Source organism: Schistocerca piceifrons, chromosome 6 (assembly GCF_021461385.2).
Source record: "Schistocerca piceifrons isolate TAMUIC-IGC-003096 chromosome 6, iqSchPice1.1, whole genome shotgun sequence".
In the NCBI taxonomy this organism is placed as follows: Eukaryota; Metazoa; Arthropoda; class Insecta; order Orthoptera; family Acrididae; genus Schistocerca; species Schistocerca piceifrons.
This window is the reverse complement of record NC_060143.1, coordinates 66,159,493-66,231,581: the sequence shown is the minus strand read 5'-3', so window position 1 is coordinate 66,231,581 and position 72,089 is coordinate 66,159,493. Positions and strand designations below refer to the sequence as shown.

At 44.1% G+C, this 72,089-nt stretch overlaps 1 non-coding gene across 1 annotated transcript; it reads right to left on the bottom strand.

Annotated features, from left to right (window-relative positions):
• Positions 1 to 24,596: 24,596 nt before the first annotated feature.
• Positions 24,597 to 24,670, bottom strand: Trnat-ugu. The gene has a single exon. It is a non-coding gene; the product is annotated as a tRNA-Thr (tRNA).
• Between the last annotated feature and the right edge of the window lie 47,419 nt (positions 24,671 to 72,089).

The following is a 72,089-nucleotide window of genomic DNA, read 5'->3' as shown; positions in this document are numbered from 1 at the left end:
CGCGAGGCGTCGGCTAAATGACAGGGCCCGAGGGGGCGCCACGATTACTGCCCTGCATTCAGAAGCGGCGGGAATTCCACGAGCTACTCGCCGGCCAAAAAGTGGAGGAGACCGAGCGAGATGCCACACATTACGTAGAGATAAGATTTCAGTTCACTCTGAGATCGTACGTGGAGTATCAAGCACCCGAATAGACTCTCTGGTCAAATGTACTTGACATCTATTACTGGTCATTAGTATTAGATGGTATAGCAGCCGACATGATAAAGTGGGGAGGCAGCAAAGCAATAGACAACAAGACCAACATAATTCGCCAGATCTGGAGAGTTGCCAGAAGGATGGAAGAATGCAATTGTAGAACCAATACATAAGAAGGGGGACAGGAGAGATGCAAACAACTACGAAGGAACATCGCTACTAGAGGTCGGATACAAGGTGCTGTCAAAACTGTTGCTCAAGAGAGTAGAACAACAGTAGAAAGTACAGTTGGCGACTATCGAGCGTGACTAAGGAAGGGAAGAGGTTGTATAGAACAGATATTTATCCTGGAGCAACCGATATAACATATGGCCTTAAAAAACAAAAAGACAGTAATAACCTTCGTGGACTTCACAAAGGCATACGTCTCCATCGACAGATAGACTCTTTTTAGGATCCTGAAGAACAGAGGACTCGATGGAACTACATAAGAACTCATAAAAGAAATTCTGACAGACACAAAAGCAAGGGTGAGATTCAGAGGAGCACTGTCAGAAGAATTTGAGATCAAGGCTGGTGTTAAACAGGGAGATGGATTATCACCATTGTTGTTCAATGTAGCACTGGACGAAGTGATCAGGCACTGGAGAGCAATAAACGAGGAAATGGGAATACCAAAGCCCCATGTGGGAGACAAAAAGGACGACAGGGCTCAAGTGGACTGCCTACCCTTTGCAGACGACATAGCAATAGTAAGTGAGACGGAAGAAGACGTAAAGACACAACTCGACAACTTAAGTAAGGTAGTTAGAAAGGTGGGACTGAGGATCGCCTACAGCGAGACAAAGACATTAAATACCACTGCAGACTGTGTACACCCTTCGCTGTTGTGAAGCCTGGAACTCTGTTGGGAACACTTTCAAAGAGGCATCTCAATGTCAGTTCAGGAATGGTTGCCCATTGTTCCTCCAGAGCCGAAAACAGAGAAAAAAATGGTTCAAATGGCTCTGGGCACTATGGGACTTAACTTCTAAGGTCGTCAGTCCCCTAGAACTTAGAACTACTTAAACCTAACTAACCTAAGGACATCACACACATCCATGTCCGAGGCAGGATTCCAACCTGCGACCGTAGCGGTCGCGCGGCTCCAGACTGTGGCGCCTAGAACCGCTCTGCCACCCCGGCCGGCGAAATCAGAGAAGATAGTTTCGTTGTACGCTGGGGTCTGTAACGTTGTCGATGTTCTGACTAGTCCCAAAACTGCTCTATTGTTTTCAGGTCGGGTACCTGGACAGGCCAACACATTTAAGAAATTTTAGTGTCGACAAACCATTGCCTTATAGATGATGCTTTATCACAGGGTGTATGCCGATCCAAACAACCAACGTCTCAAAACTATTCCTCTACTGTACACGGTATACAATGCTATAAAATGTTAACTTTCTCATACTGAGTGATAAGAGGCGATGTGAAATAATCAAGTTGAAGGACGAAGACTTCTCAACCAATGTCACATTTGTCAAATCTTTATTTAAGATCATCGGTTTCAGTGAACAGAGTTACTGTCATCCCATCGCGGTAAAGGTTAATACAAGCGCCCAATCAGGGCTAAAAATGTAAAATATCTGTCTCTCCATTCGGCCGTCTGGTACATCAATCGTATGTAGGACAGTCTTGGTCGCAATTTATTCTTTGATTAACGACACGTTTCGCCTTGGTGTGGCATCTTCAAATTATGCATAGGGATTAAAGAATAAGGAAAAATTAGGGTAAGGTTCTAGCTTGCGCTATTCTAAATGTGAATAAGGAATTTCTATTTTCCTTTTACAATGTATTAAAAATCATTGAATGGCTCTGTACTACACTGAAGCAGGCGTCGAATCAGATGGACGCGCAGATCATCTGATGAGTTTACTAGGCAGTAAACGATAGCATCATCTGCAAACGACCTAAGACGGGTGCTCTGATTGTCTCCTAAATCGTCTGCAGAGGTAAGGAACAGCAGGGGACCTGTAACACTACCTTGGGGAAAGCCAGAAATCATTTCTGTTTTACTCGATGGCTTTCCGTCAATTACTACGAACTGGGATCTCTCTGACAGGAAATCACGAATCCAGTCGTATAACTGAAACTATATTCCATAAGCACACAATTTGATTACAAAGCGCTTGTGAGGTACGGTGTCAAAGGACTTCTAAAAATCTAGAAATACGGAATCAATCTGAAATCCGTTGTGGCGCTCAACACTTCGTGTGAGTAAAGAGCTAGTCGTGTTTCACTAGAACGACATTTTCTAAATCCGTGTTGACTATGTGTCAATAGACCGTACTCTTCGACGTAATTCACAGTGTTCGAATACAATATATGTTCCAAAATCTGCTGTATATCGACGTTAATGTTATGGGCCTGTAATTTAGTGGCTTACTACTGTTGCTTTTCTTGCGTATTGGTGTGACCTGTCCAACTGTGCAGCCTTTGAGTATGGATCTTTCGTCGAGCGAGCGGTTATATATGATTGTTAAATATGGAGCTATACATCAGTATACTCTGAAATGAATCTATCTAATATAAAGTCTGGACCTGACGGATTTCTTTTATTAAGTGGTTTAAGTTACTTCACTGCTCCAAGAATATCTACTTCTAAGTTACTCATGTTGGCATCTGTTCTTGATTCGAATGCTGGAATATTTACGTCGTCTTCTTTGGTGAAGGAATTTCGGAAAGCTGTATTTAGTAATGATTCCTTCCGCTAATTTCATGCGATTTTTTATAACCACCCACCCTAACACTCAACAAAATATTAGTCCTCCTCTCCTTTAAAAAGAGCACATATGTCGCTCTGGAATCTTATAGATGCTATAGAATCGGTACCAGGTGATTTTGTGACCATCCGCAGTCACCATACTAGGTCTTATCAGTGCAGCTGCGTGTATGTGCCAGTGGGTTACATAGAATCAGTACGGTAAGATTGGTCGACATGGAGATGTGATGGAATGACGCATAGCAGCAATCGTGCCCGTGGCCACCCTATGAATGAAGCTACCAGATTTGTTGGTGTATCAACGCGGGTCGTCGAACTTGTCATGTAACAAGGTGTAGGGACAGTGGAGGTAAAATGATCGTAACCTACGAGAGTCACGCCTTGTGAACAACAGTCGGTTTCCAAGCCAACAGTAACTGCTGTTATCGGTAAATGCAGATCCATCTCTGAGCAAACACTGCGAATGGAAATCTGTACAATTCACACTTGGAGTCGGATATCTTCAAAAAGACCATTTCTCACAGCGGCCTGTCGAGCTGCAAGTCTTAAGCTCGTCAAACAATACGGAAACTGGTCAGTAGCTGACTGAGGACGTCTAGTGTTGTCTCATGAGTTACGAGCTGAAAGACGTATGTTGATTCAGCAACCCTTCGTTACGATTATGTATTTCTGCGTATTGATTACCGGAGGTTTTTCGCTATGTTTTCCCAGTACTCTTTGGTCAATTTCTATAACCTCTTCCACATGGGAAGTATTCACACTGAGGTGACAAAAGTCATGGGAGTCCTCCTAATATCGTGTCGCATTTCCTTTTGCCCAGAATAGTGCAGCAGCTCGACGTGGCATGGACTCAACCAGTCGCTGGAAGTCCCCTGCAGTAATATTCAGCCGTGCTTGCTCTATAGCCGTCCATAATGGCGAAAGTGTTGCCGGTGCAAGATTTTGTCCACGAACTGACCTGTCGATTGTGCCCAATAAATGTTCGATTGGATACATACGAGGTGCGGCTAGAAAAAAACCGGACTGATGCTGGAAAAAACATTTATTTACAATTATTTACAATTTCATGTTATCTCCTTCAATGTACTCTCCTCCTCGGTCTCTACACCGCTCCATACGAATTTTCCACTGTTCATAGCAATGCTGCAGATCATTTTCGGTAAGTCCATACATTACTTCCGTCGCTTTTTGTTTTACTGCTTCAACAGTCTCAAATCTAGTTCCTTTCAAAGCTGACTTGACTTTAGGGAAAAGAAAAAAGTCACAGGGGGCCGAATCAGGTGAGTAGGGTGGATGATCTAAGATGGGAATGTTGTGTTTTGCCAAAAACGTCTTCACTGACAACGCACTGTGAGCTGGGGCATTGTCTTGGTGAAGGATCCATGACTTTTTTCTCCACAAATCGTTCCGTTTTCTCCGTACTCGCTCACGTAGGGTAGCCAGGACGCTAATGTAGTAATGCTGATTCACTGTTTGTCCCTCTGGTACCCAATCAATGTGCACAATCCCTTTGATGTCAAAAAAAAAAAAAAAACAATCATCATTGCCTTGAATTTCGATTTTCACATTCGTGCTTTTTTTTGTCGTGGAGAACCAGGAGTTTTCCAATGCATCGATTGGCGTTTAGTTTCGGGATCGTAAGTAAAAAACCACGATTCATCGCAAGTAATAACATTTTGTAAGAAGGTGGGATCACTTTCAATGTTTTTCAGGATGTCAGAACAAATCATTCTTCGGCGTTCCTTCTGTTCAATTGTGAGACACTTTGGAACCATTTTTGAACACACTTTGTTCATGTTGAAACTTTCATGAAAAATCTGCCTAACACTTTCCTTGTCAACTCCTGTTAACTCAGACACTGCTCTGATTGTTAAACGGCGATCTTGTCGAACAAGTTTACTGATTTTTCAATGTTTGCATCAGTTTTTGCTGACAATGGTCTGCCAGTGCAAGTGTCATCACTGGTGTCTTCGCGGCCATCTTTAAATCGTTTAAACCACTCAAACACTTGTGTTCGCAATAAACAATCATCGCCGTACACTTGTTGTAACATTACAAACGTTTCACTTGCAGATTTTCCTAGTTTGAAACAAAATTTGATGTTAACACGCTGTTCTTTCTGTACACTCAACATTTTCCGACGCACAGAGAAAACGTCAACTACTTAAAACAGACGCCACGGGCAGACTGAGTGCAGGAGGCAGATGAAACTCGAGCAGTAGGCGGAGCGAGAGTCACGTGACAGGCCCCGCGACTTTCAGCCTTATTGCATTCGTTTTATTGTTTCACCAGTACTAGTCCGGTTTTTTTCTAGCCACACCTCGTATCGGGCGATGTAGTGGCCAAATCACTCACTCCAATTGTCTAGAATATTCCTCAAATAAATAGCGAATAGTTGCGACCTAGTGATATGGCGCATTGTCATCCGTAAAAATTTCATCGTTATTTTTGAACATGAAGTTCATAGACGCCTGCAAATGGTCTCCAAGCAGCTGAACATAACCATTTCCAATCAATGAACCTTCTAAACACAGCCTACACCATTCGGAGCTTGCACAGTGCCTTGACAACTTGGGTCCATGGCTTGTGGGTCAGCGGCAGACTCGAACCCTGACATCATCTGTTACCAGCTGACATTGAGACTCATCTGACCAGGCTACGGTTTCTCGGTCGTCTAGCGTCCAACCAATATGGTCACGAGCCCAAAAAAGTAGCTGCAGGTGATGTCGTGCTGTTAGCAAAGGCACTCCTGTTATTCATCTGCTGCCATAGCTCATTAACGCCAGATTTCGCCACACTGTCCTAACGATAAGTTCGTCTCACATTGACCTCTCCTGTTATTCCACGGAGTATTGGTAATAAGAGTGCATGCACTATTAATTTTGAGGTTTTGGGAGAGTAAGCTATGTTTATTGAACTGATTTTGAGAAGCATGCGTTGGCCCTCTCTATACATTCCGCTCAGCAATCCGAGGTAAGGTGTTACTGCTTTACTTTTTTTGTTGGCTTGGCGTATATATAGTGGCAGCGTGAGTGATGAGGTTTCCTGATAAACCATGTAGCAGGGCGACGAATAAGGTGACCTAAAAAAACTAGTATTTGGTTAAGTAAGATATTTAACCGGTGATCTGGAGTTAGCAAATCAGTATTTTCATTCACCAAACGGATGGGAAATATTTATGTATTTTCTTAATATTACAGATTCAGGAATCGAGCCAAATGTAATGCATTAAGGGGGGATGTAATGGAAAATGTAAACATTTATTTAAAAATCATTACAACCATATTTATTAATGTACAAATCTAAAATTGTTCATGTGTATAGGAAAAGAGCTGTCTTTTAACGGAAAAATATAATAAAATGTGCAGGATTAATACGTTGCCAGAAATTTGAATTTTTAATTTTCTTATTGTCTTTTTATAAAAAGCCATGATTCAAATTCTAAACATTCAATTAATCTGAAAATTTTATTATAGTGTCCTGAGAAGGTTATAAGGCCACTGAACTACAGTTATTAATTTATGGTACAAACTGTATCATTAAAAGAGTTTTAAATTTTGCACATCCAACATTAACTTTTTCTACATACAATCATCTAAAAATGAGAATGTAATTACGGGATCTCGTATTTTTAGTTCCAGGGAGACAGCAACACGTTGCGAACAGTTCCTGAAAAATTCATAGCATTAGCGCATATACTTTTTGAGAAAAGACTTATAATAACGTAAAAAATGTAAAACAGAGAAAATGAAGTTCAAAGATTTTCTTCTCATACTTTTAAATGTAATAAGCTTACCTCAATTTTAAAATCCTTCATACTGATACGCCTCATCCTCCAGGTTCCTCTTCTCTCCTCTTCGAATCTGCCTGGCCTGCATTTGCAGGTAAGATACTGATCTTTTAGCTTTCTTGACACTGTTCTCGTCGTTAGTGTAAAATGCTTCTGTTGTAAACACACCAGCACTTCAATTTCTGCCATTATTTCCGTTATTGTAACATAAAAGTGCATCATAGACACCTATTTTGAGTAGTTCAAGTCCACAGAATGTCTTTTTTGAACAATCCACATTAAATTATTGAGGCTTTCGTTTGCATTTTGTGTCTTGCCATGAAGAGTTTGCAAGAAACCCTGAATGTGGGCTTAATTGCATTCATAACAGGTTCTGGTAATGAATGTTTATGTGAATACGTTTCATTTCTGTTGTTCAACTTACACCAATCGTCTTTCGGACACGGATTGTGATTGGTGTTTGGATATTCCTGCAGGTACCAGATTTCCCTCTTTTGATGTAACTAACCTATTTACAAATATACCAACTGAAGAAACTATAGACACAATCTTTGAAAACTTAATAAAACATAAAAAATTGTCAGTTGCGGAAATATCAGACGTGAAGGACATTTTACAGCTAATATTGTCTCACGAGTACTTTACATTTAGTGGGAGAGTTTACCAACAGAATGAGGGTCTTGACATGGGCAGTAGCATATCAAGTTTTCTATCAGACATATTTCTCAGTCATGTGGAAAGTAAGTTCTTTAATGAAAACAAAGTAAAATAATATATTACTGGAGATATGTTGACGATACCTTGCTTCTATTTGATGGAACAAAAGATGAGACCGAAGAAATACTAACAGTATTCAATTCGTTCCACAAAAACATGAAATTCACAACAGAACGTGGGGACAACAAAAGCAGAAATTTCCTGGATCTTAAAATCACCAACCATCAACAAAAAAATAAGTTCAACATACACAGAAAACACACATACACAGACATAACACTGGACAACTCATCATGCCATCCCACCACACAGAAACATGCTGCTTTTAGTTCTCTGCTACACAGAGGACACTCTCTTGATTTAGAAGAAAACGCCCTCAAGAATGAGATAGATAAAATAAAGAGCATTGCCATAAGCAATGGCTGCACACCTAAAATAACTGACAATTTAGACAGACAAATACACAAAAGCAAGACAACGAATTGCCACACTATGAAAGAAAAAAAATATTCGCCAGTATCCCATACCTGGGCCCAATATCAGAAAAAATAGCTAATAGGAAAAACAGGCAGACAGTTCAAAGCCCGTTTTCAAGGTCATGTAAATGCTTTCAGGCTCAACCACTTGGAAAAATCAGTCATTGCACAACATATGTTGGAAATGAAACATGTCAGCAAGAATCTAGAAAATAATTTGGTAGTATAACACAATGAAGCCAATGGTAAGACCATAAATCTATTAGAACAACTGCAGATATACCTCCATAAAACCAAAAAATCAGGATCGATTTTAAATGAAGAAACAAATTTCGCAAGCCACAGCTATTTCAGTAATTTTAAAGGCCTATTCTAAAGTTATTTCCTGCATATGTCAATTGTTTCCTGCATATGGCAATTGTTTAATAATTATATCTTTAGCACTTTGAAAAATCCATCTTTGACATACCATGTACAAAAACATCTGTGAAGTGTTTACAAACATGTGTATGCTAAAGTGCCTCTTGAATGAAGTGATATGTACGAAAACGATGGAGAAAAAACCTTTGCTGCTGCTAAAACGTTAAAACGCTTTCCTTGGATTATTTTGGTAAGTTTACACTGTTCATCTTTTCCACCGTTTCGTCCGTATTTTCCGTGTTTTACTTACGAAATTCGTAACCTAGCATAAAATCGTTTCGTGACAGGAATATCCATTTCACCGTATTCAAGAGAAAAAACAAAGCATGTATAAGACGAATTACTCCTGATGATGGACCCACGGGATCCGAAATGCATCGTGTACTGAATAAAACACGAAAAGTTGTGATGAAGGCGTTTTTTAATTCATACCTCGAAAGATTTAGATGTTAGCCAGAGATACAGATGTCAGCCAAAGATATCGAAAGAAAATAGCCTTCACACTGACAAAAATTCCGCTGAAGAACTTTCAGAAATGTCGGAAAAGGTGGGAGTGGCGGTCATTGCAGAGTTAATCAGTTTAAAAATTTAAAGGCCTTTCTAAAGCTGCTATCACGATAAAATTCAAACACAACATAGATTAAACTGTGTAGATCAAGAAAATAATATTTTTGAAAAATAGATTTTTTGACCCAGTCAATTACATTCCCGCTTAAGTGTAGCAGATGCTACGTGTTATATTAATTTATGTGAGAGTTTGTTGCAGCAATTATTCTAATAAGCGACTAGTTTATTTGAATTTTCCAATTTCCTTACCTCGGTCAGACTAATGCTTCCATATGAAACATTTTCTGAAGTAATAATGCATCAGTATTTTCTTATTAACGCTAGTCTAGATTTTTAACTTATATCCGCCTCAATACGACGCCTACAAGGAGTCACAGCTGTATGTTAGAGTCATTTTTTAAAAGTGGGGTAATTGACGCTGCTGAGCGACAAGCGCAGAGCACGCTGGGTTCTTCTCTTATTCTTTTCAGGTGGTGTGGTGATGTTAGTCATTGTGACTCTGATTTTTTTTTTAAATTCTCGTTAGTGATGGCAGGAACTGATTGTTGCTAGCTTATTGAGCCTTGTTTTTAATCGAACGTCACCATAACATATTCAAAAAACTGATAGATTGTACAACTGGGCAATATACACTGACGAGCAAAACATGATGACCACGTGCTTAATGGTCCATCTTTCGAACCCAATACGTCATCGATTCTGCATATCATGGATTCGATAGTTTGTTGATAAGTTTGTGGAGGAATGTCGCAACAGATGCCCACGTACAAGACATGTAATCTTCGTAAACCGCGGAGCGCTGATTCGTGCACGCGATGATGGCGCCTGGTAACAACCCAAACGGGTTCTATTGAATTCACACCAAGCGAACTTCGTGGCCAAAACATTAACGTGAGTACACTGTCATGCTCCTCATACAATTGTAGCACAGTTCTGGCTTTGAGATATGGACAATTACCCTGGTGGAAGACGACATCGCCGGTGACGAAGACGGTTCAAATGGCTCTGAGCACTATGGGACTTAACATCTGAGGTCACCAGTCCCCTAGAACTTAGAACTACTTAAACCTAACTAACCTAAGGACATCACACACATCCATGCCCGCGGCAGGATTCGAACCTGCGACCGTAGCAGCCGCGTGGTTCCGGACTGAAGCGCCTAGAACCGCTCTTCTACAGCAGCCGGCTGGTGAGGAAGACGTCAAGCATGAAGGAGTGCAGGTGACCACAGCTGTCGACGTGTCCTCGATTACTACCACAGGTCCCATTTGAGCATGTCTTCCATAGCATAATACTTTTCCCACCAGCCTGCGCTCTTTGCGGGGTGCATATTTCGAATCGTCGTTCGCGTGAATGACGACGTTTGTGGAGACGACCATGGATCTGCTGTAGCAAAAACGTGATTCCTCCGACGATGCGACACGTTTCCATTGATCCGCGGTCCAATCTGGACGATCCCACGACCACTGCAATCCTATTGGCGGTGCAGTTGGGCCAGGATGTCAACACATAGGTGTTGTCTGCTGCGGAGACCCATATCCAGCAGTGTACCATGAACACTGTCTTCCAAATCACTGCACTAGCAATGTGCTCTTTCGGCAGAGATGCCACAGGTCACCACTTACCCTGCTTTACACAGCAAGCAAACCTGCAAATTCCACGTTCTTTGAAGAGTCGTGGACGTCCAACCACTTATCATCCAATGGTAGTTTCACTGCTATTCCAGTCCGCAGCTCGTGGTCGTGCGGTAGCGTTCTCGCTTCCCGCACCCGGGTTCCCGGGTTCGATTCCCGGCGGGGTCAGGGATTTTCTCTGCCTCGCGATGACTGGGTGTTGTGTGTTGTCCTTAGGTTAGTTAGATTTAAGTAGTTTTAAGTTCTAGGGGACTGATGACCATAGATGTTAAGTCCCATGGTGCTCAGAGCCATTTGAACTGCTATTCTACCATGTTCCATAGATGCTCTGTGTAGTAGCATGTGAACATTCTATCAGCTACGCCGTTTTCGACAGACTCGTTCACATGCTCTGGGTAATAAAAGTGTAATGGCGACTTCTGCCATCGAATGTATCAGGATGACCAGGATGTGTCGTATTAAAACTCAGCGAGAACTTTCCAAGTGATTTATTGCTTTTTAGCTTCAATGCCCTCATTCCTCTTGGTCAGTGTCACAGGGCCCCGCAATGCTGAGGAAGCACCCCAGTGGCCTGTGCAAAGCAACACTGTGTCGTGCTGGCCTTGGGCGGCCCACTGAGTTACGATGATGTCAGGATGGCTGCACCAGCAGCTGTCTCAGCAACCACCGTCCTCGTTGTCTCATCACTGCTCCACTGGCCCCACAATGCTTCTTCCTCGCTGGCATAGCTAAGATCGCAGCGGCAACAAACTCCCAGTATCCGGCGTCCGAATATGTGGCCCTCACCTCAGGAAGTCCCCAGCATGTTTTGGGAGCCGAGACGACTGCCCGCGGTAGCGAGCCGAAGAGTGGCCCGCCGCTGGCTGGCTGCAGACCCCGCGTCGGCCTCAGAGGATCGAACCAATGATCCACTATGGACTAGGACGCTGGCGCCCCATCTGTTGCTGCGTGTAGCCCGGTGGTGTGATACACTCCGCGGTCCAGGAGAGCTGCCATACTTGAATGAATCTCATTATAAAACGGCACCTATTTATACTCGGCTGTGCACCTCTGTTTTGCCAAGCGCGCCACTTCATGTCACATACACGTAATATGCTAGGCTGAACCCCTTCTGCCTGTGATTTGTGCCATTCGAACTGCTGCTTGTGCCTTCTCCGTCAGTCCTTCACCCCTGTTGCCTCTATTTGCCTTCTCAACTGCTGGTGTGCGTAACTCACTGCAATCCGGCCTGCACCTGACTGTGACTTGCGCTCACAATATCGCACAAAACTAACTTTCCCTATCCTAAGTGGTGGCGCCGGTACAATACTATCACCTTTGTCAACGTCGCTCCTGTCAGTAGATTTCCCCATTTGCGGTCCATGTTGCCACTAGAACGATTACCCGTCCGTCTTTGATCCACTTATGTACTTTCCTTATTGTGCCACGCTCTCGCAACACCACCAGGTGACATCCGACTTCACGGTCGGTAGTGGTCACAATGTTTCGGCTTATCAGTGTTGTATTGGTGTCTATCGTACCGTGCTTGGATTCAGTCAGATGCCCGTAATCGATGTAGATATCTGCTTGTAACAGATGCCATAGAGAATTTACCTCTTTTCAAATGATGCAAGGTGTCAGTTGTATGGAGGGGCCAATTTTCACTCACAACGTGTGGGAAGTGTAGTTCAAGCCAACGGTGCTTTGGAGGTGTTTTCCATACAGTCATTTGGCCCACTCCTGATCGTTACAACTAACATGGACTAGGATACACTGAAGTGACGAAAGTCTTGGGGTAGTGATATACACATATATAGATGGCGGTATAAAAAGGCATTTCATTGGCCCGGCTGTCATTTGTACTGAGGTGATTCATGTGAAAAGGTTCCCGACGTGATTATGAACGCACTACGGGAATTAACAGACTTTGAACATGGAATGGTAGTTGGAGCTAAACGCATGGGACATTCTACACTCCTGGAAATTGAAATAAGAACACCGTGAATTCATTGTCCCAGGAAGGGGAAACTTTATTGACACATTCCTGGGGTCAGATACATCACATGATCACACTGACAGAACCACAGGCACATAGACACAGGCAACAGAGCATGCACAATGTCGGCACTAGTACAGTGTATATCCACCTTTCGCAGCAATGCAGGCTGCTATTCTCCCATGGAGACGATCGTAGAGATGCTGGATGTAGTCCTGTGGAACGGCTTGCCATGCCATTTCCACCTGGCGCCTCAGTAGTCCAGCGTTCGTGCTGGACGTGCAGACCGCGTGAGACGACGCTTCATCCAGTCCCAAACATGCTCAATGGGGGACAGATCCGGAGATCTTGCTGGCCAGGGTAGTTGACTTACACCTTCTAGAGCACGTTGGGTGCCACGGGATACATGCGGACGTGCATTGTCCTGTTGGAACAGCAAGTTTCCTTGCCGGTCTAGGAATGGTAGAACGATGGGTTCGATGACGGTTTGGATGTACCGTGCACTATTCAGTGTCCCCTCGACGATCACCAGTGGTGTACGGCCAGTGTAGGAGATCGCTCCCCACACCATGATGCCGGGTGTTGGCCCTGTGTGCCTCGGTCGTATGCAGTCCTGATTGTGGCGCTCACCTGCACGGCGCCAAACACGCATACGACCATCATTGGCACCAAGGCAGAAGCGACTCTCATCACTGAAGACGACACGTCTCCATTCGTCCCTCCATTCACGCCTGTCGCGACACCACTGGAGGTGGGCTGCACGATGTTGGGGCGTGAGCGGAAGACGGCCTAACGGTGTGCGGGACCGTAGCCCAGCTTCATGGAGACGGTTGCGAATGGTCCTCGCCGATACCCCAGGAGCAACAGTGTCCCTAATTTGCTGGGAAGTGGCGGTGCGGTCCCCTACGGCACTGCGTAGGATCCTACGGTCTTGGCGTGCATCAGTGCGTCGCTGCGGTCCGGTCCCAGGTCGACGGGCACGTGCACCTTCCGCCGACCACTGGCGACAACATCGATGTACTGTGGAGACCTCACGCCCCACGTGTTGAGCAATTCGGCGGTACGTCCACCCGGCCTCCCGCATGCCCACTATACGCCCTCGCTCAAAGTCCGTCAACTGCACATACGGTTCACGTCCACGCTGTCGCGGCATGCTACCAGTGTTAAAGACTGCGATGGAGCTCCGTATGCCACGGCAAATTGGCTGACACTGACGGCGGCGGTGCACAAATGCTGCGCAGCTAGCGCCATTCGACGGCCAACACCGCGGTTCCTGGTGTGTCCGCTGTGCCGTGCGTGTGATCATTGCTTGTACAGCCCTCTCGCAGTGTCCGGAGCAAGTATGGTGGGTCTGACACACCGGTGTCAATGTGTTCTTTTTTCCATTTCCAGGAGTGTATATCGGAAATCGGTAGGAAATTCAATATTCAGAGATCCACAGTGTGAAGTGTCTGCTGAGAATACCAAATTTCAGGAATTATCTCTCATCACGGACAACCCTACGACCTTGACTTAACGGCCGAGAGCAGCGGCGTTTGCGAAGAGATGTCAGTGCTAACAGACAAGCAACAGTGCGTGAAATAACCGTAGAAAGCATTTTGGAACGTACAACGAACGTATCCGTTAGGGCAGTGCGGTGAAATGTGGCGTTCATGGCTTATGGCAGCAGGCGACCGACGTGAGTTACTTTGCTAACAGCGTGACATTACCTGCAGCCCCTCTCCTGGGCTCGTGACCATACCGGTTGGACCCTAAGCGACTGGAAAACAGTGGCCTGGGCAGATGAGTCCCGCTTTCAGTTGGTAAGAGCTGATGGCAGGATTCGAGGGTGGTGCAGGACCCACGAAGCCACGGACCCACGTTGTCAACAGGGCACTCTGCAAGCTGGCGGTCGCTCCATAATGGTGTGCGTTGTGTTTACATAGAACGGACTGTGGTCGAACTGCACCGATCATTCACTGGAAATGATTAATTTGGGCTACTTGGATACCAATTGCAAGCATTTATGGACTCATGTTTCCAAACAATGATGTCATTTTACCGTACCAAAATCGTTCGTGATTGACTTGAAGAACATTCTGGACAATTTGGGCGAATCATTTGACCACCGAGATCTCCCAACATGAATCCCATCGAACATTCATGGGACATCGTCGAAAGGTCAGATCGTGTACAAGATCCCGTACCCAAGACTATCGCAATTATGGACGCCTATAGAGGCATCATGGGTCAGTATTTCTTCAGGGGACTTCCAACTTCTTGTTAAGTCCATGCCACGTCGAGTGACTACAGTGAGCCGGGCAAAAAGATGTCCGACACGATATTAGGAGGGATCTCCTGACTTTTGTCACCCCACTGAATTTATATCAACATGTACTGTGACCAAGTGTTGTCTTCTCTGCGATATCTTTGAGGCGACAATTGAGGGGACTCTCCTGTCTTCCAGAATGACAACACCTATGGACACATTGCCACACCTTACGTTCCCAGTTTGATGAATATTCAGCTACTTTTATTGTACCTCGACTGGCGCGCTATATTGCGGCTTTAATCACGTACAACATATCTGGGGCGATTCGGGACAATGCATGAAGTGTGGCAGTCGACATCCCTGTTCCACGTGATCTAGTCATCAATGAGTGGCTTCAGCAGTGTATGTTTGGGGCGGCGTGTAAATTTTGTGGTCTGTTAGTTTGAAAAGTTTGATAGTCTTGCGCGATTTTTTGGTGCCACAGCCTTTTACAAGGGCCTAAAAATATTTGCGCAAATAGCCACAAAGCGATGGAGAACGTGTTGTTCATAGTCTTCAGTCCACAAGTCCACTACACTACTCAGCTCGTCTAAACTGAAATAAAATGTTTCGATTCTTCAAGAATAATCCAAAGGAGTGAGGAACCAGCACGATAAATACAAGTCTACGGTATAACTGATGAGTATATTGGGTCTAAATATTTATACCCGCAAGTAATAGTTTATAAAGTCATGAAATCTTATCCTACCGTACTTAGCACTCGACACAGTTCAGAAACGATGTTTACACTTTGTCCTCGTTTATGAAAAGTTAAATGCCGCTTTAAAAGTGATGAATAATCTCGGACACTCGTTACGCGGTTTTTTACAACATACACACACACAAAAAAAAAAACACTGACTATGAAACACGGGCTTCCCAGATAAATTCTAAATCCACGAATGTTCACTTTTATGTTCTTACACAAGATAAGCGCGATATCTCATTCTACCGAAAAACTATCATTTTAGTCGTTGTTAACGCCATCCAAGACTTAAGCGGACTCGGTCACGGAAGGATGCACAGCTCAGTCTGTAACGTGACGAATCTCAACACATACGACTGACGGCGATCGAATAACCCTCCCAGTCGCAGACACCGCATTCTTTATATATGCTCGCTGCAGAGGGCTATCGATGCACTCGCCCTAAAAGCGCTTCCAGATTAGGAATCAGTGCCGAATTAGCACCCTTTATGACTACTAAATCATTTCTTTCGTTGTTAGTTAAAGATTAACTGTAATCCCAAAATTTTCTGTATGTAAATCTGAACTTTATTTATGTTCTATAAAATCCTTAGCCCGACAACTCTTAAATTTTGAACACTAGAATTTTTCAAACGGAACCGGCGGTAGATGGTGGCCTCTGAACTTTTTCAGTTTTTGTTCTTTTTAAAAATTCTAATGTCATCTTGAAACATGGCATAGCTTCATTGCTACATATAATAAATATAGTGTTGTCGTCTTGGCTTTGTATCTTAATAACAGACTAGTTAATGTACCTCGTTTTACATAATTTAGGTAAGAAATGTGTTTTTTTTCCTCAATAATTCGAAAAGCAGATGAGGTAGCTTCATGAAAACTTCTATCATAAGTTTTTATGATAAACTGAACATAATTCTAGAAGTATAACTATCTAACTTCAACAATACACATTTCTAAAATTTCGAAAAAATGGAATAACTCAAAAATGTAAAAGAGGTAGCTACCTTGAAATTTATACCATCTGTTCTCACGATAAATTGCATCAAATTCCAAAAGCATTGTAGCTTGAAAATTACATGGCTCTTAAAAGTTCACAAAAGATGAATTTTGGAAGTAACTAATTAGTGAACCATGTTTAGGTTCACAATATTTAAACTGTTTATTTACTCAAATAGTCTGAGCAAATCTTGATACAATATTGAAACCCACTTTAGAATAGAAACAATATTGGTTGCGAAATGATTTATTGTCAATGACGAGTTTCACCCTTTTGCGACATCATCAGAATGTGTAAAACTAGCTGGATAGCAGTATAAAATGGAAAATGGACGCAACAGTAGCTGGATATGTAATTCATCCGCCATGTTGCTGTTGTTGTGGTCTTCAGTCCAGAAACTGGTTTGATGCAGTTCTCCATGCTACTCTATCCTGTGCAAGCTTCTTCATCTCCCAGCACCTACTGCAACCGAGATCCTTCTGAATCTGTTTAGTGTATCCATCTCTTGGTCTCCCTCTACGATTTTTACCCTCCGTGCTGCCCTCCAATACTTAATTGTTGATCCCTTGATGCCTCAGAATATGTCCCACCAAACGATCCCTTCTTCTTGTCAAGTTGTGCCACAAACTTCTCTTCTCCCCAATTCTAGTCAATACCTCCTTATTATTTATGTAATCTACACATCTAATCTTCAGCATTCTTCTGTAGCACCACATTTCGAAAGATTCTATTCTCTTCTTGTTCAAACTATTTATCGTCCACGTTTCACTTCCATACATGGCTACACTCCATACAAATACTTTCAGAAAAGACTTCCTCACACTTAAATCTATACTCGATGTCAACAAATTTTTCTTCTTCAGAAACGCTTTCCTTGCCATTGCCAACATACATTTTATATCCTCTCTACTTCGACCATCATCAGTTATTTTGCTCCCCAAATAGCAAAACTCATTTACTATTTTAAGCGTCTCATTTCCTAATCTGATACCCACAGCATCACCCGATTTAATTGGACTACATTCCATTATCTTCGTTTTGCTTTTGTTGATGTTCATCTTATATCCTCCTTTCAAGACACTGTCCATTCCGTTCAGCTGCTCTTCCAAGTCCTTTGCTGCCTCTGACAGAATTACAATGTCATCGGGAAAACTCAAAGTTTTAATTTCTTCTCCGTGGATTTTAATTCCTACTCCGAATTTTTCTTTTGTTTCCTTCACTGCTTGTTGAATATACAGATTGAATCCGTCATAAAAATTATAAAATACAGCAGACTAATAGCACACCAGCTGGGAGTCACTTAGTGCGGTCAAGGAACACCTTACATTTTACGTGTTTTCATGTCGGATGGATTACATATACAGTTACTGTTGCTTCAATTTCCCATTATATATCGGTCTATGACGGATAGTTTACATATTTAGCTACTTTAACAGAATCTGATATTGTCGCAAAAGTATGAAACGCATCATTGATATTACATAATTTTGCAACCAAGGCTGTTTTGATTTTGAAATAATTCGAAATTGGTTGCTGTAGCACCCTGTCACAACAAAGGAATAATTTTTACCATATTTTAACATTTAATTTTATATAAATAAAAACTTAGGTCACACGCTTGTCTTGACCTTGGCCGAGCGACGAGGATAACTCTGTACTTGATGCGCCTCTCGGCACTTGCTTGCCTCCCCACATATGATGTTGTTGTTGTTGTTGTTGTTGTGGTCTTCAGTCCTGAGACTGGTTTGATGTAGCTCTCCATGCTACTCTATCCTGTGCAAGCTTCTTCATCTCCCAGTACCTACTGCAACCTACATCCTTCTGAATCTACTTACTGTATTCATCTCTTGGTCCCCCTCTACGATTTTTACCCTCCACGCTGCCCTCCAGTACTAAAGTGGTGATCCCTTGTTGCCTCAGAACATGTCCCACCAACCGATCCCTTCTTCTAGTCAAGTTGTGCCAGAAACTTCTCTTCTCCCCAATCTTATTCAATACCTCCTCTTAAGTTATATGATCTACCTATCTAATCTTCAGCATTCTTCTGTAGCACCACATTTTGAAAGCTTCTATTCGCTTCTTGTCCAAACTAGTTATTGTCTTAAGTTATATGATCTACCCATCTAATCTTCAGCATTCTTCTGTAGCACCACATTTCGAAAGCTTCTATTCGCTTCTTGTCCAAACTAGTTATCGTCCATGTTTCACTTCCATACATGGCTACGCTCCATACAAATACTTTCAGAAACGACTTCCTGACACTTAAATCTATACTCGATGTTAACAAATTTCTCTTCTTCAGAAACGTTTTCCTTGCCATTGCCAGTCTACATTTTATATCCTCTCTACTTCGACCATCATCAGTTATTTTCCTCCCCAAATAGTAAAACCCCTTTCCTACTTTAAGTGCCTCATTTCCTAATCTAATTCCTTCAGCATCACCCGACTTAATTCGACTACATTCCACTATCCTTGTTTTGCTTTTGTTGATGTTCATCTTATATTCTCCTTTCAAGACACTGTCCATTCCTTCAACTGCTCTTCCAGGTACTTTGCTGTCGCTGACAGAATTACAATGTGATCGGCGAACCTCAAAGTTTTTATTTCTTCTCCATGGATTTTAATACCAGCTCCGAATTTTTTTTTTTTTGTTTCCTTCACACAGATTGAATAACATAGGGGAGAGGCTACAACCCTGTCTCACTCCGTTCCCAATCACTGCTTCCCTTTCATGTCCCTCGACTCTTATCTGGTGTCTGCACAAATTGTAAATAGCCTTTCGCTCCCAGTATTTTACCCCTGCCACCTTCAGGGGTGAAGAAAATTGTGGAGTCTTTTGCTCGCCGGACTGAGGTCATTATGAAGACCAGTCGGGGTGATACATGGCTTTAGGGTGATCTCTCTTAGGAGAGACTGATTTTCGGATGCACATCCTGACGCCAGGCAAAAGGAGTTCATTGCGGCAATCCCCTGTCTGGACTGCCGTATCTCGTATATGTTGATTATGACGTACTGCCAGGAGTGATCCAGCACGAAGGAAAAGCCGACAGCGCTCCGGTGTAACGAGTAGTTTACGATGTCGTCGTTCACATGTAAATGGGGACAGGGTGGAGTCCATCGCCCTCCTCATACTTTCCCCTCCAACAGCCGGTCTAGGAGAGGCTACGAGGAAGATCCGGTCGCGGCTAAGCGATTCAATTAGGGAGCGGCCGGTATCTTGAGGGACCGTCAGCGGAATTAAGTGGGGAGCGGCGGCAGATGCAGGTGGGCGATACGGCGCGTGCTGCAGCCCGGCTTATCACGCCGTTAATTACGGTGCTACTTCGCTAAGTGCACCGCAGAGGGGCCCTCACACATTCTGCCGTCCCATGTGAACCACTCCGCTTGCAGCTGAGCAGGGTCCACACGATTTCGCTATTTCAGCCTGTAGCGGAACAGCACGTTAAATAATTTTACGTACGTGTTCTTCTTGAAACAGCGTTAATACCGTTTAGCATTGGCTCGGCTGTACTCAAAGTCTTAGCGATTTTATATTATTTAACTTTGCAGCTGGATACCCTCGCTGTTGCCATAATCGTGTGCGCCACCTGTCTACAAACATTGTTACGTATAGGATCCTATTATAATTGTTTGTTTATAGTACCTTCTGTTTTCCTAGACACCTTCTGAACGAGATTGACAAAAGAGTTGTACATCTCAGGTTGTGGGGGGATTTTTGTTATTTCTAGATCAATGAGCTCTCTAAATTTCTTCCAATTGGCCTTTTTAAAATTGAACCTTCTTTTGAAATGAACTTGTTCAGGCTTAACAATTGCATTGACCGTGCAAATTATGGGCCGATGCTGCGTATGGGGAATTGGCTCCCCAATCAGTTTTCCACATTGGGCAGCGATTTTCTTACTAACAAAGATGTTATCGGGATTGTACCCTTTCTTCCATCTGCCACTATTAAAGGAGCTTGGCAGTTTTGGGTCATGTATGAGCAGTAGATCGTGTACCTCAGCCCAGGTCTCTAGTTCCATTCCGCTGTTATTAATTTCTTTATAGCCCCATATAGTGCTCTGACAGATGAAATCGCCCAATACAAAATAAAAGTCTTTGTAACTGAAATTGCCAGGCTCATTGAAGACAAAATCTGATTCTGAGGGTTTGTGCACAGAGGTAACGTTATACTGCTGAGTTCGAACGGTTAATATCTCAATGTCTTGCCTGTCAGTCAGTGATGCAGAAGTGGCTCTAATTCCTGACCTGGCGAAGATGGCACTACCGTACCGTTCATGTGGTCTCTCCAAGATCATCTTCATTCCATCTATTTCTGGTGTGGGTCTTGTACTGCCCCGATGAGTTTCCTGAATCAGGAAGAAGTCACATTGATATTCTTTACACAAGTCAGATAATAAAACTTCTTTGTCTCTCGATATTCCTTCAATGTTTATCGACATCGTCACAAGTGGCCTTAGAAAAGACCGTTTGGGTAGGGCCTCATTGGTCTTCATTTTCTCAGAAGTCCGTTCCGGTTGTTGAAGGATTAGCCGCTGATAGATCAACGTTGGCCAACATATCGAGGATGGGTTTGAGAGGAAAGATATCACGGGAGTGGCATTTATAGACCTTTCAGCTGCATATGATACTGTAAACCATCGGAGGCTCCTTAGGAAAGTATATAATGTGACAAGAGATTACCATTTAACATTACTGATAGGTACTTTCCTGCATAATAGGAGATTTTTCGTCTGTTTGCAGGGCAAGAAGAGCAGGTGGAGAAATCAGAGGAATGGCCTACCTCAGGGAAGCTTCCTCGCCCCAGCTCTGTATAATATATATACAAATGACCAACCAGTGCCAAACATCACGCGCCAATTTATGTATGCCGATGACACTACAGTTGCAGCCCAAGGTAACAATTTTATGGATGTAGAGGAGAAATTAACCAGTACCTTGGAAGCTCTCTCCCAGTATTATGAGGCAAACCACCTAAGGCCGAACCCTTCCAAGACGCAGGTCTGTGCATTCCATTTAAAGAACAGGAAGGCAAATCGTGAATTAAAGGTAATATGGAGAGGTGAACGTCTCGAGAAGCGTAAAACGCCCAAATATCTTGGTGTCACGTTGGATCGCACACTGACCTATAAACATCATTGTAATGCCACAAGGGAAAAAGTCTCAACTAGAAACAACATCATCAGGAAACTAACCAGCGGATCCTGGGGTGCAAACCCAAAAGTCCTGAGAACTTCAGCCCTTGTGTTCAGTGTGTCAGCCGCGGAATACGCCTCTCCAGTATGGTCTGCATCAACACACGCGAGAAAAGTTGATGTCGCGGTGAATGAAATGGCACGGATTGTTACCGGATGCTTGAGGCCAACCCCAGTGTACAAGATGTACTTAATCATGGGGATCGCACTGCCCAACATACGACGTGACATCGCTGCCGAAGCCGAAAAAACCAAGCAAGAAAAGGACATGCGTCACCCTTTATATGGACACCAGCCTGCTGACCGACGGCTTTGTTCGAGGAAGAGTTTCCTGTCACGTACCCGAGCCCTGGAAGAGTCGGCTGCAGAGAATCATTTGAAAAGGTGGGAAATCGACCTGAGAAACCCCCATAAAGATGTAAAAGAAGAACTGGCGCCTGGTAGAGACCTACCATACACAGTCTGGAGAACCCTACACCGTATGAGGGTAGAAGTGCCAAACTGCAAGACAAACCTGCAGCAATGGGGTTTCCTAAAAGAGAATGAGAACACTCTCTGTCTGTGTGGTCCTGTCCAGGATCCTCAACACCTGCTTATCTGTCCATATTTAGACCAGCCCTGTACAATGAATGACTTATGGGACGCAAATGACAAGGCCATATTGGCAGCTGATTTTTGGAAGTCCGAAGTCTAGTTCCGAACACGGAAAGCAAGTAAGTGCCTTCTATGGCGGAAAGTGGGAGCCGGTCCAGCATTTCTACATCTACATTTACATGGTTACTCTGCAAATCACACTTAAGTGTCCGGCAGAGAGTTTGAAAGCGTCCTGTTGTCCCCTTTCATTATCATTTTATTTGCTTTCCAATGATACAGAACTCTCTGGCATGCGAGAGTGAATGAATTTGGGTGTGTTTCATTTTGCTATACGATGGTTTAGTCTGCTGCAGAGAATCAGCGGTAGTCGTACGGAATGGCCAACCCATGTAGTTTTCAGGTAGGCAAAGAGGTTTGCTACCCTTGTGTGAAAGTTATCGGTGTTAGGTTGGTGGCGGAAGCCTCATCTCTGGGTTTTCCTGGCCACGGGGTCGCGTGGGAGACGTCGAAGTGTGTGAGACGGTCAGTCTGCTTCCAGCTCACCGAGTGTCTGCAGCCGAGGTCTCTTTGAAGAAGGATGGGTTGACTTAACGGCGTGGCTCGTTGTCTCATAGCGAGAGGGGAGCTATTACTTTTTGGCCTCGCGTTTCAACTTATAAAGATTGTTTTTCTGGGTCGCAGTAAGGTATGCAAGGCTTTTGCAGACTTTCAGTTTGATTCCTAATGCAGACTTGACTTTGATCCGTAAGAAGAACGTAGCACAAAGGTGTTGCATATGTTGAAGTGCCCTCGATTCAATGTGAATGTTTCTGTGCCTGCAACTGCTTGTGTATCCATTCTAATCTTTTCCGAGTCTTGGTAATTTTTGCCCCTTTGTGAATTTTCTTTGTATCATTACTCTATGTCCGTTGGAAACGATCCACGTGGGTTAATATTACAGTTTGTTGGCCCTCGGCCATTATTCTTTGTCTATTCAAATGTGTCCTCTGTACAAGTGTTATTTGTTTGCGACTACGTGGTTTGATCTTTCTAAAATTTGTCTCCGCGAACCACGTGAGCACACGAGTCTGTTGTGAAACGCATAGCGTTTCACAAGCCATTGTAGTTAGTTACCAGGCAACAGCAGGTGTACAGATGCCTTAATTACCAGGCAACATCAGGTGTATAGATGCTTTACATCAATGTTTTAAGGAATAAATAGTTTTGCCTCCAATCTTATCCAGTGTACCGATGTTACGTCTCCGTTGCCTACGTCATTTACCTTGTAGTTTCGTTGTTAGCCCATCCATAGCGTTTCCACGAGCACAGGTCCCATAATTTGTATTCCCTTTTTATTTAAAACAAATGCTTCAGAATAGATCTTGTTTTAAGCGATGTTGCTGCGAGCTGCTCTTATGCACAGTGTTCATGCACTCTTTACTTTACTCAGTATTTGATTCACGTGAACAATGTCTGGATCATATTAATAATTACATCCCATTCTTTATGAATGACTTTATAATGAATGTTCTTTTATGAGATTTTCTTATGAATAAATTAATTTTACGACTCAGCCCAACCTCTGATTTGTCGTGTGGCTAGAGTTGGTGGCAACCCAATCTTTTACGTTGACTTCAACGTCAGATAGCATTTTCTTATTCAAAGTGCGCTTCACGCACCTTACACATAGCTTACATTTATTTACGCTACTTACACGTTCATCGAACCACTTTCGCAATAATTCTCTATTATTCCATTCTCGAACAGCATGCGGAAGAAACGAACACCTATATCTTTCTGTGCGTGCTCTGATTTCCCTTATTTTATTATGATGATCGTTTCTTCCTATGTAGGTCTGCGTCAGCAAAATATTTTGGCACTTGGAGGGGAAAGCTGGTGCTGGAAATTTGGTGAGAAGATAACGCAGCAACGAGAGACCCCTTTTTTTTAATGATGTCCGCGTTTATCTAAACGAGCATGAGGAACTGTGTAAAAAGTACAGCAACGCTGGGCGGTGCATTAGCCACGGTCGGTAATGTGCGCGCGAATTCAATCTGGGTCTGGCTGACCTTCCTGTTCAAACAGCGATGGCGCTGCGTGTTACGCTAGGCAGGTGGATACTAGCTTTACGTACTACGCAAGTCTATTGTGAAGTGTATGAAGTTGGTATCTGTTCTTTCGGACATCGATGACCGTGCAGCCCGTAATATCGAATTTACAATTAAAACAATACAATGAAATCAATAGCCTATGCTGCATACAGCCGTTGATATACGTGAACGGGGACAGATGAATATGTGTGCCCCGACCGGGACTCGAACCCGGGATCTCCTGCTTACATGGCAGACGCTCTATCCAGCTGAGCCACCGAGGACACAGTGGATAGTGCGACTGCAGGGACTTACCTCTGGCACGCCTCCCGTGAGACCCACATTCCCAACTTATTGTCTCGCACTATATTCATTTCATTGTATTGCTTTAATTGTAAGTTTTCTTGTGAAGATTTTACGAAATAGGGCATTTATTTACAGTTCGCGTAATGAAAGAATGACTGTCTCAATGTCACGATAAGGTGCCTTAAACGGAAATATACTCGTATGTCGAAATCTTAACAAACTGCAGTGCAGGGACACACGTTAGGTTCTACTTAGCGTGAGGTGCCGGTTGAGCAGTTTAGCATAGCCCTAATACGCTACAGATCCGATAGCAAACGACCTACCGGAAAGCAAAACTCCCCCGAAGAACATGCAAATTTCCTGTGGCTCGCCTGAAATTACTCCTGTATCTGTCATTGATTTTCGATTAAGATATCATTTTCTGTACCAAGAAATCGTGAGCTGAATAACAATTCAATTTTATTTGAAGCCCCATATGATAGTACATTCATTAATAAGCGTCGGTATGGTAGCGGTGAGCCAAATGATTCGCGGAAGTCATGAAATTCTGCATCCACCTGACAGCCTTGTTCCATGGCTTTCAGGATGCCATGTGACGAAACGCCGAGTTGGGTTTCATTCAATTCATCGATGTTTTCGGAATCTATCCTGACTGGCATGGAGGAGGTTATTCTGTTCAAGGTTTCTCAGCGTGTCTGAGCTCAGGATATGTTCCAAGATTCTACAGGGTGTTCAACGGTAGTTTTATTGATCAGGTCTGCTACCCTTCTTGTACATGGTTGTGACCTGTACTTTCATCTAGCTACTGAGAGCAGTTTTTTGTTCGGGGAATTTACAATGTATTATCGTTAAAAGACGAAGTACCTCAACCGCAAATTCTGTACAGAATTTGATAAAGATTCTATTGTACTCTGTAGCTTTGTTCAATTTTAGTTGATAAGTGGGACAATCTGGGCCAATAGTGCCTTGATGAAATTGTGGACAGTGTGCCATGACGATTACAGACATGCATCAATGCTAGAGGACATGCTACTGGGTCTTAGAGGTACCGGTGTTTACAGCAGTCTGGACCACCACCTCTGAAGGTCTGGCTGTATGGTGGTACAACATGCAATGTGTGGTTTTCATGAGCAATAAAAAGGGAGGAAATGATGTTTATGTTGATCTCTGCCGGTCGGTGTGGCCGAGCGGTTCTAGGCGCTTCAGTCTGGAACCGCGCTATCGCTACGGTCGCAGGTTCGAACTCTGCCTCGGGCATGGATGTGTGTGATGTCCTTAGGTTAGTTAGGTTTGTTCTAAGTTCTAGGGGACTGATGACCTCAGATGTTAAGTCCCACAGTGCTCAGAGCCATTTGAACCATTTGTTGATCTCTATCCCAATTTTCTGTACTGGTTCCGAAACTCTGGGAACAGCGGTGATGCAAAACTTTTTTTGACGGGTGTAATAAACATACGATTTAAAAAAAATGGTTCAAATGGCTCTCAGAACTATGCGACTTAATTTCTGAGGTCCTCAGTCACCTAGAACTTAGAACTAATTAAACCTAACTAGCCTAAGGACATCACACACATCCATGCCCGAGGCAGGATTCGAACCTGCGACCGTAGCGGTCGCTAGGTTCCAGACTGCAGCGCCTAGAACCGCACGGCCACTCCGGCCGGCAAACATACGATCGAGTATGTGGAGAAATATTGGTAATTTAGCAGTTTAAGTGACGGGAAAAATATTTGAGCCGATCGAGGATGGATCTCTGGACCTTGTGAGTTGTAATCTGACACCATTCTCATGAGCTATTATTACTGTAGCGAGCCGAGGAAAGATTTGACGAGAGTTTCCTTTCGGAGTGTTGTTTCAGGACGCGGTGCAGTGCGGCGTGCAGCCGCTGGATAGACCTGGCTGTGGACCGCGGCCACACCCAGCCAGCCCCGCACAGCGCAGGCGGCGGGCGTCCCGGACCCGGATTCCGCCCCGTCATTACGGCACAGCCGGCGGTTATCTCGCGCCGTCGTGACGTCACGGCGTTCCGAGCTGCGCCGCGTCCCGAGGTGGTGCCGACACGCTCAGCAAAAACACCGCCCTGCACCCAGTCGCGTCACACCGCGGCGGGACACCACTGCCAGACACAGAGTTTGGCAGACATGTCCGTGCAGAACACAGCTGCGCTGTACTAAAATTGCGGTTCGGTAATTTTGGTACATTACGGGGTGAGTCAAAAGTCACAGTACACACTCTTATGTCAAAATCCCTGCAAGAATGCGGAAACCTTACTATTCCAGTAGGGCATGGGTGAGGTGGTCTATCTTTTACAGTATGTACCGAAAATTGGCGCCATTCTGAAATCGGCCACGTTGAATCTAAGTCATTTTTTTTCCATGGGAAGGGACTCGTCTGCTGTATTAAATAACATCATCATTGTCTGACAAATTTATTCCTGTAAAATGATTAGAAGTAGCAGTTATGGTTCAAAAGTTACAACACGCGTTGACTGGAATTACAAACTTAACTTTTCTCAATAAACGAAGGTCACTTAATGTATTCAGCAAGGTGTCCCTCTCGGTCAACACACATTTGAAGGCACTGACTCGCAGAATATGATAAATAACCTGAAACTGAGCTGCAAGACTTCCAGAAACCTTTACCAGTCATGCTGTAATTACACATATCAAAAAAAGTTTTGTATCACCTGGGTTCCAAGAGTTCCGGAACCTGTACAGAAAATTGGAATGGAGGTCAACATAAACATCATTTAAGCCCTTTTTATTGCTCATGAAAACCACATATTCCATGTTGTACCACCATACAGCCAGACCTTCGGAAATGGTGGTCCAGATTGCTGTACACTCCGGTACCTCTAATGCCCAGTAGCACATCCTCTTCCACTGATGCATGCCCGTATTCGTCGTGGCATACTATCCACAAGTTCATCAAGGCACTGTAGGTCCAGACTGTCCCATTCCTCAACAGCGATTCGGCGTAGATCCATCAGCGTGGTTGGAGGGTGATGTCGTCCATAAGCAGCCCTTTTCAATCTATCCCAGGCATGTTCGATAGGGTTCATGTGTGGAAAACATTCTGGCCAGTCTAGTCGAGCGATGTCCTTATCCTGAAGGAAGTCATTCACAAGATGTGCACGATGGGGGCGCAAATTGTCGTCAATGAAGACGAGTGTCTCGACAATATGCTGCCGATATGTTGCACTACGGGTCGGAGGATGGCATTCACTTATCATACAGCCATTACGGTGGCTTCCCTGACCACCAGCGGCGTACGTCGACCCACATAATGCCTATCCAAAACAACAGGGAACCTCCACCTTGCTGCACTCGATGGACAGTGTGACTACAGCTTTCAGCCTGACTGGGTTGCTTCCAAACACGTCTCCGACGATTGGTTGAAGCATATGCGACGCTCATTGGTGAAGAGAACGTGATGCGATCCAGCATCCATTCGGGATGTTGTTGGTCCCATCTGTACCGCGCTGCATGGTGTCGTAGTTGCAAAGATGGACCTCGCCATGCACGACGGGAGTGAAGTTGTGCATCATGCAGCCTATTGTGCACAGTTTGAGTCGTAACACGACGTCCTGTGGCTGCAAGAAAAGCATTATTCATTATGGTGGCGTGGCTGTCAGTGTTCCTCAGAGCCATAATCCGTAGGTAGCGGTCATCCACTGCAGCAGTAGCCCTTGGGCGGCCTGAGCGAGGCATGTCATCGACAGTTCCTGTCTCTCTGTATCTCCTCCATATCCGAACAACATCGCTTTGGTTCACCCCCAGACGCCTGGACACTTCCCCTGTTGAGAGCTCTTACAGACACAAAGTAACTATGGGGACGCGATCGAACCGTCGTCTCATGGTTGAACTACAGACAATACGACCAATGTACCTCCTTCCTGGTGGAATGACTGGAACTGGTCGGCTGTCGGACCCCCTCCGTGTACTAAGCGCTGCTCATGCATGGTTGTTTACATCTTTGGGCGAGTTTAGGGACTGTGTCTGTGATACTATATCCACAGTCAACGTCTTCAGGAGTTCTGGGAACTGGGGTGATGGACTCCACGCATCGCCTGGATGACGGCAGCAGACGTGATTATGGCCTTGCAATAAGACGGGAGCAAACAGCACAACAGGTTTATATACCAGAGTCGGAAATATGTACCTCCTGACTCATTAATGAGGAGACATATGTGAACAGTTATTTTGTGGCCTTATCCTCTGCCCAGTTATCAGTAACAAAGGGTGATTCGAAAAGAAAGAACGAATTTCAATTGTTTATTACAGACAGGCTATGAAAGATAGAAGCACTTTGCGCATGTCAATGAATAGAGGAAGGTTCAAAAGTTTGACAAGACGCGCTGCTGTTTGTTTGTAGCAACATCTGGGCTACACCTCGAGAGAAATCATTTTATGTTTTGGAATTTGCGCGAAATCAATCCACTGTTCAAGTTGAACGTCCATGCCGCCATCGATTCGGCAATAAGGCGCCTCTGCACAAACAGATTTATGACAGTCCCAATTTTTACCCAGTCCATTTATTTCACAGTCCATTTTGCCACCGTCATGAATGATGATGGTGATGATGATATGATGAGGACAACACAGACACCCAGTCCCTGGGTAGTCAAAATCCCCATCCCGGTCGGGAATCGAACCCAGGAATCCGTGATTCAGTGGCAGCAAGGCTAGCCACTAGACCACGAGCTGCGGATAAACTTCTTGGGAGTAGGTCTCATGATTATGCAAACCGAACAGCACTGGTCGACGATGCCCGTCATGAAAATGTCGACCGTATCAGAGGTGCGTTCACTCGAGCCTTCAGAAGTCCAGAAGGAAGTCGGGCCAGGGACTTCAACTTCTTCAAACAACGGTGTGGCGTGTTTTGGAGCGACGCCTGCATACGAAGCCTTACAGGTTGCAGTCACTGCAGCAGTTGCGTCCCGCCGACCATGCCAGAACGTTCGAGCTTTGCATTTCACTTATGCAGAATATGGCAGAGGACACTTTTTCAGAAAAACTCGTCTTTTTGAACGAATCGACGGCTACAACGTAGGAATTTGGGGGCCACAAAGTGCTGCCGTCGTTGTCAAATATGAAAGAGACTAACCGACACTGAATGTGTCTTGTGCCGTTTCTGTCCACAGAGTTTATGGGCTTTTCTTTTTTTGCTGAGGAATGTAATACCTGGACATGCTGCAAAATTTCGTTGTTGCCTCAAGTTCACGAAGATTCCAATTACTTCATTTTTATGCATGACCGTGCCCCCCCCCCCCCCCCCCCCCTCACTTTCACCTTGAGTTGCGGCGTTATCTTAACAAGATCATTCTACAACGTTGAATTGCAAGAGGTGGGCAACAAGATCTTGTTTGTTGCTTTTTGTCTCCCACGTCACCACACATCAGACTTTGTGAGGGTACACAAAAGACAGCGTCTTCGTCCCTCCTATTGCAGCTACTCTTCAATACCTGAGAAATCGAACTGTGCAAGTTGTCGATTCAATAAACACGGACCTGTTGATTCGTGTGTGCCATAAAATGGACCAGCGTTTCGATGTTTCTCGAATAACGCATGGTGCTCGTGTTGAGTATAGTAGTATGGTATATTGTATGTACGAAAATGAAACTTTGAACCTTCCTCTATTCAGCGACATGAGCAATATGTTTCTATGTTTCATAGTCTGTCTGTAATAAACAATTGAAATCTGCTCATTCTTTTTTAATCAATCTATATTTAGCATTCAGTCACTGCAACCTTACGTCACACAATTCAACAACGGGCTTCGACTGCCCGTCCTTACATCATCATGTTGTCAACATTCACCTTTTGTCATTTAAGTGCCAAAGACTCCAACAATTCATTTGCTGCGTAGATGAAATAAAATAGAAACAATACAATCGCGCACTCCTGTCCTTGTCGGCCTCACCAGAAGCCACAACCGCGCACCACTTTGTCTCAATCCCGTCCAACAGCTGTGGACACAGAAAGTGTCCAGTTGACGCGGCCTGCCGTAGTTGAGAGCTGTGAGTGTGACGTAACTCACTGTACGACAATGGCATTCCACTGGCCACCTACTCTTTCCTCATTTTCAAAGATACCACTTAAGTCACGCTGAACCTGCGACCACTACTACATGAAGCAAATATTAAAGACTTATACCTATGCATCTAGATTAAAGTAAATCCAAAAATCTGTTAAAAATATAATTGTGCTGCCTGTCATTTCCTCTAAATAACATTGTCACATTTCTTTGCGTGAACGGTTATTTGTGACACATTGACCAAGCCGAGACTTCCTCCATTCTTTTCCTAGTTTCGTTTAAGGGAGGGGCTCTTCCGTACTTAAGGTTAGCTACTGCTTACTCGTCGTAATTGCTCAGTCTGAAAACGTCTCCTTACTCCTTGTATCAGAAAGCATATTTACGCTTTTTGTATCAGATCGAAAATCTTCCTCAAGTCCGTCCAATATCAACTGGTAAACCAAAACATTAATACTGTCCTGCTTAATGGGGTGTTTGTCCACTTTTGGAAAACAATAAGGCAGCCATTCTGCGTGCCTTCGATTACCACTGCCGGTCCCGCGGAAGCGAGGGTGAAAGTCCTCTACAGCGTAATACTGTCCCCATAGATTTACACCCGTGGCGTGTTTTGAGCCCACTATCGTCTGGATGTGAGCGTATCAGGACATGACCACCGACCTGCTGTAACATACGTGAGTCATTCTACCTGACGACACGTTCTCCTTGATCCACGTTCTAACATCGACGATGTGGTGACGATGTCGTTGGGTCACCATGGAAACACGTAGGGTCGTCCCCGCGGAGCCCAATGTTCAACAATGTATACTGAACGCTGTGCTCTGAAACACTTTTGCCCGCACCAGCATTCTACTCTGTCACCAAATTTGCCACAAATCGCGGTCTAACTGGTTTATAGGGTGTGCAAACCTACAATCTCCACGTTCTGTGATAGGGCATGGATGTCCAACACCTTGTAGGCTATTCGTCACTTCATCGTCAATCGACCACTTTCCGTATCTCCTCACGACACAGCGAGTAAACAGTAACCAGCTTCACCGTTTCGAAGATTCTCGTTTCCAGACGCCGTGACATAGCAATCTACCCTTTGTCAAAGTCGCGGATTTTTCCGTTAGCAGCCTCAATCGTCGTTATAATGATCCCCCACTCGTCTCATATCCGCCTATACAGGGTGTTCGGAAATTCCCATTAAAAACTTCTAACATTTGTAGAGGGGAGTGAGCACATCATGTTTTGAATAGGAACGTATGTCCGAAGGCGAACAGTTTTCTTGATACAGCCGTTTGAAAACATTTTTACTAGGTAGACTTGCAGCAGGGTAATCATGGAGAGTGCACACGTCAGACTGGCTGATGTCATTTGACGTCTCTTCTACCTCTCTCACCGGAATCGAGCCTCACTCACATGTATGTGAGTGTTACAGGTCGTATGGATGTAGTTGCTGGTCATCCACAACATACCAGGCGATGCTGAGGGCGACATCCAGTGCATGTGAAATTGCCCGAGTACTAGTTCACGAGTTCTCTTCAACATTATGCACTACGGCCCTTTCAATTTGGGTGTGCGGCGTCTCCGTGGAGCAACAGAGTCACCCCTTTTTCGAAGACGTTGCGTAAATGTGGCGAAAAGGGTATGCAATAGAGTCGTAGTTGTGCATAACGATCTTGATGAAGGCGAAGAGCATCTCTTCCATCACCGTAAGTTTCGCCTTGCACAAGGATAATGTCGGTGTATTCTGCAAACGTGACTCAACCATGTTGCTCTGACACTCACAGACACGTGAATGAGGCTCGAACAGTTCAGAGAGATAGGACAGACATCAAATGACAAGCCGGCAGGGGCGACCGAGCGGTTCTAGGCGCTACAGTCTGGAACCGCGCTGCTGCTAGGATCGCAGGTTCGAATCCTGCCTCGGGCATGGATGTGTGTGATGTCCTTAGGTTAGTTAGGTTTAAGTAGTTCTACGTTATAGGGCACTGATGGCCGTAGAAGTTAAGTCCCACAGTGCTCAGAGCCATTTGAAGCATTTGTCAAATGACATCAGCCAATCTGACGTAAGCAGCCCCCACCGTGACTACCCTGTTGCAGATCTGCTCCTAAAATGTGTTTTCAAACTGCTGTGGAGCGGAAACAGTACATTTACGTCTACATCTACATTCATACTCCGCAAGCCACCTGACGGTGTGTGGCGGACGGTACCATGAGTATATCGGTTCTCCCTTCTATTCCAGTCTCGTATTGTTGGTGGACAGAAAGATTGTCGATATGCCTCTGTGTGGGCACCAATCTCTCTGATTTTATCCTCATGGTCTCTTCGCGAGATATACGTAGGAGGGAGCAATATACTGCTTGACTCCTCAGTGAAGGTTGTTGTTGTTGTTGTGGTCTTCAGTCCTGAGACTGGTTTGATGCAGCTCTCCATGCTACTCTATCCTGTGCAAGCTTTTTCATCTCCCAGTACCTATTGCAACCTACATCCTTCTGAATCTGCTTAGTGTATTCATCTCTTGCTCTCCCTCTACGATTTTTACCCTCCACGCTGCCCTCCAACACTAAATTGGTGATCCCTTGATGCCTCAGAACATGTCCTACCAACCGATCCCTTCTTCTGGTCAAGTTGTGCCACAAACTTCTCTTCTCCCCAATCCTATTCAATACTTCCTCATTAGTTATGTGATCTACCCATCTAATCTTCAGCATTCTCCTGTAGCACCACATTTCGAAAGCTTCTATTCTCTTCTTGTCCAAACTATTTATCGTCCATGTTTCACTTCCATACATGGCTACACTCCATACAAATACTTTCAGAAATGACTTCCTGACACTTAAATCAATACTGGATGTTAACAAATTTCTCTTCTTCAGAAACGCTTTCCTTGCCATTGCCAGCCTACATTTTATATCCTCTCTACTTCGACCATCATCAGTTATTTTGCTCCCCAAATAGCAAAACTCCTTTACTACTTTAAGTGCCTCATTTCCTAATCTAATTCCCTCAGCATCACCCGACTTAATTAGACTACATTCCATTATCCTTGTTTTGCTTTTGTTGATGTTCATCTTATATCCTCCTTTCAAGACACTGTCCATTCCATTCAACTGCTCTTCCAAGTCCTTTGCTGACTCTGACAGAATTACAATGTCATCGGCGAACCTCAAAGTTTTTATTTCTTCTCCATGAATTTTAATACCTACCCCGAATTTTTCTTTTGTTTCCTTTACTGCTCGCTCAATATACAGATTGAACAACATCGGGGAGAGGCTACAACCCTGTCTTACTCCCTTCCCAACCACTGCTCCCCTTTCATGTCCCTCGACTCTTATAACTGCCATCTGGTTTCTGTACAAATTGTAAATAGCCTTTCGCTCCCTGTATTTTACCCCTGCCACCTTCAGAATTTGAAAGAGAGTATTCCAGTCAACATTGTCAAAAGCTTTCTCTAAGTCTACAAATGCTAGAAACGTAGGTTTGCCTTTCCTTAATCTTTCTTCTAAGATAAGTCGTAAGGTCAGTATTGCCTCACGTGTTCCAGTGTTTCTACGGAATCCAAACTGATCTTCCCCGAGGTTGGCTTCTACTAGTTTTTCCATTCGTCTGTAAAGAATTCGTGTTAGTATTTTGCAGCTGTGGCTTATTAAACTGATTGTTCGGTAATTTTCACATCTGTCAACACCTGCTGTCTTTGGGATTGGAATTATTATATTCTTCTTGAAGTCTGAGGGTATTTCGCCTGTTTCATACATCTTGCTCACCAGATGGTAGAGTTTTGTCAGGACTGGCTCTCCCACGGCCGTCAGTAGTTCCAATGGAATATTGTCTACTCCGGGGGCCTTGTTTCGACTCAGGTCTTTCAGTGCTCTGTCAAACTCTTCACGCAGTATCGTATCTCCCATTTCATCTTCATCTACATCCTCTTCCATTTCCATAATATTGTCCTCAAGTACATCGCCCTTGTATAGACCCTCTATATACTCCTTCCACCTTTCTGCTTTCCCTTCTTTGCTTAGAACTGGGTTTCCATCTGAGCTCTTGATATTCATACAAGTCGTTCTCTTATCTCCAAAGGTCTCTTTAATTTTCCTGTAGGCGGTATCTATCTTACCCCTAGTGAGATAGGCCTCTACATCCTTACATCTGTCCTCTAGCCATCCCTGTTTAGCCATTTTGCACTTCCTGTCGATCTCGTTTTTGAGACGTTTGTATTCCTTTTTGCCTGTTTCACTTACCGCATTTTTATATTTTCTCCTTTCATCAATTAAATTCAATATTTCTTCTGTTACCCAAGGATTTCTACTAGGCCTCGTCTTTTTACCTACTTGATCCTCTGCTGCCTTCACTACTTCATCCCTCAAAGCTACCCATTCTTCTTCTACTGTATTTATTTCCCCTATTCCTGTCAATTGCTCCCTTATGCTCTCCCTGAATCTCTGTACAATCTCTGGTTCTTTCAGTTTATCCAGGTCCCATCTCCTTAAATTCCCACCTTTTTGCAGTTTCTTCAGTTTTAATCTACAGGTCATAACCAATAGATTGTGGTCAGAGTCCACATCTGCCCCTGGAAATGTCTTACAATTTAAAACCTGGTTCCTAAATCTCTGTCTTACCATTATATAATCTATCTGATACCTTTTAGTATCTCCAGGGTTCTTCCATGTATACAACCTTCTTTCATGATTCTTAAACCAAGTGTTAGTTATGATTATGTTGTGCTCTGTGCAAAATTCTACCAGGCGGCTTCCTCTTTCATTTCTGTCCCCCAATCCATATTCACCTACTATGTTTCCTTCTCTCCCTTTTCCTACACTCGAATTCCAGTCACCCATGACTATTAAATTTTCGTCTCCCTTCACAATCTGAATAATTTCTTTTATTTCATCATACATTTCTTCAATTTCTTCGTCATCTGCAGAGCTAGTTGGCATATAAAATTGTACTACTGTAGTAGGTGTGGGCTTCGTATCTATCTTGGCCACAATAATGCGTTCACTATGCTGTTTGTAGTAGCTTACCCGCATTCCTATTTTCCTATTCATTATTAAACCTACTCCTGCATTACCCCTATTTGATTTTGTGTTTATAACCCTGTAGTCACCTGACCAGAAGTCTTGTTCCTCCTGCCACCGAACTTCACTAATTCCCACTATATCTAACTTCAACCTATCCATTTCCCTTTTTAAATTTTCTAACCTACCTGCCCGATTAAGGGATCTGACATTCCACGCTCCGATCCGTAGAAGGTATGTGAAGGTATGTTCTCGAAACTTTGACAAAAGCCCATACCGAGCCACTGAGCGTCTCTCTTGCAGAGTCTTCCACTGGAGTTTATCTATCATCTCCGTAACGCTTTCGCGATTACTAAATGATCCTGTAGCGAAGCGCGCTGCTCTCCGTTGGATCTTCTCTATCTCTTCTATCAACCCTATCTGGTACGGATCCCACACTGCTGAGCAGTATTCAAGCAGTGGGCGAACAAGTGTACTGTAACCTACTTCCTTTGTTTTCGGACTGCATTTCCTTAGGATTCTTCCAATGAATCTCAGTCTGGCACCTGCTTTACCGACGATTAATTTTATATGGCCATTCCATTTTAAATCACTCCTAATGCGTACTCCCAGATAATTTATAGAATTAACTGCTTCCAGTTGCTGACCTGCTATATTGTAGCTAAATGATAAAGGGTCTTTCTTTCTATGTATTCGCAGCACATTACACTTGTCTACATTGAGATTCAATTGCCATTCCCTGTGCCATGTGTCAATTCGTCGCAGATCCTCCAGTATTTCAGTACAATTTTCCATTGTTACAACCTCTTGATTACTACAGCATCATCCGCAATAAGCCTCAGTGAACTTCTGATGTTATCCACAAGATCACTTATATGTATTGTAAATAGCAACGGTCCTACGACACTCCCCTGCGGCACACCTGAAATCACTCTTACTTCCGAAGACTTCTCTCCATTGAGAATGACATGCTGCGTTCTGTTATCTAGGAACTCTTCAATCCAATCACACAATTGGTTCAAAGGGTTCAAATGGCTCTGAGCACTTTGGGACTCAACTTCTGAGGTCATCAGTCCCCTAGAACTTCAACTACTTAAACCTAACTAACCTAAGGACATCACACACATCCATGCCCGAGGCAGGATTCGAACCTGCGACCGTAGCGGCCTCGCGGTTCCAAACTGTAGCGCCTAGAACCGCACGGCCACTCCGGCCGGCACACAATTGGTCTGATAGTCCATATGCTCTTACTTTGTTCATGAAACGACGTTTCTGAACATGGGTTTTTCTTTAAAATATTATGTACTCCCTCCGCACTACAAGTCTTAAAAGTTTCAGCATGTTACCTTCCATTAGGAACGTGGGTGCACTCAACGACTCTGATCTGTTTTATGAATTATAGAGTGCAGCAATCTGTCGTCCTTATTTTTTATTTATTTTTTGCAGGCTTTGTTTGGCAAATCCAGATTTTGGCTAGTGCCCAGCCATTATCAGTGCACTATTTTCTAGTTTCAATTCATGTCAGTTACCTGTTGTTCGGGCATCAGTCACAGTTTTTTGAATACTACTGTGCAATGGTTAGGCACAAGCCGAAATCTGGATTTGCCAAATGAAACAGAAAAAAAAAATCGCTCTATAATTTCTAAATCTTAGAAGTCTGTAACAGGAATTTCCGAACACTCTGTATACGTTTCCCTCTGTGTTAGGCGCCTTGAACGAAATTCATTCCTGCGGTGGGCAGTGGTCGTAATGTTGTGGCTGACAAGTGTGAGCCCGGCTATGCGTTGTCAGAGACAGTGAGTGAGCGAGTGAGGTTGTCGTAGCGAACGATCGTGCTGTGCCGTGTGGGGAGGGAGTTTCTGTGGGCGGAGTTGGGTTTGCCCGTCACAGGGCGACCTACGCAGGACTGGCTATGTACTTGTTGTCACCCATACTCCCACGTGGCGCCCTGCCGACAAGTCGTAAAAATCGACAGCCACCATTATACCGCACGCCGAGGTCGCCGGGCTAGCGGAGGTGCCCAACACGATCCAGCACGAAGGGAGGTGAGCACTCCCTGATTCTGCTGAACCACTTCGATATACAGCGTCAATGTTTCCCAGGGCGGCAGTCCGGGCAGTTTAATATAATACATTATTGGCACACTGGGTGGTCATTGTGTCGGTGAAAAGGCAGGATGAAGAAAAAGGAAACGGAATGAGGAAAAATCGTAGATGGTTAGTATGCCGTATTATGGAATATTCTCGCAAATACAGCGAATATTTGTAAATCTCACGCTGTCAAAGTACCGTTCCCGACCAATTTTATTATTATTTATTTGTATGCTGTTGACTTTTACGAAATACATGAGACCTAGTTACTAACACAGGTCGTATATTCACAATATGGTATTGTGCGTGTTCAGAAGGTGAAACTTATTTGATATGTGTTATTTGTAACAAGGATTAATAATATTGCAGTTTACATATGGACTTAAAAGTAATAAAGAAATGGAAAGCTTAGAATTTTTCGGGTGGTGTACAGAAAATAGAAATTGAGGAATATGGAAAGAGGTTGTCACATATTATCACTTTAAGACATATTAGAAATACGGAAAAATTTTCTGAAATAACAATAACCTTGAATTTAACACTGAGAAACAAAAGATACTAGGAAATTATAAGTACATAGATCTGCATTAGAGATCCCATCGAATAGCTATCTCGGGTGTGAGGGCTCAGTAAATCTTCGAGCCTGTCACGTTTGCGGTAGCGCACAAAAATCTTTACTAGTCATTTGCTAAATGTATGTGCAGAGACGAGTGTTGTGTTACTCTCACGTTACATTTGTTACACGTCATATGTGCTTTACACAAGGGCATAATCGGTACACTATTTGTAGATGTTTGACTCACTTATTTCTACACGTTTTGTGCATGGTGTTTGTGTTGTCTGTAAGGTAAATCGTTATCTAACTTTACTTAGCAACTGCATCATTTTCATTACAGTTATCATCTCACCTAACATTAATAACAGTTACAACATTTTAATGGCACATATTACCCAAAACGTTTCTACGTTTATTAAAATGGCAGTTGATCCAGTTCTGTGTTCAAGACCAATGTGCAATTGATGCATAGCTCATCATCATCATCATCATCATCATTTAAGACTGATTATGCCTTTCAGCGTTCAGTCTGGAGCATAGCCCCCCTTATACAGTTCCTCCATGATCCCCTATTCAGTTCTAACATTGGTGCCTCTTCTGATGTTAAACCTATTACTTCAAAATCATTCTTAACCGAATCCAGGTACCTTCTCCTTGGTCTGCCCCGACGCCTCCTACCCTCTACTGCTGAACCCACGAGTCTCTTGGGTAACCTTGCTTCTCCCATGCGTGTAACATGACCCCACCATCTAAGCCTGTTCGCCCTGACTGCTACATCTATAGAGTTCATTCCCAGTTTTTCTTTGATTTCCTCATTGTGGACACCCTCCTGCCATTGTTCCCATCTACTAGTACCTGCAATCATCTTAGCTACTTTCATATCCGTAACCTCAACCTTGTTGATAAGGTAACCTGAATCCACCCAGCTTTCGCTCCCATACAACAAAGTTGGTCGAAAGATTGAACGGTGCACAGATAACTTAGTCTTGGTACTGACTTCCTTCTTGAAGAAAAGAGTAGATCGTAGCTGAGCGCTCACTGCATTAGCTTTGCTACACCTCGCTTCCAGTTCTTTCACTATGTTGCCATCCTGTGAAAATATGCATACTAAGTACTTGAAACCGTCCACCTGTTCTAACTTTGTTCCTCCTATTTGGCACTCAATCCGTTTATATTTCTTTCCCACTGACATTACTTTCGTTTTGGAGATGCTAATCTTCATACCATAGTCCTTACATTTCTGATCTAGCTCTGAAATATTACTTTGCAAACTTTCAATCGAATCTGCCATCACAACTAAGTCATCCGCATATGCAAGACTGCTTATTTTGTGTTCACATATCTTAATCTCACCCAGCCAGTCTATTGTTTTCAACATATGATCCATAAATAATATGAACAACAGTGGAGACAGGTTGCAGCCTTGTCTTACCCCTGAAACTACTCTGAAACATGAACTCAATTTACCGTCAACTCTAACTGCTGCCTGACTATCCATGTAAAGACCTTTAATTGCTTGCAAAAGTTTGCCTCCTATTCCATAATCTTGTAGAACAGACAATAACTTCCTCCTAGGAACCCGGTCATATGCCTTTTCTAGATCTATAAAGCATAGATACAATTCCCTGTTCCACTCATAACACTTCTCCATTATTTGCCGTAAGCTAAAGATCTGGTCCTGACAACCTCTAAGAGGCCTAAACTCACACTGATTTTCATCTAATTGGTCCTCAACTAATACTCGCACTTTCCTTTCAACAATACCTGAGAAGATTTTACCCACAACGCTGATTAAAGAGATACCTCTGTAGTGGTTACAATCTTTTCTGTTTCCATGTTTAAAGATTGGTGTGATTACTGCTTTTGTCCAGTCTGATGGAACCTGTCCCAACTCCCAGGCCATTTCAATTATCCTGTGTAGCCACCTGACATTCCACTGTATTTGATGAGTTCCGACTTAATTTCATCCACCCCAGCCGCTTTATTGCACTGCAATCTATTGACCATTTTTTCCACTTCCTCAAATGTGATCCTATTTCCATCGTCATTCCTATCCCATTCTACCTCGAAATCTGAAACATTACTGATCGCATTTTCACCTACATTGAGCAACTCTTCAAAATATTCCCTCCATCTGCCCAAGGCATCCACAAGATTCACCAGCAGTTTTCCTGACCTGTCCAAAATACTTGTCATTTCCTTCTTACCTCCCTTTCGAAGACTGCTAATTACACTCCAGAATGGTTTTCCAACCTGTTTCCAAAGTCTTCCCACGATTTCTTCTTGGATGCTGCAATTATCTGTTTGGCTTTGTTTCTTTCTTCAACATAACATAACGACTTGATGCATAGCTAACAAGGTTAAAGAAATGAGAAAGGTTGGCAATATATACACATCAAAAAAAAAGTTTTGCGTCACCTCAGTACCGAGAGTTCCGGAACCTGTACAGAAAATTAGAATAGAGATCAACATAAACATCATTTCCACCCTTTTTATTGCTCAAGAAAACCGCAAATTGCATGTTGTCTCACCATACAGCCAGATTTTCAAAGGTGCTGCTAGATTGATGTACACACCGGCACCTCTAATACCCAGTAGCACGTCCTCTTGAATTGATGCATGTCTGTATTCGTCATGCCACACTATCCACAAATTCTGTTGGTCCAGATTGTCCCACTCCTCAACGGCGATTCGGTGTAGATCCCTCAGAGTGGTTGGTGGGTAACGTCGTCCACAAACAGCCCTTTTCAATCCATCCCAGGCATGTTCGATAGAGTTCATGTCTGGAGAATATGCTGGCCACCCTAGTCGAGCGATGTCGTTATCCTGAAGGAAATCATTCACAATACGTGCACGAATGGGGCGCGAACTGTCGTCCATGAAGACGAGTGCCTCGCCAATATGCTGTCGATATGGTTGCACTATCAGTCAGAGGATGGCATTCACGTACCGTACAGCCGTTACTACGCCTTCCATGACCACCAGCGGCATACGTCGGCCCCACATAATGCAACTCAAAAGCAACAGGGAACCTCCACCTTGCTGCAGTCGCTGGACAGTATGTCTAAGGCGATCAGCCTGACAGGATTGCCTCCAAACACGTCTCCGGCGATTGTCTTGTTGAAGGCATATGTGACACCCATCGGTGAAGAGAACGTGATGCCTTTCGGCATGTTATTGGGCCCATCTGTACCGCGCTGCATGGTGTCGTGGTTGCAAAGATGGACCTCGCCATGGACGTCGGAAGTGAAGTTGCGCGTCATACAGCCTATTGCGCACAGTTTGAGTGGTGACACGACATCCTGTGGCTGCACGAAAAGCATTATTCAACATGGTGGTGTTGCTGTCAGGGTTCCTCGGAGCCGTAATCCGTAGGTAGCGGTCATCCATTGCACTAGTAGCCCTTGGGCGGCCTCAGCGAGGCGTGTCATTGGCAGTTCCTGTCTCTCTGTACCTCCTCCATGTCCGAACAACATCGCTTTGGTCCATGTCCTGAAGCTTGGACACTTCCCTTGTTGAGAGCCCTTCCTGCACAAACTGACAATGCGGACGCGATCGAACTTCGGTATTGACCGTCTAGGCATGGTTGAACTACAGACAACATGAGCCGTGTACCTCCCTCCTGGTTGAATGACTGGAACTGATCGGCTTTTGGACTCCCTCCGTCTAATAGGCGCTGTTCATGCATGGCTGTTTACGTCTTTGATCGGGTTTAGTGACATCTCTGAACAGTTAGAGGGACTGTGTCTGTGCTACAGTATCCACAGTCAATGTCTGTCTTTAGTAGCTCTAGGAACCGGGGTGATGCAAAACATTTTTTGATGTGTATATATAATATAGTGCGCGTCCTGTAACGTACAGTATAGTGATGGGCCAAACAATGGAACCACTGCTCAACCCGTGATTGAATGAGACCTGATGGTATTTCGGGCACTCGACGCAATAAAGTGGACACAGAGGAATTGGAAATCGTTGTAGTGGCGATACGGGCTGGAAACGTGGAAAACCACTGACACAGCCGACTTTGACCCCTATCGCCACTCGGCTGCAAATCAGAATCTCGAAATCGGCGGAGCTAGCCGGCTGTTTGCATGCTGCTGTCACGGACAGGGTGAACAGTAATAAAACAGACGAACTGCAATGACGGGTTTCTGACTGGAAATGGGGGAAAAGAGGTCCCATGCACATGTGTCCGGAAACGCATGTTGCCACGGCAGATGACGCTGACGAAGGACAGTTCCTCTGCCCACATGCCGTGTGTTCCTTGGATGTTGCAGGCTGTGTAATTGACACAGCCTACTGTAATCAGCAGAATGGTCCGATATCCATGTCGGGAACAAGCGGAGATGGTGTTGGTGTACGGCCAAGAAGATGGAAAAGGTCGAGGGGCAGCACGGCTATACCAAAACAAGCACCCTCCTAGACATCTAGCCCATCACAGAACGTTTCAAGCCCTTTAAGGCGATTGCGTGATCAAGGATTGCGTGATCAAGGATCCTTCAGTCGGTGGTGGGCATAAAACGTCGTTGGAAATAGTACTGAATGCTTTCTCAGAAAGTTATTTTGAACGACTTGTTCAGGAGCCAATTCGAAGTGTAAATGGTTGCGAATACATGCTTTATCTCTTAGCAACAATCAATCCTGACAAATAAGGAACATCATGACACATACAGGTATTAGTGCCCACAAGGTTGTTGTAGCTAGATTGAATACAGTAACATCCAAACCCACCAAAACATAAACGCAAAAAAATCAGATAAAAATTCGCTTCACATCTTCCTAAGAGAGATTCTCCACTCCTTGTCATATATCTAAGGCTAGATCTGATTTGGTTTAAATTCAAAGAAATATTATTGACGACAATAGAAAGATATATGCCAAATAGATTAATAAGAGATGGTACTGATCCCCCGCGGTAGACAAAACAGAACACTACTGCAGAAGCAACGAAAAAAGCATGCGAAATTTAAAAGAACGCAAAATACCCAAGATTGGTGAAGTTATACAGAAGTTCGAAACTTAGTGCGAACTTCAATCGAGATGCATTGTTTCCACAATAAAACTCTGTCTCGAAATCTGGCAGAAAATCCAAAGAGATTCAGGTCGTATTAAAGTACACCAGTGGCAAGACGCAATCAATACTCCACTTCGCGATAATACTGATGATGTCATTGATGACAGCGCTACTAAAGTGGAGTTATGAAACACACTTTTGCTAAATTCTTTTATAAAATAAGACGAAGTAAATATTCCAGAATTCAAATCTAGGATAGCTGCCAGCAAGAGTAACTTAGATGTAGATATCCTATGTGTAGCAAAGTATTAAAACACTTAAGAAAGGCAAGTCTTTCGGTCTATTCAGCGTACCAGTCAGATTCCTTTCGATGTATGCTGATACAATAGGCTCATACTTAGCAAATCAGATACAACTGCTCGCTCGTAGAAAGATCCGTTCCTAAAGACTGGAAAGTTGCAAAAGTCATCTCAATATTCAACAAAGAAAATAGGAGTTGTCCACTGATTTACAGACCCATAATACTAACTTTGACGTTCAGTACCATTTTGGGACATACACTGTGCTCGAACATTATGGATTACCTCAAATTGACAAATAGCCAACATGGATTCAGAAAAAATCGTTCTTCTCAAACACAAGTAGTTCTTTATTCTCACGAAATAATGACTGCTATCGACAGGGGACGTCAAACTGATTCCATATTTTTAGATTTACCGAAGACTTTTGACCTGTATTCTCATAAGCAAGCCGCGCGGCTTAGCGGTGTGGTCTCGGGCGTGTTGCAAGGTTCGCGCGGCTGCCCCCGTCAGAGCTTCGAGTCCTCCCTCGGGTATGGGTGTGTGTGTTGTACTTAGCGTAAGTTACTTTAAGTTAGTTTAAGTAGTGTGTAAGCTTAGGGACCGATGACCTCAGCAGTTTGGTCCCATATGATCTTACCACAAATTTCCAAATTTCCTTTCTCATAAGCGACTTCTAATCAGATTGCGAGACTATGGAGAATCGTTTCATTTGAGCTATTGGATTCGTGGTTTCCTGTCATAAAGGTCATAGTTAGTAATAATCAACGGAAAGTCGTCGAGCAATACGAAAATAATATCTAGCGTTCCCAAAGGAAGTGTTATATGCTCTCAGTTGATCTACATAAACGATTTAGGAGACAATATGAGCAGCCTTCTTACGCTGTTTGCAGATGATGCTGTCGTTTACCGTCATGTAAAGCCATGATATGACCAAAACGAATTGCAAACTGATTTACACGTCTCTATGACGCAAAAAGTGGCAATTGACCCTAAATCATGAAATGTGTGAAGTCATCCACATAAAGTCTAAAAGGAATCCGCAAAATTTCGGTTACATGAGAGAACACACAAATCTAAAGACTCTAAACTCAAATAAATGTGTAGGGATCACAGTTACAGGGAGTAAGTTTCCATAACTTCATGTTAATGGTCACAAATTTTTATGTCATCATACTACCGGTTTTGGTGTATAATGACCATGTTTATATCTGTTTTATAAAAACATGGCCTAATATACTGGAGCCATTGTGGCATCGTGAAATGCTAAACACAAAATCGGCGCCAGCATCGTCAAACATATATGAGTAATAGTATACACAAGAGTCATCTTGTCAGCACACTGAAGAGCCAAAGAAACTGGTACACCTGCCTAATATCGTGTAGGGCCCCCGCGAACACGCAGAATTGCCGCAACACGACGTGCCGTGGACTCAACTGATGTCTTAAGTAGTGCTGGAGGGAACTGACACCATGAATCCTGCAGGGCTGTCCATAAATCCGTAAGAGTACGAACGGATGGAGATCTCTTCTGAACAGCACGTTCCAAGGCATCCCAGATATGCTCAGTAATGTTCACGTCTGGGGAGTTTGGTGGCCAGCGGAACTGTTTAAACTCAGAAGAGTGTTCCTGGAACCACTATGTAGCAATTCTGGACGTGTTGGGTATCGCAACGTACTGCTGGAATTGTCCAAGTCCGTCGGAATGCACAATGTACATGAATGGATGCAGGTGATCAGACAAGTCGTTATGTACGTGTCACCTGTCAGAGTCGTATCAGGGGTCCCAAATCACTCCAATTGCACACGCCTCACACCATTACAGAGCGTTCATCAGCTTCACCTGCTGACATGCAGGATCCATGGATTCATGAGGTTGTCTCCATTCCCGTACACGTCCATCCGCTCGGTACAATTTGAAACGGACTCGTCCGATTGAGCAACACGTTTCCAGCCATCAACAGTCCAATGTCGGTGTTGAAGGGCCCAGGCGAGACTAAGTCTTTGTGCTGTGAAATCATCAACGGTACAGGAGTGGGCCTTCGGCTCCGAAAGCCCATACCGATGACGTTTCGTTGAATGGTTCGCAAGCTGACACTTGATGGCCCAGCATTGAAATCTGCAGCAATTTTCGTAGAGGTTGCCCTTCTGTCGCGTTGAACGATTCTCTTCAGTCATCGTCGATCCCGTTGTCGCAGGTCCTTTCTCCGGCAGCAGCGATGTCTGAGATTTGATGTTTTACCGAATTCCTTATATTCACGGTATACTCGTGAAATGGTCGTACGGGAAAATCACCAATTCATCGCTACCTCGGAGATGCTGCGTCCCATCGCTCGTGCGCCGACTATAACACCACGTTCAAACTCACTTAAATCTTGAGAACCTGCTATTGTAGCAGCAGTAAGCGATGTAAGAACTGCCCCAGACACTTGTTGTCATAGAGGCGTTGCCGACCGCAGCGCCCTATTCTCCCTATTAACACATCTTTCCATTTCAAATGTTCAAATGTGAGTGAATTCCTAAGGGACCAAACTGCTGAGGTGATCGATCCCTAGACTTACACACTACTTTAACTTACGTTAAGAACAACACACACAGCCATGTCCGAGGTGGGACTCGAAACTCCAGAGGGAGGAGCCGCGCAATCCGTGACATGGCGCTTCTAACCGCGCGGCCACCCCGCGCGGCTCTCTGCATTTGAATACGCATTCCTATACCAGTTTCTTTGGCGCTTCAGTGTAAAACAGGTCTGAAGATGGTCATTATAGACCGAAACCTGTAGTCTGATGACATCAATATTTATGTCTATAGACGTGAAGTAAACGAAATTCATTCTACACTCCTGGAAATGGAAAAAAGAACACATTGACACCGGTGTGTCAGACCCACCATACTTGCTCCGGACACTGCGAGAGGGCTGTACAAGCAATGATCACACGCACGGCACAGCGGACACACCAGGAACCGCGGTGTTGGCCGTCGAATGACGCTAGCTGCGCAGCATTTGTGCACCGCCGCCGTCAGTGTCAGCCAGTTTGCCGTGGCATACGGAGCTCCATCGCAGTCTTTAACACTGGTAGCATGCCGCGACAGCGTGGACGTGAACCGTATGTGCAGTTGACGGACTTTGAGCGAGGGCGTATAGTGGGCATGCGGGAGGCCGGGTGGACGTACCGCCGAATTATTCAACACGTGGGGCGTGAGGTCTCCACAGTACATCGATGTTGTCGCCAGTGGTCGGCGGAAGGTGCACGTGCCCGTCGACCTGGGACCGGACCGCAGCGACGCACGGATGCACGCCAAGACCGTAGGATCCTACGCAGTGCCGTAGGGGACCGCACCGCCACTTCCCAGCAAATTAGGGACACTGTTGCTCCTGGGGTATCGGCGAGGACCATTCGCAACCGTCTCCATGAAGCTGGGTTACGGTCCTGCACACCGTTAGGCCGTCTTCCGCTCACGCCCCAACATCGTGCAGCCCGCCTCCAGTGGTGTCACGACAGGCGTGAATGGAGGGACGAATGGAGACGTGTCGTCTTCAGCGATGAGAGTCACTTCTGCCTTGGTGCCAATGATGGTCGTATGCGTGTTTGGCGCCGTGCAGGTGAGCGCCACAATCAGGACTGCATACGACCGAGGCACACAGGGCCAACACCCGGCATCATGGTGTGGGGAGCGATCTCCTACACTGGCCGTACACCACTGGTGATCGTCGAGGGGACACTGAATAGTGCACGGTACATCCAAACCGTCATCGAACCCATCGTTCTACCATTCCTAGACCGGCAAGGGAACTTGCTGTTCCAACAGGACAATGCACGTCCGCATGTATCCCGTGCCACCCAACGTGCTCTAGAAGGTGTAAGTCAACTACCCTGGCCAGCAAGATCTCCGGATCTGTCCCCCATTGAGCATGTTTGGGACTGGATGAAGCGTCGTCTCACGCGGTCTGCACGTCCAGCACGAACGCTGGTCCAACTGAGGCGCCAGGTGGAAATGGCATGGCAAGCCGTTCCACAGGACTACATCCAGCATCTCTACGATCGTCTCCATGGGAGAATAGCAGCCTGCATTGCTGCGAAAGGTGGATATACACTGTACTAGTGCCGACATTGTGCATGCTCTGTTGCCTGTGTCTATGTGCCTGTGGGTCTGTCAGTGTGATCATGTGATGTATCTGACCCCAGGAATGTGTCAATAAAGTTTCCCCTTCCTGGGACAATGAATTCACGGTGTTCTAATTTCAATTTCCAGGAGTGTATTTTGAAATCTCTGTTCAATTCACGGCCATGTCGCAGGTTGTGGAATTACGGATAACTTAAGTTGGAACGATTGTATAGCTAATGCTGTGGGAAGGCGAACCAAAGAGTACGATTTATTGGCAGAACGCTTAGAAAATGTAACATCTCTATTAAAGAGACTGCTTACTCTACGCTTGTACGCCCTGCTCTAGAGTACTGCTGTGCGGTGTGCGATCCGCTTCAGATAGAATTGACGGAGGACATCGAAGAAGTTCAAAGAAGAGCAGCTCGTTTTGTATTATCCCGAAATAAGCGAGAGAGTGCCATGAATATGATACACGAATTGGGGTGGCTGACATTAAAATCAAGGCGTGTTTCTCTTCGGCAGAACTTTCTCATGAAATTTCAATCAGGAAATCCTCCTCAATGGGTGGAATATTCTTTTGGCGCTCACCTACACATGGAGAAATAATCATCGTAATCACATTAGAGAAATCAGAGGTCGCTCGGAAGATTCAAGTGTACGTTTTTCCCGCGCGCTGTTCGACAGTCGAGCGGTAGAGAAGTAGCATAAATGCGTTTTGATGAACCCCTTGCCAGACACTTAATTGTGAATATCAGAGTAATCATGTAGGTGTAGAAAAGACTGTAGCTGAAGTTCCCTTCTTATGCGTAGTTGAATCCCCAGGCTGTTCCTGATAACATCCGGAGAATTTGTTCCTTGCTCTTACCTTCCTTTTGGTGTTCAAGCGGTGCGTTCTCTAGGTGAATGGTCGGTCAACTGTTACTCCTAGACATCTGGGAGTGAAGCAGTGTTACAATTGAAACTTCCTGGCAGATTAAAACTGTGTGCCAGACCGAGACTCGAACTCGGGACCTTTGCCTTTCGCGGGCAAGTGCTCTACCAACTGAGCTACCCAAGCACGACTCACGCCCCGTCCTCACAGCTTTACTTATGCCAGTATCTCGTCCCCTACCTTCCAAACTTTACAGAAGCTCTCCTGCGAACCTTGCAGAACTAGCACTCCTGAAAGAAAGGATACTGCGGAGACATGGCTTAGCCACAGCCTGGGGGATGTTTCCAGAAAGATATTTTCACTCCGCAGCGGAGTGTGCACTGATATGAAACTTCCTGGCACATTAAAACTGTGTACGGGACCGAGACTCGAACTCGGGACCTTTGCCTTTCGCGGGCAAGTGCTCTACCAACTGAGCTACCCAAGCACGACTCACGCCCCGTCCTCACAGCTTTACTTATGCCAGTATCTCGTCCCCTACCTTCCAAACTTTACAGAAGCTCTCCTGCGAACCTTGCAGAACTAGCACTCCTGAAAGAAAGGATACTGCGGAGACATGGCTTAGCCACAGCCTGGGGGATGTTTCCAGAAAGATATTTTCACTCCGCAGCGGAGTGTGCACTGATATGAAACTTCCTGGCACATTAAAACTGTGTACGGGACCGAGACTCGAACTCGGGACCTTTGCCTTTGGCGGGCAAGTGCTCTACCAACTGAGCTACCCAAGCACGACTCACGCCCCGTCCTCACAGCTTTACTTCTGCCAGTACCTCGTCTCCTACCTTCCAAACATTACAGAAGCTCTCCTGTGAACCTTGCAGAACTAGCACTCCTGAAAGAAAGGATACTGCGGAGACATGGCTTAGCCACAGCCTGGGGGATGTTTCCAGAATGAGATTTTCTCTCTGCAGCGGAGTGTGCGCTGATATGAAACTTCCTGGCAGATTAAAACTGTGTACCGGACCGAGACTCGAACTCGGGACCTTTGCCTTTCGCGGGCAAGTGCTCTGTCGTGAGTCGTGCTTGGGTAGCTCAGTTGGTAGAGCACTTGCCCGCGAAAGGCAAAGGTCCCGAGTTCGACTCTCGGTCCGGCACACAGTTTTAATCTGCCAGGAAGTTTCATATCAGCGCACACTCCGCTAAAGAGTGAAACTCTCATTCTGGAATTGTCGGAGAGACTGACTCAGCATCCAGAAAAGTCAAAACAACCTTTGGTGAAATTAAAAGCCACGGCGGTAACAGTAAGAATGCACAGGGCTTATATGACGGGGAGAATTTATCTGATATGATCGAAGACGAAATTGCACATTAATTTCCAAAATCTTTGAAAGAAGTGACAATAAAACTATTATTCACATCAGACTTTCGGAAAAAAAATCATCCACACAATTCCCAAGATTGCAAGAGCCGACAAGTGCGACAATTATAGCACAATCAGCTTGAGAAGAGCTGACAAGAATAACATTCTGAAGAACGGAAAAGAAAGTTGAGGATAGATGACCATCAGTTCGGCTTTAGGAAAGGTAAAGGCACCAGGCAGTCAAATCTGACGATGCGGTTGATAATGGAAGCAAGAGTAAAGCAAAATAAATACACGTTCATAGGATTTGACAACCTGTAAATAGCGTTTGGCAGTTGCAAAATGGCGCAGGATGTTCGAAATCCTGAAAAAACTAGGGGTAAGCTGCGGGGAAAGACGGGTAACACAATATGTACGAGAACGAGGGAAAAATCAGAGTGGAAATACACGAACGAAGTTCACGGATTAAAATGTGTGTAACACATGGATGTATTCTTGCGTCCCTGCTGTTCAATTCATACGTCGAAGAAGCAATGACGGAAATAAAAGAAAGGTTCAAGACTAAGATTAAAATCTAACCTGAAAAGATATCAATATTAAGATTCGCATTGCTATCCTTAGCGGAAGTAGAGATGAATTAGGTCTACAGGATGGAATGAACAGTCCAACGAGTACAGAATGTGGATTGGGAGTAAATGGAGGAAAGGCAAAGGTCCCGAGTTCGAGTCTCGGTCCGGCACACAGTTTTAGTCTGCCAGGAAGTTTCATATCAGCGCACACTCCGCTGCAGAGTGAAAATCTCATTCTAGTGCTACAGCTGCTTCCCTTCCCAAATCACCAGCACCAATTTACTGTCGATTGGATTTAAGACAGTTTTACTTTTTTTAGGGATGCATGTTGTTGGCGATTTTGTTTGAGTGTAGTGTGACGGCTGTGCCGCGCGGCTGCCCGCTGGAGCCCAGACGGCACTGAGCAGTGGCGCCTCGGCGGGAAGTCCGCGGGTCGTCGCCCTGCGCTGTCGCGTCCACGAGTCCTCGCCGGGCCGCACTTCTCTGCAGGCAGGGCGCCGCCATGGCTTGTCCGGGGCTTTAAGCCTCTTCTTGTGGCGAGTGTCCTCGAGGCGGCGTCATGGTCCTCTGCTCAAGTCCAGCGGGAGGCAGCACCGGCACCCAGGCGCAGCTTGTCCGCCGTCACTGTCTGTCCAAGCTGTCTGTATCAGGGGACGTAACTCGCTGTACACGTGATCTGTATCACAACATTACTCTCCCACTAATCAGTAGCTGACCATCTCGTTTTCTGGAACGGCAATGGAAAGAGAAAATAAAGTACAATTTTTTTACGAAATAAATCTCTAGACTAATAAATAACTGAAAGCGTAGGCTTCCGCGGCCGTTATCAGTCAATGATATTCTTGTGCCGTGTGTTACCGAAATGTCAATACGTAAAGGTGACCGACGTTTCTGCCACCTGCAACGCAACAAATTATTACGAGGCGTCGTCTTGCACTGAAAACGCAGCTTGCCGTAGAGCAAGGAGGAGGGCAGATTTTGGTTCTCACGCTCGCCCAGCTGACGCTGGCTACTGAGCCGTGCGAGAGGTGTACTTGACTAATGTTGCGTGCAATATAATACACATACTCTCCACGAATCTTAAAAACTACTATTAAATGTTAATAGATCTTTTTCATATATCCAAATTCTGTGGATAACACAATCCTACTGCAAAAATTTCAAGTCAATAATTTCAATCTTTTGGAGATACAAATTTTTACCTAAAACACATAATACTCACGCTGGTATTGTGAAACCTTAGTTAGGGACTACCGCGCGGAGTGGCCGCGTGGTTAGAGGCGCCATGTCATGAATTACGCGGCCCCTCCCGCCAGAGGTTCGAGTCCTCCCTCAGGCATGCGCGTGTGTGTGTGTGCTTTGTCCTTAGCGTAAGTTAGTTCGAGTAGTGTGTAAATCCAGGGACCGATGACCTCAGCAGCTTTGTCTCTAAGGAATTCACACAAACATTTTTTTGAGTTCGGGATTATAACGTGTTCATTTATAGTATCAACTAAAATTACAGCCAAGAGGATAGGTTGATGTAATCTAATTTTCTCGAATTTTCTTTAGTTTCATTACCACACAATTCTGAAGTAATGGAAAGTACTTCGAAAATCATTATTTCATTGTGTTTTGGTTGTGTGACTCTTTTGGAGAGACTGAGAGAGTGAATGCGGGACATACGTATTTTATTAAAACTATATAAATGTATGCGTGAGAAAGTAGAGCATTAAAGGAATTTGTGACGTATGTCCCAGTGAGCTTGATTTTGTAAAAGGCAGCCAGAAGGGGCGCTGAGTATAAACTTTATTAGTAATTTATTTTGTGCAAAGGAATCGTATTTTGTTTTCGTTAAATCTAATGTAGTTTCGGAACTACGAGGTTTCTAGTCTAAATTACTTGTGGAGACCTGATTGGCTGACATTAGAAATACCGCGAGTATAGAAGTGCTAGAGATGATCTGATTGGTTGCTTAACATACAAGCCAATAGGAATTCAGCATTTGCCGCTCGTTTGAGTAGAGTTTTGTGCCTCACATCTATGAGTCGAGATAGTCGCTCGGGAGCCGTTTTCTGGTAAATATCTATGTTAAATCGCGCTGATCAAATTTGTACCAAAACGAACAAAATCGCGCGTTTCATCGGTTCTCGTGCAATTGACAAGAAGCGACTATAGCGTCGAGTATTTTGTGAAAGTCTGGGAGTTGTGAGTGATTTATTTTAGGAGATATTCGCCTGTGATGATTTCATGTCGTACATAAACTACGCGTGGCGTGTTTCGTGCATATTACGAAACAATATGGTGAGCACTTCTTTTCAAGAAGTCTTCTGAACGAATGAATGTGTTAACTCGCAAGTAGTCATGGGTCAGTGACTGTTTAGGTAGTTCATATTATTGGGTCGGGCCAAACATCACTGTAATTCTGTCAGAGACAGCAAAGGACTTGGAAGAGCAGTCGAACGGAATGAACAGTATACTGAAAGGAGGATATAAGGAATATCAACAAAAGGAAAACGAGGATAGTGTAATGTTGCAGAATTAAATCAAGTCATGCTGACGGAATTAGATATGGAAATGAGACACTTAAGGTAAAAGATGAATTTTGCTATTTGGCTCAAGTGGTTCAAATGGCCCTAAGCACTATGGGGATTAATATCTGAGGTCATCAGTCTCCTACACTTAGAACTACTTTAACCTAACTAACCTAAGGACAGCACATATCCATTGCCCGTGGCAGGATTCGAACCTGCGACCGTAGCAGCCGTGCGGCGCCGGAATGAGGCGCCTAGAACCGATCGACCACAGCGGCCGGATTGCTATTTGGGAACTTAAATAAATGATGATCGTCGAAGAAGGGAGGATATAAAATGTAGACTAGCAATAGTAAGAAAAGCGTTTCTGAAGAAGAAACATTTGCTAACACCGAGTATAGATTTAAGTGTCAGAAAGTCCTTTCTGAAAGAATTTGTATGGAGTGTGGCCATGTATGGAAGTGAAACGTGGACGATAAACAATTTAGAATCAAAAAATAGTTCAAATGGCTCTGAGCACTATGAGACTTAACTTCTGGGATCATCAGTTCCCTAGAACTTAGAGCTACTTAAACCTAACTAACCTAAGGACATCACACACATCCATGCCCGATGGAGGATTCGAACCTGCGACCGTAGCGGTCGCTCGGTTCCAGACTGAAGCTCCTAGAACCGCTCGGCCACACCGGCCGGCTAAACAATTTTAGACAAGAAGAGAATAGATGCTTTTGAACTTTGGTGCCACAGAAGAATGCTGGAGATTATATAGGTAGATTACGTAACTAATGCGGAAGTACTGAATAGAATTGGGGAGAAGGGAAATTTGTGACAAAACCTGACTAAAAGAAGGGATCGATTGGTAGGACATGTTCTGAGGCATCAAGGAATCACCAATTTAATACTGGAGGGAAGTGTGGAGGGTAAAAATCGTGGAGGGACACCAAGAGAAGAATACAGTAAGCAGGTACAGAGGGGTGTAGGTTGCAGTAGTTACTCGAAGAGGCTTGCACAGAATAGAGTGGCATACAAAGCTGCATCAAGCCAGTCTCAGGCCTGAAGACCACAACAATAACAACAAATCAGAGCTTGTACAGAAAGATTTAAATATTCATTCTTCCCACGAACTGGCATGGGCAGTAGAGAAAAAATCTGAAGGTGGTTCGAAGAACCCTCTGCCAAGCACTTAAGTGTGCGTTACAATCACGAATACATACATGCAGATGTGGATGTTACCCTAATAAACATGGGTCCAGAAACCAGCTGTTTCCTCGATTAGACATATGCGAAAGTGCAGCCATGCCAGCGTTACAACACTGTTTATTTTCAAAGCCTTCTGCTGCTTTTTAAGTCTAATCTGAGCACATTACTCGTATGACTTCAGTATCAGTGCCCTCAAAATATTCCTCTTTGTATACAAAAGTCTTACCCGTGTATGAATACTAACGAGATGACTTCTTTTATGATTTATTTGAAGACAGGGAAGACCTTCATAGTGCAGTGATAAATATAGAGGATTCTGAACGTATGTTCAAGTAACGTATGGTTCAAATGGCTCTTAGCAGTATGCGACTTAACTTCTGAGGTCATCAGTCGCCTAGAACTTAGAACTAATTAAACCTAACTAACCTAAGGATATCACACACATCCATGCCTGAGGCAGGATTCGAACCTGCGACCGTAGCGGTCGCTCGGCTCCAGACTGTAGCGCCTAGAACCGCACGGCCACTACGGCGGCCAAGTAACGTATGATTATGACCTACACACCTAATGCTGCCAACACAACCTGAGAGTATACTCCATCCTTCCTTATAGGGAAGGTGCTTGCAGTTGACGTGGAGATTCCATGTTTCGTTGCCTCACACCTACTTATCAAACGCACTAATCAAAAAAAAAAAAAAAAAAATGGCTCTGAGCACTATGGGACGCAACTGCTGAGGTCATTAGTCCCCTAGAACTTAGAACTAGTTAAACCTAACTAACCTAAGGACATCACACACATCCATGCCCGAGGCAGGATTCGAACCTGCGACCGTAGCGGTCTCGCGGTTCCAGACTGCAGCGCCAGAACCGCGCGGCCACTTCGGCCGGCAAACGCACTAATCACAACAGTCACTATCAACACACTGTTACGACCCGCAACAGGGTCGCGTTGTTATCAGGAGCTCTGGCGAAGAGCGTGGGTTAGTGATTCAGTAGAGCTACCGGGTGTTACTGAGACATTATTCAGTTAACAATATTTACTGCCAAGAGTTTTACAATAACTCCATCCTGCACATCTAGCCACGATCGTGCTGGGTCCGCAATACTACGTCAGTGCCCTGTGAGGAACCTGTTGAGCACATGTTCTGGAGTCGTCTGTGGTCGGTGCTGCATGCGGGGTGTGTGCGTTCCCGCAGGCTACCGCAGCTGTGCATGTTCGTCAGCTCGGCGCCCTCGACAACACGAACGACAGTCCGAGTGGCGGTCCCAGCATAAGCGCCTACACTGAACAGCTTGCAAACGGGCGAATCGGTTCTTCATCCACGGAAGATCGGCCCGGCCCCCATCCTCAGTCACCGTTCTGACAGGCAGGACTGCGGCTTGCAGGTCAGAACTTCCCTCCGCCGCTGGCTAGCTGTGGGTGTGTTTGCAGTAGTGCACTCAGAGCTGGCGGTAGCTTGTAGACACTGCTTGAATTCAAATGGTTCAAATGGCTCTGAGCACTATGGGACTTAACATCTGTGGTCATCAGTCCCCTAGAACTTAGAACTACTTAAACCTAACTAACCTAAAGACATCACACACATCCATGCCCGAGGCAGGATTCGAACCTGCGACCGTAGCAGTCGCGCGGTTCCGAACTGAGCGCCTAGAACCGCTAGACCACCGCGGCCGGCACTTGAATTCACCAGAGCATCGTTGAACTTACTAGAGCTGGTCTCCCATCGGCATCCGTAATGCAGGTGGAACGGCCTCACTCAGAGAATGAGGGCGGAGGTTTTATAGCAGGCCGTGATGTGATCCACGCCGCCTGGTGACCAATGTGCTCTCGTTTTCTGAGCCAGTCAGCTGCTCTAGTATTTAACTTCAGGGATTCAGAGCGCTCCTTTATGAGAAGTTTGCATCCTGAAAGGCCTTCTTGTGACATCTCTAAGTAGAGTTACTATGGTTAGCCCGTTCTGTCTGTTCTGCACTGTTGTCAAAAGATCTTAATCATATATTCTTAGCTTTCCTTTCGCGAAGTCCGGTGAAGCGAGCTCCCAGCCTGTTTGCACTTCGGACCTCCCATGTTGACATTCGGTTACGACATCACTGCGTAGCCGGCCGAGGCGCTCCACTTAGCGACCTCTCCGTCGGTTCTTAGTAAAATTTTATTGCTGCGCTTACTTACTATCCTACTGTGCAATGATAGTCAGGACCAGCGTAAGCTTCAAAATTCTCAACAGTTCAGCCTTACCTTACACCTACTGTAATATGAATAGAAAGAAGTAACTACACAATTTGTCGATGACACCTTGTCTTTATAACAATTCCAATGAAGGCAGAACGTTTTCAGTTAAGTGTTTACTGCATCACTTGTGGTTTTAAACAAAAAGTAAATGAGTACATGAGAGTTGACCAGGAAAGCATGATAAATTATTGGCGGCTTTGAGATGGTTCAAATAGTTCAAATGGCTCTGAGCACTATGGGACTTAATTTCTGAGGTCATCAGTCCCCTAGAACAAAATTGTTAAGGCTTTCGTGGCCGCTTGTTGACAAACTGCCTATTGGCTTCTGTCTCGGGTTCTTCGGCCGACGTTCATCTAATGATTTTTCTGACGTTTCGCCAGCACGAGTGGCTGGCATTGTCAAAGCTTCACCCTCCATTGCCGGTGGTGAACTGGAGTCGAGCTCGCGGCCGCAGACTATATGTACCTGGCGCGCCAACGTCCGAGGGCTTCTCCGCGGTCATTTCTGGTGCGGTTCTCCTCTTGCTACCTGCGACGGTCGTTCGCTGCAGTACGGGAAGCCAGGATCCGTTTACCTTAAGGCTTTCCTCTTTCTTGTTGAAACTGTTCGCGTGTTTTTGTATTTCTACAGCTTCTCTAAACAAGCGCGTGTGATAGTGCTTCTCTACAGCCAGAACTTCCGTGTCGGCGAATTTTATTACGTGGTCGGTCTCATTCAGTGCGTGCTCTGCCACGGCCGATTTCTCCACCTGCCCCAACCTGCAATGTCGCTTATGCTCTTTGATCCTGGTGTTAATTGATCGTCCAGTCATTCCGACATAAACTTTTCCGCATGTGCATGGTATACGGTATATTCCCGACATTGCACGTGGGTCTCTTTTCTCCTTCACCGATCTAAGACACTCTTTGATCTTCCTTGTCGGCGTAAAAATTGTCTTTACGCCATGTTTGCGCAATATACGGCCGATTCTGTCCGTCACTCTGGGAATGTATGGCAGAAAGGCCGTACCCGACATTTCTTTTTCTGGTTCCTTACTTCGCCGAGTGTTTGGCTCTGTTACACTTCCAATGTAATTTGTGGAGTACCCATTGCTCCTCAGAACAGTTTCCAGGTGTTGCATTTCTCGTTTGAGGTGTTGCGGCTCACATATTCGTCCTGCTCTCGTTACGAGCGTACTAATCATGCCTCTTTTCTGGCTCGGGTGGTGGTTTGACAGTTTGTGCCGGTATCGGTGTGTGTGTCGGTTTTCGATACACGCTGTGTCCCAGGTTTTCGCCGTCCCTTGTGACCAGCACATCTAGAAATGGCAGTTTCTTGTCCTTTTCTACTTCCATGGTAAATGTTATGTTGGCATGGAGGCTGTTCAAGTGCCTTAGGAAGTCACCGAGCTGTTCTTCACCGTGGCTCCACACCACGAAGGTATCATCGACGTACCTGTACCACACCTTAGGTTTGCAAGTCGCCGAGTCCAGAGAACGTCGGCCGAAGAACCCGAGACAGAAGCCAATAGGCAGTTTATCAGTCCCCTAGAGCTTAGAACTACTTAAACCTAACTAACCGAAGGACATCACACACATCCATGCCCGAGGCAGGATTCGAACCTGCGACGCTTTGAGATGAGAAACAATTAAAGATAAATAGAAATATTTATTGATGACTATTCAAAGCAACCAACATGATAACTCAGTAATGAAATTACAAATATCATCCATCGTACCACGTGGAAAATGGAAAAGAGTTGCCACAAATCATGAAAATTAGAACAAAAGAAACCCAATATAATTTATAATGTCCGTAATAACAGTAAATAAGTGGAATGTATGATGAACCATGACTCGTATTCACAGACCAGTCAATGAAAGACCGATATTCATAATCGAACATGGAACAGAGCCTTTCACCTTGAACACTGGGTGTAATCTCAGTTCACAAAAAAAGCTCATTACAAAGCTGAAAGTTATAAGAATAGAACATTTCAACAAAGCTCACTAGCAGGTAATGTTGCAACATAAACTCCTATATTTTGCATCGTATAAGTGGACATGGGAATGAAACATTAGAGGAACTCGTTGAATTAGCACTTATAGAACGATGAAAAGTGCAGGCAGCGTCCACGTGATGCGAGTATCCCGGCGGTCGGCGGAAACACAAGAGTCTATTTCAACTGCATTTCGTAAATGCATCTACATTGCGAAACTGGTCTGACACTCCATGTCACTACGTAATATGTGCGTATTACCTATGTATGCATTGACTGTTGCCTAATCAAGCACTATTAGTGCAAGTTTAATAAGCCAGGCTTGAAAATGAACTTGGTAGTTCGAAACTAGATAAAGAAGGATAAATGTGTCAATTTGAGGTAAGGATACCTTCGCCGGGAAAGAACGAGTCGAAAGTTACAAGCGAAAACCTTTCTGATACCTCTGACAATGAAATACATGTATTGGTGCTGTTGTTACTAAGATTGTAGGGTAGGCAACTTTCAGAGGTGGCAGTATAGACCAAAACAAGAAAAGAATGGCCAGTAAACATGGGCTCTAAAGTACATACATTAAAAGATATGAGCACTACTTCAGTAGAGGAGATATCGTTCACAGTAGCGAATGTGAATGAGTGCTCATAGCTTTTCAGGTATGAATTTTAGAGCTAATGGTTACAGGACTGTTTTTCCTTATTTTGGTCCATAGTACCACCTCTGAAAGTTGCGTACGCTACAATCTTAGCAACAACAGTATCAGTACACGTATTCCACTATCAGAGGTATCAGACCAGTTTTCGCTTATAAACTTTCGGCTCGTTCGTTTCCAGTACAAGGACCCTTGCCTCAAATTGATACATTTATCCTTCCCCATCATTCTTGAAAGTCTGTAACATCATCACGGAATCACCCTGTATATATATAAATTTACAGACGGCGGTGTCTATAACTTTGACACGCTGTAGCGTCGTTGTAAGACGTTTCCGGACATAGGTTCCTGTTCAAAACACTATGTACTCACTTCCCTCTATAACTCCCAGATGTCTGTAACGGGAATTTTCGAACAACCTGTGGGTATACCTTTCCTACGTAGCTGACTGTGGAGTTTCTAGCAGACGACACCCGTGCGCCGAGTCTTACACCTTCCAGCAACTTGTAACTCACGTAATTGTAAATTTTGTGAAACAGTTTTTCTAACACATGTCTACAGCTATGTTTATGCTGCAGCTTCGTTGCTAGCACATCACTGTCAGTTAGCTGAATGTTCGAGGATATGTAGCATGAATCTTTCACAACAAGTGTGTTCCATTTGGATTGCGAATACCATGGCCTGTTAGGTATTCCAATCTGAACCCATTGAATTTTTTCTGTGGAGATATTTAACAGCTCGTTAGATTCCAGCCCTATTGATAGCGTCAGTAAACCCTGGGAACGTATTGTGGATGGCTGTAAATGCATTTGGAACACGCCTAGGATTTTGGAACGTGTACGGGCATCAGCATGGAAATGTGCTGAAGTATGCTTTCACATCAACGGAATCGATATGGAACACTTGTTGCGATGTGTTTGTCCTCAAGAGCGTCTAGGTACGACTACATGCAGTCTGTTTCCTTGAAGAGCCTGCTATAAGGTGCTCATGTACTCAGTCGCAATACGTCGTATCGAGGAAACCATTAGTTTAAGTACCTGTGTTTATTAGGATTATTTATATAATTTTTTTAAGGTCTTACGGGGCCCAACTGCTGAGGTCATCAGTCCCTAAGCTTACACACTACTTAATCTAACTTAAACAAACTTACGCTAAGGACGACACATATACCCATGCCCGAGGGAGCACTCGAACCTCCGACGGGATGAGCCGCGCGGACCGTGACAAGAAGTCTAGACCGCGCGGCTATTTGTACAAATAAAACAGTTTCTGCGTCAGTAATTTATTTTGACACTATGCGTTTCGATGGTTCACACCGTCAGCTTCAAGTGTAGAACTGTATATTTACATGACTGGTGTTGGTGAAGAGTACAGACATCTTTTCACAGTCGCAGACCAAGGCCAGCGTAAGTAATTTTGAGTCTTTTGCTAATGATAACAATTGTTTCTCTAAAAAATGCACTTTATAAGTTAAAAAAAAAACATGAATTTCTGACAGTGAATTGTACTTAGAGGGGTGGTAGAGTTGTAAGAAGTCTGCATACTGTTTCCTGGTGTATGTCCTCTCCACTGCAAATCACATTGACACGGTCAGTTCAAAGATGTGTATATTCGATACAGAGATAAAAGATTAAATAGTTTCTATAGAAATATGTTTTTCTTTTTTAAAAATATGAATGGGCTGTACCAGAAAATTCATCATGTGCAAGACCGAGTTATTATATTAGATAGTTACATACACATTTTTCATGTTTTTTTTGTACATGTAAACGTGCTGCAGCATTGGATACAAAAGTAATGACTAAATAGTTATATACATACCAAATACGTTTTCCTTTTGTGTTAAAAAAATTGAATGAGCTGCACTTGAATACAGATGTGTGTGCACCTCAGTTAGCGGATGTATTGAAGGTTGAATTTATGAAGGTTGCATGGGTGATGTTTTAAATACTCGTACTTTGTCAAAGCTTTTTAAAAGTTGGTTGAATCTGTTTCACTATTGTCGCTGAGTAGATGTTCCCCATGTTGCTTTTGTGTATGTATATTTATAGATATAGAGACATTCTGTGTCCATTGTTCAGTATATGTAGTATTTCAAGGTTGCTCTCTACAATGTCAAATGGATGGGCTGTATCTTTCATATAGGAAGTTGTTGCAGATTTGTGTGGTGTGTTGTATCGGAAGACGTTGATCTTTGAATCTAAGATGGAAGTTACACCCCGGGCATTTACTTCATATGATTTTATATACCGGGTGATCAAAAAGTCAGTATAAATTTTAAAACTGAATAAATTACGGAATAATGTAGATAGAGAGGTACAAATTGACACACATGCTTGGAATGACATGGGGTTTTATTAGAACCAATAAAATACATATTCAAAAAATGTCCGACAGAAGGCGCTTCATCTGATCAGAATAGCAATAATTAGCATAACAAAGTAAGACAAAGCAAAGATGATGTTCTTTACAGTAAATGCTCAATATTTCCACCATCATTCCTCAACAATAGTTGTAGTCGAGGAATAATGTTGTGAACAGCACTGTAAAGCACGTCCGGACTTATGGTGAGGCATTGGCGTCGGATGTTGTCTTTCAGCATCCCTAGAGATGTCAGTCGATCACGATACACTTGCGAGTTCAGGTAACCCCAAAGCCAATAATCGCACGGACTGAGGTCTGAGGACCTGGGAGGCCAAGGAAGACGAAAGTGGCGGCTGAGCACACGATCGTCACCAAACGACGCGCGCAAGAGATCTTTCACGCGTCTAGCAATACCTTTTTTTAGGTTCTAATAAAACCTCATATCACTCCAAGCATGTGTGTCAATTTTTATTCCGTGGTTTATTACGTTTTCAAATTTATACTGACTTTTTGATCGCCCGGTATGTTAGAGGAAGAAACTTCATTGGGGTTTCTTCACTTTAGTATTGTTATAGTATTACGTTTTTCACTACAGTATCGTGACATCATTAATGTTATTGCAAATAATTTCTACTTATCAACAATCGCAGTCCTAATAATGCCGTCCCTTACGGACGAAATACTCGTTAGGATTATTTGCTTGTTTGATTGTTCTCCACTCGACCCTTTCGTTTGTACCAATAATAGTCAAACGTCGTGAAATACTGTGTATCCACAGCAAATAAAATTTCGCTCGCTACGCTTCCTCGTATTGAAATTTTAACCTCCAACAGCGTGTTTGCTACTTAGTGCTACAGCGATTTTCTGCCCCGCCTCTTCTCTCTGCCATTTCCAAGTCACATTTCGCGACAGGTAATCGTCACTCAGCCAGACACTCGTCCAGGTGGACCATGACGCCCGTTTTTGTGAGTCCATTAAGACAGAACAGTGGAGAAGCGATGGGCGCGCCCGATACGTCCATTGGCTCCCAGTCTGCGATGGAGAGGGCCGATAGGCGGTCAGGGGCAGGCGGCTCCCCCCCCCCCCCCCCACACAGGGAATTCCCCGGCTGCGGCTGTCCTCTGCCGTTCGTCAACGGGCGGACGCCTTTTTTTTACTACGTGTCGCCTCTAAGTTGCCACTTACCGCGCGTGACGAGCCAGATAAGTGAAGAGGGCCCACCAGGAACTGGTCCCTATTAATGACGTCCCTAAATCCGCACCGGTGGCCATCAACGGAAGTAAGAAATTACCTAAATATAACAGAAAGTGACATTTATACAAACTTACATTTCGAAGAGACCCCCTTAAATCTTTTAGGTGGCGGTAGGGTCTAAGGCTGTCGTCACACGAGAAGAGTTTCTCGTTGTGAAGCACACGCTAGGCGCAGTTTCCACCGTGGTTCGCGCAAGCTTAGAAACGAGGTGGTGCACCACACGAAACGTGCTCCCCACCATGATTTACAACCGCGGCGCTTTCCATTAGCAGTAGCAGGGTTGTGCAAAACCGACCGCTTAAAACCGAAACGGGTATTTTAGTGCTGAATAACCGGTATTTTTGGTATTTGTTTGATCCCAGTAATAACAGGTGTTTTTAATGTTTACTGATAACCCAGTAAAAAAAAACCGAAATGTCAATTACCCCTAGCAGGGTGCTAAAATTTTTCGCTTTAAACCTTTTTTTAAAAAAGGAGTAATATTTATTCATTAAATTTGTATTTACATGAAATACTGCGTTATTTTGGAAATTGGGAGAAGCGATCAGTGATATATTAATACTAGTGCCGACGGAAACGAGCAACAAACACACGCCATCAGAATTGCTACAGCATTGCTCAAACAGTAATGTCCCTGTTGCTGTGTTTCGTGGGTCAAGGTAGGCTTCCAAGACTTGCTTCATCTGGCCTACATGGTAGTTTAACGCTGTGGTCGACGGACCTCAGTTGTATTGCAGAACGGCGCCAACACTAGTCTGGAAATAAATTTAGCAAGTGATGTAGCAATGAAGTACAAAGCTCCATTTGCCTTATATCTACATCTACATGGATACTCTGCAAATCATATTCAAGTGTCTCGCAGAGGGTTCATCGAACAACCGTCACAATTCTCTATTATTCCAATCTCGTATACCGCACGGAAAGAATGAACACCTATATCTTTCCGTACGAGCTCTGACTTCCCTTATTTTATCGTGGTGATCGTTCCTCCCTATGTAGGTTGGTGTCAACAAAATATTTTCACATTCGGAGGAGAAAGTTAGTGATTGGAATTTCGTGAGAAGATTCCGTCGCAACGAAAAACGCCTGTCATTCAATGATTTCCAGCCCAAATCCTGTATCATTCCTGTGACACTCTCTCCCATAGTTCGCGATAATACAAAACGTGCTGCCTTTCTTTGAACTTTTTCGATGTACTCCATCAGTCCTATCTGGTAAGGAGCCCACACCGCGCAGCAGTATTCTAATAGCACTCATGTGGATGACCTCACACTTTTCGTTATTTAGGGTCAACTGCCACTTTTCGCACCATTCAGATATCTTTTCTGAATCGTTTTGCAGTCTTTTTTTTATCTTCTGATGACTTTATTAGTCGATAAACGACAGCGTCATCTACAAACAACCGAAGACGGCTGCTCAGATTGTCTCCCAAATCGTTTATGTAGATAAGGAACAGCAAAGGGCCTATAACACTACCTTGCGGAAAGCCGAAATCACTTCTGTTTTACTCGATGACTTTCCGTCAATTACTACGAACTGTGACCTCTCTGACAGGAAATCACAAATGCAGTCGCATAACTGAGACGATATTCCATAAGCACGCAATTTCACTACTAGCCGCTTGTGTGGTACAGTGTCAAAAGCCTTCTGGAAATCCAGAAATACGGAATCGATCTAAAATCCCTTGTCAATTAAAAGATTAAAGATTAGTCTACCATTTTTATAAAATAACAAAAGAGGAAGGAAATTGTGGGATCAGTCATGAATTAAAAGCTTAACAACAATTAGTAGTATTCAACGAGAATAGAAAATAACTGATCTGTTCCCAGTGTCTACATAATATGCATTCATCTGCTTGTAGCCCTTCAAACCGGACAAATTAACGTGAGAAACAAAGTTCGCCAACAACAGTTTTCACCCTTTAGCACTAACTATTCGTAATGCCCAAATAATGGTACCACACCCGATTAAAGCAAGATTTTTGAGCACAGTTTCAAAAAATTAGAACCAATAGGAGAATACTAGTGATCCTTTTTAGTATTCAACCGGTTACCACTTTTCGAGAAAAGAAACGAACGTTGGACGGACTAAGTTTTCTTTTATTTGCTTATTTTATTTGATATTTTGATTCTATGTATCTTGAAATTGAGACGGTCAAAATGTTTCACTCTTTATTCGATTTCTACTTTAATTACAAGGAATAGAAGGAATAAAAAAATCGAAAATCGCTTGTTTCCGAAAGCGGTTTTAACAGTCAGGTTAAACTGGCATGAAAAAAAAAGACGATGTAATTGGAAAACGGTTGTTCAGTAATAACCGCCATCTCTAAGCAGTTGTTAGCTATATCGCGAATCACACAATTTCCTGCGTTAACTCTATTGAAACGCACGTTTCATCCCTTGTCCATACGCTCGTCATGTTATTCTTTTTTCCACAGTAAACACAAATAAAATCTTCAAAACTCATGAACACGGATAAAAGAAAAATTCTGAGACCAGTCTGTACGACATCATACATATTTGTGTACACGATATTCATAAAGGAAGTATTTATCCCACAATCAGTAAACCTTTTCGGTGAATAAATAAACACTGAATTCCAAATCAATCTATGGAACAGAATTCCTCGCATTTTTGGGAAATTCGTTTGTTTAGCACCATTAGGACGTTGCTTTGGCCACGCGGACTGCAATGGGAAAATAGATCATATTGATGGTGCGAAAACTGATAATTGACTCTAAATAATGAAAAGTACGAAGTCATCCACATGGGTACTAAATGAAATTTGATAAGTTTCGATTAGACGATAAGTTACACAAATCTAAAGGCTATAAATTCAACTAAATACCTAGGGATTACAGTTAAAAATAACTTCGTAACGATCACACATATACTGTTGCGGGGAAACGAAACCAAAGACTGTGACTTATTGGGTGAACACTTAGAAAGTGCTACACCTCTATTAAAGAGACTGCTTAGACCTCACTTGCCCGCCATCTTCTGGAGTACTGCTGTGCGGTATGGGATCTGCACTAGATAGGACTGTCTGAGGACATCGAAAAAGTTCAAAGAAGGGCAGCTCGTTTTATATTACACCAAAATAGGGGAGAGAGTGCTACGGACATGCTAGGTGTTTTGGGGTGCCAATCACTAAACCAAAGGAACGTTTTTCGTTGCGACGTGAAATTTCAATCACCAACTTTTCCTTCCGATTACGAAAATATTCTTTTGGCATCCACCTACGTAGGGAGAAATGATCATCATGATAGGAGAAATCAGAGCTCTCACGGAAAGATTTAGGTGCTCATTTTCCAGCGCACCTTTTGAGAGTGGAAGAGTGTAGAAATAGCTTGTAGAAGGTTCGGTGAAATCTCCCCCAGGCAATTAACTGTGAACTGCAGAGTAATCATGTACACGTAGATGTAGATTTAGGTATGTCCATATGGAGTTTTTTTTGCTTCAAATGTTCGTTCCACTCATATCCGCTAGTACTGACCATTTCTTCTGGGACACCTTGTATATTTTAAACAGTGAATGTCCAGAAACACTCCGCCGTGGTACTCCCAAAATTGCTTTTGAAGCTGCCGGTTTTCACCCGTTGGTAACAATGTGCTGAGTTCTGTGTGCAAGCAAGTCCTGAATCCAGGAACAAACCTGATCCGATACTCGGTATGATCGTATTTTGTTCGGCAAGCAACGGTGCAGACGTGTTTAGAAAAAAATGGCTCTGAGCACTATGGGACTTAACAGCTGTGGTCATCAGTCCCCTAGAACTTAGAACTACATAAACCTAACTAACCTAAGGACATCACACACATCCATGCCCGGGGCAGGATTCGAACCTGCGACCGTAGCAGTCGCGCGGTTCCGGACTGAGCGTCTAGAACCGCTAGACCACCGCGGCCGGCAGACGTGTTTAGAAAATCAGGAAACACGACATCAACCTAGGCGCCCTTCTCTATGGAGCTCTGCATTTCAATTAGGATCAAAGAGAGCTTTCTTTCGCAATATCTCTGTTTACAGAAACCAAGATGATTTTCGTAGAGGAAATTTACGTTCCCATAAAACGTCACAAAGTGTGAATTGTGGCCCTCGAGGAAGACTGAATGTGGCGCGTACGTCACAGCACATGACACTGTAGGTCTTAAGAGTGCCAGTAGCCGTCTCCGGCGAAGGGTGGGAGGGGGAGGGGGTAGGGGGGTAGGGGGGAAGGGGGGGGGGTCGAGTGACTGTTTCAGACGAGTTTAGTAATTCTTAAATGCGTGTATAAATGCATGCAAGTTCTCGAGTGCACGCGTTAAAATTAAGACCTTGACTGGGTACCTTTTCAATTAATCATTGATATCCCGTGGACCCTACACGGAGCCGACCTTTCACGAAGTCTTCAAATGGTTCAAATGGCTCTAAGCACTATGGGACTTAACATCTGAGGTCATCAGTCCTCTAGACTTAGAACTACTTAATCCTAACTAACCTAAGGACATCACACACATCCATGCCCGAGGCAGGATTCGAACCTGTGACAGTAGCGGTCGCGCGGTTCCAGACTGAAGCGCCTAGAACCGCTCGGCCACACCGGCCGGCTTCACGAACTGTGGCGGACAAGCCGACTACTGTGAAGTCACAAATTTGTTGCAGGGCCCGTATAGCTCGTTGGCCCCATGCGTGGACGTAAAATATCTTCCATACATTTACTAAGGCCTACCGACAGCGATATTAGTATATAATTATTTCCATTTGTCCGACTACCCTTCTTCAAAATGGGAATGGCCCGAGCTTTTTTGTGATTGTTAGGTGACCTACTGCTAGAAGCGGAGCAAGTTCTTTCGCATAATCTCTCTATGTTACAGGTATCTCATAAGCACCAGATGTCTTTCAACGGCTGAGAGACAGTAGCTACCTTTCTGTTACGCATTCACTTATCTCATATCTGTAATTCCGGCATTCGTGTAATTACTGAAAAGAGCAACCATTTTTTGATCTTCCACGGTGAAACAATTTCGGAAGACCAAATTCTATATTTCGGCCTTCTCTCTGTCACTTCTCAATTAATGATAGCGACGCACTTACTACTTTACGTACGACCAGGACATCTTAGGATTTTTAGTCAGATAGGTAGGCAAGATATTACTTTCGAATTCATTCAACACTTCTCGATTGCTTTCCTTACGTTCATTTTCACTTCATTCAGCATTTGGTGGCCACTGGCTTTGGCTTCCAAATGTTCAAATGTGTGTGACTTCCTAAGGGAGGAAACTGCTGAGGTCATCGGTCGCTAGACTTACACACTACTTAAACTAACTTATGCGAAGAACAACACACACACCCATGCCCGAGGGAGGACTCGAACCTCCGGCGGGAGGGGCCATGCAATCCGTGACATGGCGCCTCAAACCACGTGGCCACTCCTCGCGGCCTTTGGCTTCCTTTAAATCTGTGAAGAAGTTGTTTTTAAATTCCTGGAAACTTTCTAACACGGCAGTTCAACCAAAGTGAGTCTTTTTCGTCCAACACAAACTTGCGCGACACGTAATGGTCTAATGTTCTTGAATTTCGTCCATTTTTGCTACACATCTTCCTTCTCAGAGCTGAGCATTTGAAGCTGACTTCTCAGATACTCTGCAATTTGTTTTCTATCACTCTTGGTACGCAATTTTTTTTCTTCCATTCCCAAGATTCTTTGTAACATGTGCAGTCATTGATGTTATCACAGCATTATGATGGCTAATGCCCTTCTCTTCGTTAACCGATTAGAAAACTTTGGGTCTCTTAGTTATACTAAGAGTCTAAAACATAGCCCCCACTGGTTGGTTCTCTATCTGCATGCAGTAATTTTCAGACATACAGAACCATCCCACAAAGAACTCTGTCTGTGGCATCAGCTTTAATCGCATGGCTCTCTCCCTTTATAGCTGACAAATTGACGTCTTTTCCTGTTACTGTTGCGCGATTAGGAAATTTACTCGCGCCATCTCCAAGTTTTCTCTGAAGCGCTCCGCCACTACGGCTCTGAGGCAGGTGGTCTATAAAAGTGGGCAATTGCACCGTGTTTTAGCCACCTTTGATAATTACCTTAACTCAGATGATTTCACGTAGCCTCCGAAGATCTAATACATCGAGCATCTTGCTTGTACCTACACTGATGAGCCAAAACAGATTGACCACTGCCTCCCGGTGGTGTTGCCGGCACTTGATGCAGTGAGGAAAGAATAAAGAATGTAAGCGGAACAGAGGCGAGTAGACAGTCGTTATAGCGATTATACACTAATATAAGAGGTTTTGACAAAGGGCACATTGTTTTGGCGCTGCGGCTGGAAACGAGAATCTCTGAAAAGGCGAACATGGTCGCCTGCTGGCGTACTGCTGTTGTGAGTATCTATGGAAAGTGGCTGAAGGCTTGTGGAATAACGCGTAGGCCGTATAGTATTGGACGACCACGTTTGATCAGGAAAATGTAGAGGTCGAAGGCTCCCCCCACCGTGTAATTCGAAACAAATGGCGATCTGGGCAGATCTTACGACAGAGTACAATACTGGTCCAGGCACATGTGTTTTGGAGCACACCGTCAGAAGGCCATTCTTGAACATAGAGTTCCGCATCGCACAACCCCTACGTGTTCCTGTGCTGACCCAACGACATCGTCAGTTTTGATGGCAATGGGCACACCGCCACTGACTTTTCACCGTGGATCAATACGAACGTGTAGCCTATCGAATGAACCGCATTTCATGCTACACCAGGTCGATGGTTGGGTCCTCACACGCCGCCATACCGGCGAATGGCTGCACGACACACGCACCGCCCCAAACATGCAGGCTGGTGAGGCTATTCTGGCTGTTTTAGTTCTATTTCAAGACCATGCCCTCTTAGACATATCTTCTGAAGAAGGCTCAATTACTTGGGCTGAAACCTAGGTAAAGGTTGGTTTCATTACCACAGTCGAGGCTGATAGTTACTTATATATTACCTTGAGTTGGGTTTCTATGGGATCTGTTGTGGTAATCGAAGGCATTATGTCAGCAGTGAACTGTTGTTGTTGTTGTTTTGTTGCTGTTGTGGTCTTCAGTCCTGAGACTGGTTTGATGCAGCTCTCCATGCTACTTTATCTTGTGCAAGCTTCTTCATCTCCCACAAACTTCTCTTCTCCCCAATCCTATTCAACACCTCCTCATTAGTTATGTGATCTACCAATCTAATCTTCAGCATTCTTCTGTAGCACCACATTTCGAAAGCTTCTATTCTCTTCTTGTCTAAACTATTTATCGTCCATGTTTCACTTCCATACGTGGTTACACTCCATACAAATACTTTCAGAAACGACTTCCTGACACTTAAATCTATACTATGTGTTAACAAATTTCTCTTCTTCAGAAACGCTTTCCTTGCTATTGCCAGTCTACATTTTATATCCTCTCTACTTCGACCATCATCAGTTATTTTGCTCCCCAAATAGCAAAATACCCTCAGCATCAACCGACTTAATTCGACTACATTCCATTATCCTCGTTTTGCTTTTGTTGATGTTCATCTTATATCCTCGTTTCAAGACACTATCCGTTCCGTTCAACTGCTCGTCCAAGTCCTTTGCTGTCTCTGACAGAGTTACAATGTCATCGGCGAACCTCAAAGTTTTTATTTCTTCTCCATGGATTTTAGTACCTACCCCGAATTTTTCTTTTGTTTCCTTGACTGCTTGCACGATATACAGATTGAATAACATCGGGGATAGGCTACAACCCTGTCTCACCCCCTTCCCAACCACTGCTTCCCTTTCATGCCCCTCCACTCTTATAACTGCCATTTGGTTTCTATACAAATTGTAAATAGCCTTTCGCTCCCTATATTTTACCCCTGCCACCTTCAGAATTTGAGAGTATTCCAGTCAACATTGTCAAAAGCTTTCTCTAAGTCTACAAATGCTAGAAACGTAAGTTTGCCTTTTCTTAATCTAGCTTCTAAGATAAGTCGTAGGGTCAGCATTGCCTCACGTGTTCCAATATGTCCATGGAATCCAAACTGATCTTCCCCTAGGTCGGCTTCTACTAGTTTTTCCATTCGTCTGTAAAGAATTCGCGTTAGTATTTTGCAGCCGTTACTTATTAAACTGATAGTTCGGTAATTTTCACATCTGTCAACACCTGCTTTCTTTGGGATTAGAATTATTATATTCTTCTTGAAGTCTGAGGGTATTTCGCCTGTCTCATACATCTTGCTCACCAGATGGTAGAGGTTTGTCAGGACTGGCCCTCCCAAGGCCGTCAGTAGTTCTAATGGAATTTTGTCTACTCCCGGGGCCTTGTTTCGACTCAGGTCTTTCAGTGCTCTGTCAAACTCTTCACGCAGTATCGTATCTCCCAATTCATCTTCATCTGCATCCTCTTCCATTTCCATAATATTGTCCTCAAGTACATCGCCCTTGTATAGACCCTCTATATACTCCGTCCACCTTTCTGCTTTCCCTTCTCTGCTAAGAACTGGGTTCCCATCTGAGCTCTTAATATTCATACAAGTGGTTCTCTTTCCTCCAGAGGTCTCTTTAATTTTCCTGTAGGCAGTATCTATCCTACCCCTAGTGAGATAAGCCTCTACATCGTTACATTTAACCTCTAGCCATCCCTGCTTAGCCATTTTGCACTTCCTGTCGATCTCATTTTTGAGACGTTTGTATTCCTTTTTGCCTGCTTCATTTACTGCATTTTTATATTTTCTCCTTTCATCAATTAAATTCAATATTTCTTCTGTTACCCAAGGATTTCTACTAGCCCTCGTCTTTTAACCTACTTGATGCTCTGCTGCCTTCACTACTTCATCTCTCAAAGCTATCCATTCTTCTTCTACTGTATTTCTTTCCCCCATTCCTGCAATTTGTTCCCTTACGCTCTCCCTGAAACTCTGTACAACCTCGGGTTTAGTCATTTTAACCAGGTACCATCTCCTTAAATTCCCACCTTTTTGCAGTTTCTTCGGTTTTAATCTACAGTTCATAACCAATAGATTGTGGTCAGAGTCCACATCTGCCCCTGGAAATGTCTTACAATTTAAAACCTGGTTCCTAAATCTCTGTCTTACCATTATATAACCTATCTGAAATCTGTCAGTATCTCCAGGCTTCTTCCATGTATACAACCTTCCTTTATAATTCTTGAACCAAGTGTTAGCTATGATTAAGTTGTGCTCTGTGCAAAATTCTACCAGGCGGCTTCCTCTTTCATTTCTTAGCCCCAATCCATATTCACCTACTACGTTTCCTTCTCTCCCTTTTCCTACTACCGAATTCCAGTCACCCATGACTATTAAATTTTCGTCTCC